Source organism: Rattus rattus, chromosome 1 (genome assembly GCF_011064425.1).
Source record: "Rattus rattus isolate New Zealand chromosome 1, Rrattus_CSIRO_v1, whole genome shotgun sequence".
NCBI lineage: Eukaryota > Metazoa > Chordata > Mammalia > Rodentia > Muridae > Rattus > Rattus rattus.
The window spans coordinates 208,181,765-208,253,455 of record NC_046154.1 but is presented as its reverse complement, the minus strand read 5'-3'; the positions used below and the strand labels follow the sequence as shown (position 1 = coordinate 208,253,455).

At 45.8% G+C, this 71,691-nt stretch overlaps 2 protein-coding genes and 1 non-coding gene across 4 annotated transcripts; 1 reads left to right on the top strand and 2 right to left on the bottom strand.

Annotated features, from left to right (window-relative positions):
* Nucleotides 1-27,900: 27,900 nt before the first annotated feature.
* Nucleotides 27,901-28,010, bottom strand: LOC116890409. Its single transcript, XR_004386611.1, has one exon. It is a non-coding gene; the product is annotated as a U6 spliceosomal RNA (small nuclear RNA).
* A 518-nt stretch (nt 28,011-28,528) lies between these two features.
* On the bottom strand, nt 28,529-55,801 carry Pop1 (POP1 homolog, ribonuclease P/MRP subunit). 2 transcript variants are annotated; one of them, XM_032914360.1, is made up of 17 exons: nt 55,686-55,801; nt 52,233-52,373; nt 49,631-49,798; nt 48,250-48,425; nt 46,776-47,024; nt 45,250-45,337; nt 44,640-44,827; nt 43,487-43,743; nt 43,073-43,166; nt 42,385-42,492; nt 41,508-41,619; nt 40,686-40,805; nt 36,896-37,011; nt 34,857-35,048; nt 33,114-33,268; nt 30,063-30,404; nt 28,541-29,423 (listed from the first exon to the last, which is right to left on the bottom strand). In XM_032914360.1, exons 2-17 carry the CDS (start codon nt 52,369-52,371, stop codon nt 28,781-28,783), a joined length of 3,147 nt encoding a protein of 1,048 aa, XP_032770251.1. In that variant the 5' UTR covers nt 52,372-52,373; nt 55,686-55,801; the 3' UTR covers nt 28,541-28,780. The 2 variants fall into 2 exon arrangements, with proteins under 2 accessions (XP_032770257.1, XP_032770251.1); XM_032914366.1 differs by lacking the exon at nt 42,385-42,492 and having other exon boundaries at nt 28,529-29,423.
* A 38-nt stretch (nt 55,802-55,839) lies between these two features.
* On the top strand, nt 55,840-69,517 carry Rida (reactive intermediate imine deaminase A homolog). Its single transcript, XM_032914379.1, has 6 exons — nt 55,840-56,043; nt 65,008-65,113; nt 65,896-65,950; nt 66,717-66,785; nt 67,891-67,946; nt 69,024-69,517. The coding sequence occupies exons 1-6, from the start codon at nt 55,979-55,981 to the stop codon at nt 69,084-69,086; spliced, it is 414 nt and encodes a 137-aa protein (XP_032770270.1). The 5' UTR covers nt 55,840-55,978; the 3' UTR covers nt 69,087-69,517.
* The last annotated feature ends 2,174 nt before the right edge of the window (nt 69,518-71,691 follow it).

Sequence of the window (71,691 nt, the reverse complement as noted above, 5' to 3'; positions counted from 1 at the left end):
CTTTAAAAATAGTGCTGTGGTAAGTAGAAGGAGGAGCCTTCCCACCCAGGAATCCTTGTGCCTGCCACCATTCCTACCAGCCTGAGGGTACCACACAACACATTGTCCTTCCTGCGCTAGGAAAACAGGAGCTATGGCCCAACTAGGAAAACTCTTTCAATTTGGGTCCTTATTGAGAGTTACTGAGTCCCAACCACAGCATAAAGGAGGAATATTAAAGCCATAGCAAATAAATGATTCTTCGAGATGCACCCAGCTGAGCAAGCCATTGCTAGAAAGTTCACAGAGTCACAGGCAAGAGGCAAGACAGTCTCCATGTTCTGGGAAAGAATCTCCTTCCAAGGGATCTGGCAAGTCCACAGCAGACACAGAGCTGGGCTGTTCCTGTAGGAGCAGTTATGTGGACCAAAGCCACTTTGCACATTTGAGCTGCTGTCATGCAGTCCTTCCAGCACACATGTATCCCACTTCCACAACCTTTCCTTTCATGGTTTTAATTTTAAAACGTCCTCTGACATTTTCTGCAGTTTGAGCTCTCCTCCCTCTATCCAGAGACCTCCTCACCTAAGCCTTCTGAACCTACAAGGCAATGAGTCAGCTTAAGAGTGCCTCGTCTAGAGACCCAAACCTTAGGGTAGTTGCCTAATTAGAGACTACTCACCCAAATACCACAAGACACAAATTGGCAGATATTCATGAGGTCACGAGGTCAAAATTGACTATTTTAGTATTTGGTTTAATGGGTTTTTTAGAGCAGTTTTTTTTTGTTTTGTTTTGTTTTGTTTTGTTTTGTTTTTTGCTTCTTGAACATTGAGAGGAGATACCGAGTTTTCTGACATATGCATGGGAAGACCCCATGCTTGGGAAGCCTCTCCTTTATCAATGAACCAATGCATCTCTATCTTGCTTTGTCCCGCCTCTCCACCAGAGTGCCTGTTCTGGTCTGGGAAGTTTTCGTTGGTGGTGGTGGTGTTGTTTGGGCAGTGGGGTGGGGGTGGGGGTCTGTTGTTGTTGTTGTTCTTTGGGTTGGGTTTGGGGGTTTTATTGTTTTGTTTTTTGTTTTTGTTTCTGTCAGCTTGCTACAAGTTAGAGCTATCTGTGAGGTAGGAATCACAGTTGAAAAATTCCTCCATAAGATTGGCCTGCAGATACGCCTGGGAGCATCTTTTTGACGAGTGATTAATGTAGAAGGGCCTCAACCATTGTGGGTGGTGCTACCCAGGCTGGTGGTCCTTGGTGCTGTAAGAGGCTGGGGCCCGGCATGGTGGCCCACACCTTTAATCCCAGGATCTTCAGGGGGGTTGTCTCTGTGAGTTTGAGGCCACCCTAGTCTACAAATCGAATTTCAAGACTTCCAGGGCTGAGAGAGAGAGACAGAGACAGACAGAGACAGAGAGACAGAGACAGAGACAGACAGAGACAGAGAGTCAGTGATGGACAGTAACGTGGAAGTAAAACAAAATAAACCCTCTCCCCCCCAAGTTGCTATAGTCATGGTATTTCACCATAGCAAGACGGTATTCTTGGAGGCATGTATTCTGTGATTTGATTAAAGGTCTAATGGCACTTATCCACCATTACAATATCAAAAACACTCTGAATTTTCTGTGCTCTTCCAACTCTCCCCTCCCGCTTAACCTCTGGTCTTTTTGCTGTTTCTGGAACTCATACAGTTTTTCTCATATAATATGCAAACCTGGGAACCTGGCTACCTTCATCTCTTAGAGTTCATCCTCCCTCCATGTCCTCTCTCAGCCTGCTATTTCTGCCTAGTACTGAGTAAGGCGCCACAATCTGGATGGACCACAATTTACCCACTCATCTACCAGAGGGCATCTTGCTTGCCTCCCAGTCTTGACTCCAGGTTATGGTATGTAAAATGAACGAGACATGAAAACCAGCATCTTGGTCCCAGAAATAGCATTGTTTTCTGAGCTCACAGCACGTACCTGGCGCTGTACTGCATCTTCTCTTTGAGTGACTCATTTTATCCTTACAAATGTATGCAGCAGGGACGTCTTCTCTACACGGTCCATGTTAGAAAACCAGATCAACCACAACACAGAGCGTAGTGTCAGGTAAGATGAGGGTGTCGTCTAGAGCAGAAGTTTAAGGAAGCCATAAAAATCTTCCTTCTAGGGTTGTGAGAAGGCCACTCCTGTACTTACAGAACAGCAAGAGTAACTTAGTCCTGAGGTCAAGTTTATACATGCCCTACGGTGTCCCAGCTCTGCCCTACGGTGTCCCAGCTCTGCACAGGGATTGGTTGACTTGATCAGTATTATTCAGCTGTCAAGTAGCACCACTTAGATCTGACCAAGACTATAACTCTTACCATATTTTTACCACTGCTGCCACAGTCACATGGCAGAAGTGTCTCAGGGGCATTTGAACAAATAACCATGGAGTAAAAGGTCATTGTAAATTAGGTGATGTTCAGAGAAATAGGGATGGTAGGTTAGTTGGACAAAATGGGCTCTCTGCAACCCTAAAACTCATACACGCAGCCCTTATTTAGGAAAAGGATCTTTGCAATAGATGTTATGATTCTCTCTCTCTCTCTCTCTCTCTCTCTCTCTCTCTCTCTCTGTGTGTGTGTGTGTGTGTGTGTGTGTGTGTGTGTGTGTGTGTGTGTTTTGAGTTCATATGTGTGTTCAGGTGCACACATGTATATGGAAGGCCCTGGTTGATGTCAGGAGTCCTTGATTGCCCTCTACCTTACTATTGAGACAGGGTCTCTCCCTTGAATCCAGGACTCGTCAGCAGGGCTAGTCTGGCTACGCTGTTTGCTGTGGAGATGCCTCCAGTTCTAAAATTACCAAAGTACAACCCAGGACTTACATGGAATCTGTGTTTCTGAACTCTTTCACATTTGTGCAGCAAGCGCTTTAGCCACTGAGCAATCTCCATGGTCCTAACAATTAAGGTTCTTAAGGGAAAATCAACCTGGTTTTCTTGGGTGGCCCCTAAAACTAGTAGGTATCCTTTAAAAAGATAGAAGGGAAAATCCAGACTCAGTCACTTGAAAATGGAGGCAGAAACGAGGGTCTTGAAATCACAGCAGAGAATGCCTAGAGGCACCAGAACCTGGAAGAGATCAAGAATGACTCTCCTTTTTAGGGACTTCACAGGGAGTCCTGACCTCTTAACCCTTGATTTGGATTTATATCTCAAGAAGGAAATATATTTATTTCTGTTGCTTCAAGCCACCAAGCATATGGCAATCTGTTGCAGTGACCTAGAACATGAATATATAGATCAACATGGTCATTGAAGCACCAGGACCTAGGAGAAAGTCTTAGCAAAGAAACATAGACTCTGCATGTGCCAGTAACATGGGGAGGGCCCCTCCATTGGCCTCCAGTGGCTGAATCTGGTGTACATTTAAGAGTTTAGACTCAAGAAGAAAATGGTGGCATTTGCTTCATGTCTAAAAAATGCAACATGGATATGAATATAGTATTAGGACTTTAGTGGCTGAGAAATGGCCCAGCCAATAAAAATGCTTGTCATATAAATATGAAGACCTGAGTTCAACCTACCAGTCAATGAGCTCCAGGATCTGTGTGGCATCCTGCCTCCTCAAAATTGAAAAGGACACCTAATGTTCACCTCTGGCCTCCGTAGCACAGCACTCACAGATATGAACATTCACATACACATTAGTCACCTTTCTGGTTGTGTCATCAAATCTATGGTAGAATCAACCTAAAAGGAAAGGTTGATTTGGTTCACAACTTCACAATTTCGAGTCGAGCACAGTGGAAGCCATGATGGTGGGGCAGGTCCCCCAGGGCCGTGGAAAGGTAACAGTACTGCTCACTTGACAGTAGGCAAGGAAGAAGAGGGTGGACCAGAACCAGGAGCAGGTAAATGTTTAGATACCCATCTCCAGTAACCTACTTCTTCCAGTCAAGCCAAGCTTCCTAAAGATCCTACAGCCTTCTAAATAGTGCCACAAGCTGGGAACTGGATATTCAAAATGCAGGCCTATCGGGGACATCTCAGAGTCAAACCATAAGAACATTATCAATATCTTCAGAAATTCCCTATCAAAATGGAGTGGGACTGCCCTGCGTCCATAGCTATTCCCTGTTTGGGTAAGATGGCAGGATGGGTGGTCAAGAAATGAGGATTTAACTAAAGTGTGCATTTGTGGCCCACCTTCTCTTACCAGAATGAGCAAGTGTGGCTGTGCTGCTGGCTAGACAGTGACTCCTGAGAGGCGCTCATGGCAAAACACCTGTGCCCTGGGAGGACATGCAGGGCCAACCAGAGCATGGGAGGCCTGGGGACAGTTGCACAATGAGGAATCCATGGTGACACATTGTGAAGGAGGGGACCATGACAAGAGTATCAAAAAACTAAAGTTAGAGGGGAGGGGATAATGAAACAGAAGAGCTCAGATCCAAGCTGTCAATCAAGGAGAAGGAATAAATACAACAGGAGAAGCAGACTGCAGGAATTTGGTAGAACAGAGGCCTATTTTAGGGAGCTCTTGGGGACTTAGCCTGCCTCTAGAGGCCACGGGTATGTGCAGTTAACCCCCTCACTTCAGGGGTGTACATACAACAACACCCACTCAGTCCCCAGCCAGCCAAGAGGGGACTACTGGACACCATAAACGCCCAATATTCACAGGCTCTCTGGACCTAGAAAACAACAGTTAAATGTGATTTCAGGCACCATAAATATAGGCATTGTCTCTGATTGCAGTTCAATCCCCAAGGATAGCGGGTCTCAACAAGCACAGGAAGCAGTATTCAGACAAGAAGAGAAAGGTGAGCCTCCGAAATTAACCAGAGAGCCCTGGAAGACTGCCTGGATCAATCTGAATGAACATTACCTTGTGAGTTTTCTGAGTCTCAGAGTCTTGAGTGTATTCATCTAACGATGGCTCAGGCATGGCTAAGCGAAAGAGGGGGTACAGAAAGAAATGGAGAGGACATGGGGCAGAAGGGGAACCCTCTTTAAAGTAAAAAGAGAAAAGATCAGTCTCCCAGTCACAAAAGCAGCTAGAATTCAGAGTGCAACAACAAAGGAGCCCTTCAGGGACCTCCAATTCTGTCTCCCAGAGAGGGTACAGCGCACAGGTGAATCAAGGCAAACCAGAGAAGTGAATTTATGAGCGTGAGAAGAGCCCCTCCTGACAGCATCACCACACTGCCACATCACCACTGGCAACAGCACCACCACCACCAGCACCACCACCAGCACCACCAACACCTCCATTACCACCAGCACCAGCACTAGCACCAGCAGCAGCACCAGTACCACCAGAACCACCAGAACCACCACCATCAGCACCAACACCACCAGAACTACCACCAGCAACACTACCACACTGCAAGCTTGGAATTCTAAAACTCGGCCTTCAAGACCAGATGGTGTGTATCAGCCTCCTGGGACCCTCCCTCCCAACCGCTCACTCCCCACTACCTCCAGGGATCTGGGCATTCTGCAGCCATCTTCCCTCCTGGGTATAGGGGTGTTGCGGTGGCAGTCTAGAAACTGCTGCTACCCAGGGCACGACAGCACACCTGTAAAGGACAGCAACCCGCCAAGCGCGAGCACAGTGGCCTGACCGAACAGTGTACAGCCTTACTAAAGAGAACCGCCTGTTTCTTGCTGGGCTCAGCCCCTGACCTTCCTGTAGGTTGGTGTCATTATGCAGGTGAAGGCAGACAAGATAAAACGAGGCCTGTCATTGGACGAGAAGGAAGGGAAGCAGGGACAGAGGCTTTAGAAGGGAGGGAGAAGTAGAGAGAAGGGGCAGAGTGAGGAAGGAGCTGGGAGAGCATGGCGGCAGATGTTAAGCTTCTCCTCTGGGCATAGATACAGGTTGTTATGACTATTTTTAAGGGATGTACAGGATTTTGTGCTGTCTAGATGGGCAAATTATATCTTATCAATTGGATCAGAGGATATTGTGTGGTATGGTCTTTTATGGGCGACTTAATTGAGTTCAAGAGAGTGTGTGGTGGCGGGACGCACCAAGCCCGCCACAGAATTGAGATGTGAATGCCTGGTGTGGTGGCAACCCACCAAGGGAGCTGTGAGTGTGGTCAGGGCGGGTGGCAGGGTGCTGGGCTGGGGCTGGCTGGAGCGGCTCTCAAACTGCCCAGGTCAGAGGGCGCCCGGGGGTGGGGTGGGGGTGGGGGGTGGGGAGCAGAGTCCGGGGGTGGGGGTGAGGGTGGGGATGGGGAGTAGAGTGGTACGCAAGGTTGCAACATGCGCTTTTTTTTTTTATTTATCACAATACCTTCCAAGGCCTCCACAGAGTAGACCTCATCCAAACCACCACTGAGGAGTGGCAGCCTGGGCCCTGCCTCTCACTGTTGTTCAGTAAGGAGGTTTGCGGAATCCACACTCATTTTCTACTGAGGAAAGTAAGGATGGCACCAAACAGAAATAGCTTCTGGCACTTCCTGTTTACTCTCCACATAGCCTCCTGTCCAGGGGCTAGAGAGCCTCTCTTGGAGAACACAGGAAGCCATGTTGTTTTTCTTCCATGTTTCTATCTCCCACCTTTTGTTTCATGCAAGTTTACTTGGGAGCTTGGTCTGACTCGGGTGTTTTCCTTTCTAGCACTGTTCAGAGATAGGCAGGCTGCTATAGGCCCCTGCTGACCTCCCACTGTCCCATCTCTACAGAATGGCTAATCAAGTCAGAGCTTCTGAGTAAGATGTAGGCTAGACATGCCACAAACGTGAAAGGACTGCGGGAATCTGGGACCTGTGCCTGGCACCAACACCCTCTTTCCCTTCACAACAGTGTAAGCCCATCACATCAGAGTTAACCCATGGCACACCCAGGCCAGGCAGGAAAAGCTGCTCAGACGGACCGAGCAGTGCCCCAGACATCGGATATCACACACACATGCATGACTGCAAGTCCCTCCTTATAACCATTGGGGAGCCAGACACATTTGGACGGAGTGAGGAACCAGCCATCTCCGTGTGGCCGAGGATGGCAGGTCTTTACTGCAGATTGGTGCTTGGCCCTTCCCGCAGCCCACACGCTACTCGTGTCGTCTCCATTCAAAAGCAGTGAGAACAACTTCACTTTCTGCAACTGGATTCTTCACACCACACAATGAAGTTAATAATGGAAAAAAAATTTACCTTGTGGCCAGGGACACTGGGAACACTTGAGCTGCAGCTTATCAACGGAAAACTGCTGAGAGCAAGCCCAAACCTGTTACCTTAATTTAAAAAAAAAAAAAAAAAAAAAAAAAAAAGAATGGTTGAAACAGCAAGGCAGACTTACTTAGCTTCCATAATTTAAAAATCGACAATTGCATCAGTGGGAAAGCCACCCTGTCCTTGTGAGGAAGAGAAATGAAGCAATGTCACAAGCCAACCAGCTTCACTGGGAGGGATTGCTGCCTTCCCCAGGAAGGACACATGGAAGCCCCCACCCCCATCCCACACTGACTTCTGAAGGTCTTTAAAGGGGTAACTCTGGCATAGGTAGAGCTTTACGGTGAGCCCTTACCAGCATGTTTGGTGCCCTTACTATTAGAAAGGAGAGGTTTCATATACAGATAAGATGGATGAAGCAAAGAAGTGCAGGCCGACAGGAGCCGGATGTAGATCGCTCCTGAGAGACACAGCCAGAATACAGCAAATACAGAGGCGAATGCCAGCAGCAAACCACTGAACTGAGAACGGGACCCCCGTTGAAGGAATCAGAGAAAGAACTGGAAGAGCTTGAAGGGGCTCGAGATCCCATATGAACAACAATGCCAATCAACCAGAGCTTCCAGGGACTAAGCCACTACCCAAAGACTATACATGGACTGACCCTGGGCTTCAACCTCATAGGTAGCAATGAACAGCCTAGTAAGAGCACCAGTGTAAGGGGAAGCCCTTGGTCCTGCCAAGACTGAACCCCCAGTGAACGTGATTGTTGGGGGGAGGGTGGTAATGGGGGGAGGATGGAGAGGGGAACACCCAAGTAGAAGGGGAGTGGGAGGGGCTAGGGAGATATTGGCCCAGAAACCAGGAAAGGGAATAACAATCGAAATGTAAATAAGAAATACCCAAGTTAATAAAGATGAAAAAAAATTATTTAAAGTGACAGAAAAAAAAAAAGAAAGGAGCGATTTGGACTAGACGTACAAACGCTGAAGGCCATGTGAAGACACAGAAAGGGCTATCAATCGACAGTGAAGTTGCAGAGAGGAGCCAAGGGGCAAGAAACAGTTAGGATACCCTAAGTCCTCAGCAGGGGAATTCCAAATTTCTACCCTGGTTTCAAGCTCCTACACTCCAAGCCATGAGATGATAAATGTTTGCTTTTTAGGGCCCTAATTTGTCACAGTAGGTGTAACAGACTCATCCAAGAGCTTTGGTCTGCTTGAGCACCTGGGTGTAGTGTTTGAGGTACACAATAGAAACTCCTGAGGGAGAGAGAAGGCCCTACTCCCTTCTAGTGCGCAGGCTGAAAACAACTTCCCATCTTCCCAACCCCAAGTAGTGGACACCGCATTCCAAAAACACTGACGTCAGAGTGTGGGCAGTTTCAAATGTGCCCATTAGCCACCAGTAGCAGTGACGTTCAACATGCAGTTACAGTCTACCTGTCCCATCACAGTGTAGCCAGAAGCCAGGCCTCAGGAGCCATTTGTCTTCACTTGGACTCACCCCCTTTCTACGTCTGATCCTACAGCCTTCCCACTGACTCTGTGAGCTCCCCACCGATCAACAGAGAGCCGTACTCATCCACAGTATCTCCGGCTTTGTAACTGTGCACTTGTTCTGCGTATTGTTCATCGTCTACTGTCCTATGCCTGCCTGCCATATGGCCAGCCTCCTAGATCTACAATCTTGACCATTACGGTCACTTGTGTGCCCTCGTGCCTGTTCAATACACGCCTCCTTCTGATACCTCGCAGGTTCTATTCCTGACTACGGCAGCAGTACAAATACCACAGGAAAGTAAGAGTTAAACAGTTTTTATTTCCCAATTCTTGTAGAGGTTGTATCTGCACTATCGTCTATTACATCTGGAATATAATACCTCTAAAAGGTAGTCTACTTTAAAAATACTGTGTTGCAGAACTAGAGAAAGGCCAACAAGTTAAGGGCATTTGCTGTTCTTCCAGAGGACCAGAGGTCAGTTCCCAACACCTATAACTGCTTGTAACTCCAGTTCCAAGGACTCTGACACCCTCCTCTGGTCTCCAGGGGTACACACACACACACACACACACACACACACACACACACACACACACGTGGAATGCACTCATACACATAATACATACACATACACACAAATGAAAAATAAAAATAAAAAATACTAATAATAGTTACTGAAAAATGCTAACAGCATCCCGAGAGTACACTGGCCTATAATCTTTTTGATGATGGACGGTCTCGCCTCCACGTGAGCAGTTTCTAGCTTCAGCCAGGATGATGGGTGCTGAGGACTGGGTAGCTGCAGAAAGGTACCCCAGTGGCCTACGCTGCATCCACACTCTTTGTTTCATGGGGGGGGTGCCTCTGCATCGTGAAATGCACTTGGTAGAAATTTGTGTACAACAGAGCTCCTTTCAAACTTGAAGCCAATCTCTCACCTCTTGAGGCTGCTTTGCCCCCTAAGACAGTGGTCCTAGTGTAAGGCCATTGCAATTTCAACAATAATCCCATCCGCTTTGCCAGGAGTAGAGTCGTCTCCAGGAGACACTTCCTTTGCTCGTCCGCATGAGTGACTCCTCCTTCGTCGGGTTTCATCAGGAGATGGCAGCAGCTCAGTCACAGCTTTATAGGCTCCATTTCTAAGCTCAGTAATTCCTATCTGTTGGCCCTTTTTTCCCAAGATGCTTTAAGGCGTTAACCCCAGGGTCTGTTCTGCTACTGAGCTCCCTCTCCATCTCTAATCCACCCTCTCTTGTTAGTCCCACTGCATGGACAGCTGACTCCTTTCTCTTCTGAACTTTTGGACCTCAAAGTCACCCCCAGGAGCTGCTGCCCACTGCCTCCAGACACCTGTCAATACTGAGACTTTGGCCTCTTTCCATGAGTCAAAAAGTGTTCTTTCTTTCTTGTTTTCTTGTATGTGTATGGCATGTACACGTGTGTGCATGCATGCTTGCCTGTTGCTGTGTGCACGGAAGCCATACGTGAATATCAGGTGTCTTTCGCTATTACTCTCCCTGTTACTGTTGGAGACAAAATCTCTCACTAGAGTTGGAGTTCATCGTCACATAGACTGTCAGGCCAGAGAGCCCCAGCATCCGCCTGTCTCCCCTACCTCCGTAGTGCTAGGGTTATGAATGTGTACCACTGTGCCCAGGTTACGTGGATACAAGGGTTCAAACCCAGGTCCTCATGGTTCCCAATGGCATCTAGAATGAAGAATCCTTTCTTGAACATTTTCTCTTTTTCTATCTCTAGCTCCAGACTCATGGAATGCATCTTTAAATAGTAAGACTTGAAAGTTCAAAACTACTCCTCAATCCGTAGACAGTGAAACGGAGGCTGTGTCAGAGGTGTGAAAGCAGTGCTCACCTGATAGAGGTGTGACTGGAGACTCTGCCAATGAGTGGTGACATTTTTTTTTAAGGAACCCATTTTTCTCTGAGCAGTAGTTTTCAACTGTGGCCTTAAAACTTTCAGAGAGCCATGTCGTACGCATGTGCGCCAGCATTCAAGCTTTGCTGAATGGCTTGTAGGGCACAGGCAGAGAAGCTGAAAGGGACTCTGTAGGCCTCAGCAGTTTCGGAATGGCAAGTGGGCTTTAGCGTCACATAAAGGCACTAGCAGCCCCGGCCCCACCAAGAGAGTCAGCCTCCTTCAAAGCTTTGAAACCAAGCATTGGCTCCTCTTCTCCAGCTCTGAGAGCCTCAGTGGCATCTTCTTCCAGACGATTGCTTTGCGTAGCTCTCTTCTGGACTTGGCTCCAGCTTCTTCATGGACCGAGCTCACTCTCCTTGCTTTCTGCTAGAGACAGGAGCTTTCCTTAGGTGTGACGAGCCAACTTCTGCTGGCCGCAGACTCCGCCTCAGCTGGACTTTCGTCAGCCTTCTCAGAACGACAAAACTAGGGCCTTGCTCTGGGCCGAAGGAAAAGTGTGCATTCGCTTTTAGTCTCCTCCAAGAACTCTTGCTTTTCTCTTAGTACCACAAAGTGTCTGGTTGGCTGTTGCAAAAGGCATTGCACCTGTCTCAACATTCCCCATGCTTCCCTCCCTCCTCACGTCTCCTGAAACTCTTCTAACCTGCAAGCTTACTTTAGGAGAGTTCATTGGCCTGGCTTCAATATTGTTGCATCTCAGAGTGTAAGGAGGTCCAGTAGAGGGAGAAAGATGGGGAATAGACAGTGTGTGGGGCAGACAGAACACCATAGCATGTACAGATTAAATTCAGCCAATATGGTGGCATTTGTGGCACCCGAAGCAGTCACAGTAGTAGTAATAAGGAGAACTGACCTTAGGTCGTCACATTCAATGCTGAGAACATTGCTAAAGTCTGTGCTCCTTAGGGGGGAATGGTCTTCATATGCATTTGACTTATGAAAGTGTAATATCTGTGAAGCACAAGGAAGCATGATATGCTTGCAAATATGTGTTGCATAAGCGTGTCTCTGGATGCTGTGTACACATAGCTACCAGTCACTAGGTTCCCTCGTCATCAAATCTTGCCTTGGGTTTTTTTTTCCCTTAAGCGTAATTCCTGGTTGCTTGGCTCCTTCCCTCTGCTGTCATGGAAACCAACAGCCCAGAGACAGGTAGCTTTTCACCAAGTCAGGCAACGTACATTGCGACCACCCAGAACCTAGCCAGAGTTCAGGAAACACCAGCCTGCGGTTGAGTATCCTGGATTCAAATGGCTGAAAGACTGGTCTTGCGATCCCAGAAGCCTCACACAGTGTGCTGAGGGGCTACCTGGAGACTGGCTGTGTCTGAGGATTCCCACAGAAACCACACAGTGCGTTCTCAGGAGACTCTCAAGCCATAATGCTCCCGATGCCTCCTACTCTCTTGTCTTCCTCTATTCCCAGCCATCGCTGACGTAGATGTAACTCCCACAGTGGACAAACCATGTGATGTACAGTCTTTCAAGTTCCACAGAACTGCAAAGTCACAGCTCCCCTTTACAGCCAAGGAAACCAAGGCCCAGTGAGGCTATTGCTCACCTTAGATCACAGAGCGAGAAGTGAGGTAGGTGGAGCAGAGCTTTGCAGTCCCTGTCATTCTGCTGCTGGTACACCCTTCTGCTGCTGTTGTCTCAGCTCTGTGCCTGAAAAGGTCACAGGGGACATGTTTGGACAGACAGAAGGTATCATGGAAACCCTAAAGTATGCACTTAATACACACACACACGCACGCACACACACACACACACACACCAGCATAGCCATGAAAACATTATAACCCTAGAGGTGATCTTTGAGGGAGGCTGAACTCTGAGCTCCAGCCCTCCGAAAGTCTCTAAAGAAATAACAAAAAATAATCCCATCTCTCTGGAATGACGTAGGCGTGGTCATGCCTAAAAGCAGAGATTAGCTGACCCTGATGATCCTGCTTAGCTTTATGACTATGATAAACCATTGCTGGCCAGGCAGGCTAACTGCTTAGAGCATTACTAAATCTGTTTTTAATAACACCACCATCCCAGGACCGATCCCTGACCGTCACTGCAATAAAGGCTGGAAAGGCGGTCCCGGAGGCGGAGGTGGGAAGTTAGGAAGGCCTGTGTGTTCTCCAGCGTGGGGCTTCTGAGTCACGGAGTGCCTGGGGAGAGGTGGGGTGCCTGAGGATTTATCTTTATTGAGTTCTGCGGGGTAAAGAAGAAAATAATGAATTCCATATCACGGCAGCAGGACGTTAGTCCACCCTGAAAACGACTTTTCAGTGCCACTAGAGACATCGACCTGCCATGTATGATCATAACGTAAAACGTAAAAATCACAAACACAGAGTCTCAGTGTGTCTAAGCGGTGGGGCACCTCAGGCTGCTTTCAGAAATGGCACCTATTTGTGACTTCCATGGTGATGTCGGATTGAAGATCCAACAGGGCAGGATCCTGCAGAGACTGAAGCAGCAGAAAGAGCCTAGGAGGAAAGTGGTACCTCAGACACTTGAGGAGTGGCAAACCAATGACAGGGTCAGGAAATGTGACCAGAGTCGATGAGAGGGGGTGGGACCTCAGAAGCAGCTATACCAGTATCCAAATGCGAATGTCCCGAAAATGCGGCCAGCTGCTTGGGGCCTTGGCTCCTGCTGGAGGTGACAGCACCTGCCTGAATCCAGGCCTTTCTGTATCTGATAAGGACGGAGCTCGCTCATGTTGAGCCAAAGGTTAGGGAGACTAAGCCTGGAGGTCCTGGCTTCTAGAGTGGGTTGACAGGAAGGAGTCACCTCTGAATGCTGCTTACTGGGGGAGATGGGGTGGCCTGGGTCCCATAGCAGTAAGTATGCTTGGGCACAGTTTCCAAAGGTTTCACAGAGTTCCGCATCAGTGCTCCTGCTAGGGGAGTCATCAGAGTCACAGTGGGTGGCTCCAAGTGGCCCTGCGGCCCTTAGCAGAATCACACCCAGATCCATGTTAACTGCAACCTTAGCCAGGACTAACGTCTAAGTATGGCTGCAGTCCCCTTAGGAAAGGAAGGCTGAGGGCCCCATGTGAGCAGATGTAGCTAGAACTTAGATTCCTGTCTGCGTGTGCCTGGGAGCTACAGGAGGAAGGACAGCAAGGCGGATTGTGCTTTGTAACAAAATCCTTTAAAACCTGTCATAGTGCCCCACTCCGTCTAGGTAAAGGTCAGAGGTCACCCCCCACCCCCATCACCCTGTGGCCATACTCTTTCGTGCTGCTCCTCCTGACCCAATAGCACAGTCTTCCTACTGTGCTCCATGCTTCCACACCCAGGCCTCTGCGCTGATGCCTAATTGGATGCAACCAGAGGACTCAGCCTTCGCCCATCCCACGTCAGCAAGTCTTTGACTCACGAAGGTGGAGACCGCCTCCACATGCTCACCCTTGTTCCTCAGAGTACTTCTGACTGACAAGTCAGTGTATTCTACTTCTTCTGTTCATTGTCTGTTTTCCCAACCAAAGTGACAGCTTCTAAAAGAGGGAAAGAGGGGTCATCACTGATGTGACCTCCTAGAACTTAGTACCATGCCTAGCATGTGGTGCTTATACATCACTGCTGAAGGAAGGAGGGGGGAGGGAGGAAGGGAGGGCCAGGGGAACAGATAAGTGAATGAATGAATTAACAAAGGAATGGTCAAGTAGACAGATAGATGGTTAATCAATTGAATTAATTAATGGAAACGGTACAGTCTCTGCCCTTGAGACCCTTCTATCTGGTAGTATAAGTCTCTTTGCATAGATTAGTGTAAGAACAATGTATTTCCCTTAAAGGATTTGCAGTCTGATGTGGGGGAAAGAGGTAGCTCAGCTGTTAGGAGCACTGTCTGCTCTTCCAGAGGACTTGGGCTCAATCCAGTCACCCACATGGCATCTCACAGATCATAGTCATCTGACTCCAGTCCCAGGGGATCCTATCCCCTCTTCTGGTCTCCGAAGACACCAAGAATGCATGTGGAGCACATAAACGCATGCAGGCAAAACATCTTGCACACATGCACAAAATAAAATAATTGGAAACAATAAAATAATTAAATAAAAATAAATGACGTTTTTCTTCAACACATTCAGTGCTCCCTTCCAGATCCCAACCAGAACCAGAAAAGCCTATCTCTCTCAGCCTCCCCTTCCCCCCAGATAATCTTAGTCAGGATGAGACTTCTGGGAGGACTCAGGAGAAAGTCATCTGTGACACGCGGTCCAGACCCAACCCAGCCGGGCCTGAGAACCAGGGAAGACGCTGAGAGGAGCAGAGCTGCTCTGCCACAGTGTCCAGGGCTGGGGCAGGTGCCAGCAAGTGGTGGGGACACCAGGCATGGGGAGTGGGGAGCCAGGGTCTATGCTGTCACAGGGGCAGGGCTGGAAGAAGCATGGAACACAGGAGGGTGGGCAGCTGTAATTCTACCGCCTAAGTCCCTGTCTGTACTGTCTCACTCAAGCTGTGTGACAAATCACCCCGAAATGTCAAAATTTGAACAACGACCGAATCAGCCTGTGTCATTTCTGTGGGTCAGAGGGCGAGGGTCAGTTTGGCTGGGCGGTTCTAGCACAGAGTGCCTGGGGAAGTTACAGGGATACACTCAGCAAAGGTTGCAGAATGGAGGCTGGAGGGCTGGGGAGACAGCCCACTCAGTAAACTGTCTGCATCCCAAGCATAAGGACCTGAATAGAATCCTCAGAAGCATTTGACACACCCTGCCTCGCCATTCCCTAAGATCACCTCAGTTACATAAGAGGTTACGTTGAACCTTATCATCAACAAAAAGGCTGGAAATGCTAGCTCCAAAGAAAACTCCACTCCCCCAAATTCTGGTGCCCCATTTCCCTCTACCAAAGGAGCCACTTCCTTATCTGACAGGACAAATGGCTATTTGTGGTGCCTATTAGCATACCAAAACTCATGCTGGCCTCTGGGCTCTCTCAGCATTGCAGACACCAGTTAGAGAGTCTGGGCCAGCATGCTGGCTGTTCTCCATCCCTACCCTAGACTCACAGGATTCCCTCCTGCATCTTCTCATTTTCATATAACCCTGTGCACTCTAAGGCCTCTCTCTTTTTCTCTCTTGGTCCTTCTCTCTCACCCCAAACCCTCCATGATCCAATCCAATCTGCTAGCCATATTTACTCTACAGCTTTCTCTCCCTGCTCTGGACTGTTCCAGATGCTTCTGCTGGAGTGTCCATTATAACTACAATAAAAACATTCCCCTCAACCATACCTTGGAGAACGGCCTGGGGGCTCCAGCATTCCTCAACTGCCTGCACTTCATCATCTCTTCTGTGTCGCACTCTCTTAGTTCACTGTCTCTTCCCTGTCACATGTCTTCTGTCACCCTAGTCTTTTTCCTTCCACAGTTCTCTTGAAACCTATTTTTACCCTTTTGTAGTCTAACTTCTAGTTGTACAACTCGTATCTGCCCTCTCTATCTATGTGCATATATAATATCCATATAGAGAGAGAAAGAGAGAGACCTTGTCTCGGAAAACAAGTCAGATAACACCTAACACTAACAGGGCATTCGAGGTCACACTGACTTTCATGCACACTCGCACACACTAAACCCAGGCTGAATGGGGGGGGAGGGGTTGCAGGATCCCCTGGCAAAGTGGCTCACTTGAATGAGAATGACTGGCAAATCAGTACTTTCCTTGTTGGAGAACTTTCTGGGCCAACGTAGCTAGTTTGGGTGATTTAACTGCAAACAAACCACCTTAGACCTGTGCAGTTTGATTAAAACTACTCCAGAGAAGTGGAAGTTGCTACTGACTACCTGGTTGTAAGCTTACACACACACACGCACACACACACACACACACACACACACACACACACACGCACTCATTGAAGCCGTGACAACCACCCTACGTGGTAGCATTGAGAAGTGAGGCCTTTGGGTAGCAACTAGGTTCAGGCGAGGTGAGGGTGGGACGTCTGTAAGGGAAGGAAGGAGAGAGCAGAATGTTCAAGCACAAACTGCAATGAACGTACTCTCCCTGTTTTCTTCAAAATAGGACATAATATCGCTTACAGTCGAGGGCATGAATGTTAGGAAGAGCGCACTCACAAGGAGCCAAGTCTGGCTCCTTGTCACAAAGAGCACCTTGATCTTCAACCACCCAGCCTCGAGAACAAAAAGAAATAAGTGTCTGTTGAGCCACTGACCAGCCTCTATAACTTTTTTCACAGCAGCCAGAGACAACCAGAGTGCAGCCTCAGAAAGGTGTATTCCAGGCGATGTAGTATCAAGATGGGAGACGGCTGTCCCAGTCCTTTGGGTATGGTAAGCCATTGAGACCTTCAGGTCTGTCTGTCATGGCGTCTGTGTCTCCATCATCCCTGCATCTATAAAGTAATTTCCATAATACCGAGGCACAGGGTTGCTGCTAGGCCTGAGGAGGTAGCAACTGCTAAAATCAACATGTGGCCTTCTCCCCTCCCGTAACTCAGTTAAAAGGAGCATGTGCCTGAGGGATGCCCTGCTTGATAGGCTGCAGCAAAGGGGTCCTGGGATTCTGCCCCCCGCTGCAGACATTTCAGTCAGTTCAGTGGGGCGCTTGTGTAAACTGGCACAGTCTGTAGGATTTGGTAAGTGTACACACAGGAGGTTATGGGCAGGAGGGAGAGGTGGGTGTGGACGTATGCAGCAGTGCTGGTAGAAAAAGCACAGGCCTGGGAGCGCTGTGAGGAGGAAAGATCCTTCCCAGGCTAGTCAAGTCTGGGTCGGGGCAGATGCGAGGGACTGGCTATGAATGACAGATATGCTTAACAGGGGGCGCCCTGGTCCTTGGAGGTTCCTAAAGGCTGAATTCCCTTAGTCTCCTTTGCTTTGGGGACAGGTAGCTTTGAGAGAGCAGCTCGGTGAGGGTGTGAGGATCTAGGAAAACACAAGAGTCTCCTTTGATCTTAGTATAGCAAATTCAATTGTCGATTTATTTTTAAAGGTTTAGCAGAATGTCCTACTTTCTTCCTCATCGTTTGGAAGGAGCCTCCCTATGTGGACAGTTCCTGGGGACAGCAACCAATCTTGCACCTCCTGGTTCCCTAGTCTGCAACTGGAGATCCACAAACACCAGTGGAATCTAAAGAGACATCTGCCCTTCCCATTTGCCAAAAGGTTCTAGTAACATCCCTCCAGGGCAAGTAGAGTCCCCTTCATTTCTAGGGCCTGAACCTCTGGAAGTGTCACTGTTGGTCCATACTGCCACCCTGCGGTTATACTTGGGAACTGCACCTTCTCAGTGGCCACCTCTAGACATTCTCATTGCCCTCATGCTAGGGAGAAGGGAGGGTCCCAAACAGCCATGTTCAACCCCACCTCTTTCGCCCATAACTCATCTCAGAATAACTATCTATTTTAGCCTTTGTGTGTTAAGTGTCCATTTGCCAATGGATTGCTAATGAGAGGTCGTATTTGAGAGAGATAAAGGGGAAATGACAGGCTGTGACAAGGCTTTACCAAAGAGCATGCTGGCCAGGATGGTAATCAATGCCACTCTCTCGCTGTGCTTCCCTGGACAGTTACTTTGTTTCAGTGGACTTTCTCAGTGAAACATCTTTTGCAGCCGTTCTGCAAAATAAGAGATTATGCAGCTTACAGAATTGCTATGGGGATTAAAATAAATAGTCCATATAAAATAAGCTGGAGCCCTCTGGCAGACACATGCAAGCACTTAGCAAGCATAAACACACGGCACTTAAGTTTCTGTTATTCCCCCTCAGCTCAGCGAGGGTGATGAAGGGAGCCTTAGTGCCATCCCCATTGTTGACAAGGACACTGAGGACCGGAGGGCTTAAGTGACTTCCCCCAAGGTCCTTCAGCCTGAAAAGGGCTGGACTTAAAGCCCATCTTTATGGATCTTGCCAACAGCCCAAGCAGGCCCTTGAAAGTCTGTCCCTTGAGTTGCAGATCCACTGGGAGAAAGATAACGGGATCCAAAGAGGAAGAAAGACAGGCACAGACCTAACCTAGCACAGCACACAGCTCACATCTACTTTGGGTAAGAAGTCCTGGGGTGCGGGGGGGAGGGGCTGTCCTGAGGAGTGCCCAGTATGTCAGGAGGTTCTGTCCTCAACTCATACATGGAAGCTGTGTTCTGTGTCTGAGTGACTTAGACACATGCTGTCCACTCTCCAGAACACAGCTTCTTCCACGAGGCGAGACGAGGGAGTCCAAATCACCTGCCCAGGCTGACAGCTCGTCATTCCATAATCTGTACCCATGGGGTGCTCCCTAGCTGTCATAGGTGCTCCACAGAGAGCCAGGACTCTGCCCTGGGGGAGGACGGGTGACCGATGGAAAGGGTGGCTGGGTTCTATCACATGAGCAGGAGATTACCCCTAATCCCCCGCTGGAACCGAGTAACAATGTCCACAAAGGCCTGGAAGCCAGGCCAGTGATTTATGGGTAAGATTAGGAGACTACAGTGATCATTGGCCTGGAAGACCCACACTGGGCAGGACGTGAGCGGAGACAACAGCTCAAGGGAGCACAGGGTTCAGAAAGAGCAGGCCATGCAGCTCCCTGCCTCTCCTCAGGGTAGGGGGTGGCTGTGTGTCATTGTCTTGCTTTGGCTGATGTTTTCAACATGAGTGGGCCAACTGGGAGATGTAATCATAGGCCTTTCACACACGCCTAACAAGGGCAAGATGAATGGTGTGGGTGGTGCTGGAGTCATAAATATCACCAGCATATCAGGGCAAAACGAAAGCAAAGAAAATAAATCTACCAGGACTCCACGGCCATCCAGAGAAACACCAGGACAAGCGAAACCAGATTTCCCTGACAGCCTGAGCTCCAAACTCCTGAACTGTCCTCGCTGGCCACCAGAGCTGCTTAGGTGCAAGACAGTGTGACTGCCATGTGCTTCTGAGCCCTGGGTACCCAACACAGAGCCACCAGCATGACTCTGATGTAGAAAGTCTGGTAAATGGGACAAGCTCACAATGTGTATGTGTGACTTAGGTCAGCCTAAAAGTTCTGTTTCCTACCTGCTGGCCTCTCTCCGTGTTGGCTTCCTCATCTAGAAAGGAAAATGGGAGTCTTCATCAGAGTGTGCTTGTACTAAATGGATCACAGCACGGAAGGCCCTGAGGGGAAATCACGTGCCCAGTGTCCCACTTTTGACAGAATAGTGCCTGAATGAGGTAGCTGGAATCCTACACATCTATTCCACACCACGCTGGCAGGACTGGTATTTTTGTTTCTCCACTGAAAACAAGAGAAGATGAGGAACCCTGGGCAGGGGTGGGGGTGGGGGTTACATAAAAATGGCCATGTGCAGGGCTGGGGACTCCTGCTCAAGGCCATGTTTGAGCTTGTTTCCATGGTCACTACAGTTTGGTGGCTACCTCCACCAGACTTACAAAATTGTGCCTAAATTCTACCTGGGAAGATAGAGGTGCCCCAGATCGCAACTACCTCCTCCCCAGCCTCTGGGGGTAGTGGGACAAAAAGAGCTAAAGAGCTGTCTGTGAACGGAGCTGGTGGTGGAAAAGTGAAACTCTCCAGCTGTAGCACAGCTCCCCATGTGGGACACAGGACAGGTAAATGGAGTGACTGGTCTTTGCCAGGGTAAGAATTAACTCCTACAGGGTTGGGGATTTAGCTCAGTGATAGAGCGCTTGCCTAGCAAGCGTAAGGCCCTGGGTTCGGTCCCCAGCTCCGAAAAAAAGAAAAAAAAAAAGAATTAACTCCTACCTTCCCTCCCCCTTTCAAAGACAGGGTCCACAGACAGACCTCAAGGAGAGGGCTCAAGAAAGCTTAGGAAATGAAGTCTGAGGTCACCCGTCCCTGGAGTGGCTTCTAAGGAAATCTTTGTTCTGGTTTGGAGCCCCCAACTACTTCCTGCAGGATGCCCTGGAAGTCTTCTGTCTTCCTCTCTCCCACCAAGTAATCTACACCTCTGGCCAGCTGCTGCCTCGCCTACTGGGCCTCCCCCAATCCCTGTTAAGACCTGTAACCCCGAGATATTCAACTGAGGGCCGAGGACTGCAGCTCCTTCTTAGCATCCACACGGGCTTCTGGGGACATGGTACAGATGACTAACATGACAGGAGCGTTTGGTAAGATCAGATACAGCAGACACTGACATTTTGCTCAATAGCAACACCAGAGAGTCAACATGCTGCAGTTCAGCCCTGAGTACCCTAACATCTGGTCACCCCCAGCCCACCAGAACTTACTCAGATGACTCCCCAGTGTGGGAGCAAGTAGAGCTACATGGCAGATACCCTCGAGATGCTGGGGAAAGACCAGACTCTTCAACAGCCAGCAGCTAGAAATCAAGGCCCACTGAGGGGTGTGGGGGAAAAGGCACACAGTAGTCCAGAACCCTTAACCTGTATATGTAAAACAAACAAACAAACAAACAAACTTCTTACCTTCATTTCTAACACCCCAAGAGTGACAATGGCAAAAATATCAGAATCCCAGAAGTAGAGAACACCCAGGCCTAGCCTGGTGATTCTGACGACACCCCACAAAATCACCCCCAGAGCTAATGAAACCACAAACTGCCGGCCACCCACAGGTCTGATGCAGCTGGGCTCTCTGGAGACTGAGGCTCAGAAATGTGTGCCTTTGGCAAGTGCCCAGCCGCTCTGATGAGAGCTGGGTGGTGTGGTAGCAATGTTTGGACACCTGGGACTCTGTGAACAGCCCCGGAACATTCCTGCCTGTGGGAATCACTCAAGGATTTTGTCCAGATGCTTGGTGTCCTCCAGGTCTGGGAGTGGAGATTCTAAGTCCCCGTTGCTGAGGCTGCTGACCCCAGGAACATGAGCCTATCAGATTCTGTCCTCTAATATCTTCCATCTTACTGAGAAACAGAAACAAGCCCACAGGGAAGCCACTGAGCCGAAAAAAAATGGGGTGGGTGGAAGCTGCAAGCAAGCTCGGCAAGAGAGCAACGCACACAGCTCACCCGAGGCCGGCAGGGTGACTCCAGTGACCGTTTTCTAACCAGGTGACAGGCTTGGGGCTTGCTTCCTAATGACTGCTGTGGGCACACAGTAGGCAGGAATCACAGATGGCACACGAGGTCCCTGCGTCTGGGAATTTGCTGGGCAACTGACAGCTACAGCTCTGCGTCTGGCAAAACTGACACTGGAATGCACGTGCCAGGTGCTGGGGCTTGTTCTAGAGTCCACCCCTGGAAGTCCCTGACACACCCACCACACACACACACACACACACACACACACCCCCCTACCACTCACACACACACACCACACACACACCACCACACACCACCACACACACACACCACACACCTCACACACACCACACACACCACACACCCACTCACACACCTCACACACACTCACATACACCCACACACACACACACACACACACACAAACACACCCCACACACACACCTCACACACCACACACACCACACACACCCCCACACCACCACACACACACCACACACACACACACACACACACCACACACACACACACCACACACCACCACACACACCCACCACACACACACCCACACACACACACACACACACACACACACACACACACACACACACACACACACACACACACACACACACACACACACACACACACACACACACACACACACACACACACACACTCACACACACACACACACTCACACACACACACACACACACACTCACACACACTCACACACACACACTCACACACACACTCACATACACACTCAGGCACGCACACACACACACTCACACACAGTCACACACACACATACACACTCACACTCAGGCACACTCACATAACTCTGCAAAAGATGCAACAGGACATAGTCATCCTGACCTGGAGAACTCTATCTCATATTTTCCTGGCCTGCTTTTGGGCATCTTTTCCTGTCTTGGAAACAGGTGAAACTTGCCCTTGGGGCTTCCTTCTGGCCTTCCATGGAAATTGGACACTAGGAGTCAGAAAATGAACAGTCCCTGGGGCAACCATAGGCTTATAAGGAAGGGAAACTGGTCGGTGAGATGTCTCTGCTGAAGGAAAACTAAAGACATAAGGGCTAGTTTACCCTAGAGCGAAGAAAGCGAAAGGTTAATAAGTGACTTCAATAAAGACAGGAGTAGAAAAGAAGGGAGGGCACTGTCACCTGAAGCCTTTCGCTCTGATGAACTGGCTGGATACGGTGAGCAGGTACACTTTACATAAGACAGTTCCCATTATTTCTATTCTAGACACACCTTCAAGATTCACAGAGCCCATGGGCTAGCAAGATGGCTCAGTAAAAGCATTTGTGGAGTGAGGCTGAGAGTCTGAGCTCAAACCAGCATCCCACAGAGAGAAATGACTCCCAAAAGTTGTCTTCTGACATCCACATGTGAGCCACACGAACACATACCCTAACACACACACAGACACACATACACACACAAACACACAGACACACATATACACAGTCACAAACACACATACACAAACGCACATAAAAACACACATACAGATACACACATACATAACACACACACAGATACACACATACATAACACACACATACAAACACATTTACAACACACACACACACACACAGACACACATATACACACTCACACACATATACACACACATACACACACAGAAACATACATACACAAACGCACATAAAAACACACATACAGATACATACATACATAACACACACATACAAACACATTCACAACACAGACACACACACACACACACAGACACACACACACACACACACACACTTCATAGAACTAGGCTAGGGAGATGGTTCAATTCATAAGAGCACTTGCTCTGAATCCAGGAAGACCTGGCTTTGAAGTTGTACAGACCTAGATATAACCTCAACATCTGAGAACAGAGATAGTTGGGTCCCGAGAGCTGACTGCTTGGCCAGGCTAACCCAAACAATGAACTTCTGGTTCAGTAAGAGCTTATCTCAGGGCGGTACAGTGGAGAGAGGTACAGGAAGACACATAACATCTTTCTCTGGACTCTACAGTCTGATGCACGGATGCACACCACACACACACACACACACACACACACACACACACACACACACACACACACACACACCAAACAAAAAACACTTGTCAACTAGAGTTCTGCTCAAATGGGTCTACCCTCTAAAAGGTGGAGTACTGATTAATCTAAGACCTCATAAATACCGTTAGTAATGAGGATATTACATAACAAAGCTGTATTTTAATTGGATTAAAACAAACAAACAAACAAAAAAAAACAAAAAAAAAACCCACAGCCTATGATACTCATGAGGTCTTGGCACCACCTAGTGGCTGATTTATTTATTACAACTTTTACCTGACCTCTGATCTCTTAAAGTTTCAATTCAACAAAAATTTATTGGAAGTGATGAGTTAAGAACCCGGAAGGACGCTGGGCTGAAACATTAGTCAAAGCTACAGTCTCACCTTCCAGAGGCTGATTGTGAGAGTTAGACAAGTACAAAAAGCAAACATGATTACACACTGCGACGTCACCAGGAAATAAAATTGTCTCTGGCTGGAGGATGATGTATCTTGTGTTTTGAAAACGTATCTCACTAAGTAGTTCAGACAAATCCTGACCTCTTTGTCCTCTAGCCTTGACCTCCCAATGGCTGGGATCATAGGCACGGTCTATAAAAGCAGCATATTTTAAGTGGAGTGGCATATATATATAAGGACACTAAAGCCAAGCACAAAAGGATGAGATGGAGTTTGGGTGTGGATATTCTGTGAAAACACAGTGGGTCTTTGCAAACGCAGAGGGGTCAAGGTCTCAAGAGGCTGTGGAAAGAACACAAAGTCCAAGCCTGTCTGGAACCCGGTGAGCAGGCCCAGGAAACCATAATGAGACTGGGTGAAGCTTTGAGCGTGTCCTTAAATGAATGAACACAGATGGGGAAATGGGGGAGGGGACATGGGCTTGTCCCCAAGGACAGAACATGGCCCCAGCTGGATCTCAGTCAGGGATTCTGCTGACAGGAATGTGTCTGTTTGTGGCTGGCTGCCTGCCCCTTCCTTCCCTTAACTACAGACACATCTCTAGGGGTTGCAGCAGAACCTCGTTTTAAAAGTCAGAATGTAGTTTTAAATCTGTGCCTCTTAGGTACCTCTAAGTTCAGTTCAATTGACATCCCAAGGAGTGGGTAGCATGCTTCCAAGGTTTGTTGGCAAAGCTGAGAACATCCAAGCTTGGGACATTCTTACTAAGAAAGGAAAATATCAAAGCAAAGCCCTTGGTACTCTGGGATACTAGAGTCACACAAGTTCCAGCCAAGCCAGTATTTGCTTTGGTAGGTCCATTGGTTTTGTCTTTTTAAAAAAGGATTTGTACCAGGTAGAAACCCCACTCTGGACCACATTGTCTCTCTCATTAAGTTTCTACCTAGATGTCAACAGCTCAGGAGAGCTGATGTCATAGAGGGGTAGAGTTTCTTAGGGTAGATGAAGCAGGCTAAGCCATCAGGAGTCACGAGACATATGAGGCTGCATTACTCATTCACAGGTCTCTGAAGTCAGAGGGTCCAAAGAGGCAAGCCTCTCAGGTCCCAGCTGGAGTCACATATCACTAGGACCCAGAGAGCATTTAACAAATGTTTGCACTTCAGCCCAGCAGGAGATGGATTTCTGAACTGAGGCTTGGGCTCTCGGGTGATTCTCGTGCAGCTGAGACAAGCCAGAGATGAGACAGCGCCCTGTATATTCTGGGGACCCCTGCCCAGAACTGTGTAACTGACACCTGCAACTAGGACTGCGTGTGTGTGTGTGTGTGTGTGCAAGTACGCACACGTGTGTGCAAGTGCATGAGTGTATATGTTTGTGTGTATGCAAATGTGTGAATATGCATGTGTGAGTGTGTGTGTGTGCAAGCATGTGTGTGGAAGTCAAAAGACATTTAGGAATTGACTCTCCCCTTCTACTGTGTGAGAATAGGTTTTCATCTAACCGGTTATAAACCCTACATTTCTTTTTCTTAAAAGACACCCATTCATGCATTTCTTAATGTCTAAATGGATAGCTCCAGAAAGCCAGTAGTAGTTCTCATCTGGATGGTGGACGTTGGGGTGGTTTAAATTATGTTGTCGTTAACCAGGTGCAGGAGTACAAGAAATCAAAATACTCTGAGGGCTGAGCCAGGAGTTTGAGGCCAGCCTGGGAAAAGAAAATTTCTGCTAGACACAGCAGTTCATGGCTGAGGTTAGAAAATGGCTGCAAAGATCCTGTCTCAAACCACCAACAAATACTTGCTTTGCTCTCTCATTCTCCTGATGAAAATGTTGACTGGCATTCATGGTCTGTTTCTCTTTCTGTGGCTACCGCCACCCTGACAAAGGCAACCCAAAGGAGAAGGGTCTATCCTGGCTCGCAGCTCAGGAAGACGCCTCATCACAGTGAGGAAGTCAGGCAGCTGGAGAAGCATCCAGTCACACCCCATTCACAAGCAGGAGAAAAAGAACGATGACCAAATGCTATAGCTCAGATCGCCTTCTCCTTCTCACGTAGTCAGGACCCCATCCTGGGGTGTGGTATGCTGCTCCGCAGCAGCTGGTCTCCCTGCCTCGGCTAACCCCACAGGCATACCTGGAGGCTTACCTTGACAATCTTTTGCAGGCTTGTCTCCAGCAGATCTGGACATTAACACTTCATATGTATTTTAAAGACTGTGACCCAGGAGCTGGGAAGGGTGATGTAGCCCTCTAATTCTGGCCCCAGCACTCAGGAGGCAGAGGCAGTTGGACCTCTAAATTCAAGGCCAGCATTGTTCTAGGATAGCCAGGACTACATAACAACATCCGCCCTCCTCCAAAAAAAGCAAAACAAAATCACCCAGACTTCTGTGTCTGACATGACTCTATGTAATTGATCTGAGTGTTCAACTTAACAATCTTTGGGACAGCATGTGACTTTGTGGACCTTGACATCCTTGTCCCTCAATAAAAGGACAGAAGCCATGTCACTCACTCCATGTCTCAATGCCATTGCTATAGAGAATGGGCACCCTGCCAGTCTTTTTCTTAAGGGATTTGAGTCTCTCTGACTGACATTTTCAAAAGATATTAAAAAAAAGAAGAAAGTATGTTTCCTGGACAATGGGAATGGAAGGCAGTGGGTATGCAAGATTCTGAAAGACAGAATTCTTCCCGCAGCCACCAGTATACAAACACACACCAGCAATCTGCAGTGGAATACATTACAGCTCTTCTCAGATTCACTTGGTCAGGAGAACTGTTCTGCAGGACCAGTGCTCAAGGAATAGATTTGGAAGTGCTGGCCAATCCTCTACCACATGGCTGTTTGGCCTATACGAACCGCAGAGCAGAGTGACTGCAGAAGTGCTGTCCCCAGAACGAGAGCAGCAGTCTGAACACTGCACAGAATGAGCTGGGAAGCCACACACATACTCAAAGGCTTACCATGGAAACATGGAACAAAATAGCATTCCACCTACGAAGCGAGTGTGTAGTGGTCCGATGGCTGCTACTGATCTCAGGTAGGATTTTTCTGTTTACAGACTCCACTTACCTATCTTTCTTCAGCTCATTTGAGTTGGACACTGAAGGAGGCTGGCGTGGCTCAAGCCTTAACCACAAGGCCTGTTGTCTTTTTTTCCAACCCACCATGTCAAAGATCTCCAAGGAGAAAAAGAGCCCTAGTGGCACTTACTGGACCACCCAAAGAGCTCTTTCCCACTCCCTTTCAGGACCTCGAGTGAACTGGTGTGGCCCACTGTTCCCATCACCCTGCTGAGGGTGCGGTCATGTGTCCCGGCCACACAAACCAGAGCCTGTCTTTACTAATTGGTCCTACAAAATGTTCATCCAAAAAGATCGAAGAGATAGAAGAATATTATGCGTTCTCATCTATTTCCTGGAGACTCCCAATGACCCCGGCCACACTGAAGTTTCCAGAAATCCTTTAATTACAAAAAAATTTTAAAGATTTACTTATTTATTATGCATACAGCATTCTGCCTGCATGTACGCCTGCAGGCCAGAGGAGGCCAGATCTCATTACAGATGGTTGTGAGCCACCATGTGGTTGCTGGGAATTGAACTCAGGACCTCTGGAAGAACATCTAGTGCTCTTAACTGCTGAGCCATCTCTCCAGCCCCAAAAGAAATGTTTTTGCTTAACCTAAATTATCTTAAATCAACCTGACCTTGGGTTTTGCTTTGTTATCATATTTAACAGAACATATTTTGAAAAATGAACCTTCATGGCCTCCGGAAATTATCTGTAAAAACAATGTTTTGTGGTTTTTCTTGTTCTCTTAACCAGACGGGTTTTTTATTGAAATATTTTCTCTTGTTGCTTTATGAACCTGAGTGTCACCTTCACGCAGAGTGCCATGCTAGTCTTCTCTGTATCTGTACCACTTTAGTACATGTGCAGCCGAAGCAGGCATTCTGGTGGCTTAACTCACTGGGCATTCCACCGTAGCACTCCTGATGTATTATGTGACGTCATATGTGATGTCACTCAGGTGGCAGCCATCCACATTGCAGCCCACAGGCTGCAGTACCCAGGATTTCCTTAATAGTTCCAGAAAGTTCTCTAGCTAAAGATCAGCCAATTTGACAATCCCATAAAAACTAGTATTTCCATGGCATTTTTGAAAGATTAAGAAACAAAGCAATACCAGGGAGTGCTGCCCACTGTCACATGCCCAGCCCACCTGACAACACACAGCAACTTGTGATTTCTTAATGGCACAAGATGTTTAGTTCAGCAGGACATAACTGAGTGCAGCCCACACGGCCTGGGCTCGGATGCAGGGGGCCAGGCATCTATGGCATCTGCCTGTTTCCTTAGCTCTCTGACGCTAGGCTCAAACCCAGGCCCTCCTACCTGAAAGAGCTTGACCAATGAGACACCCCAGGACCCCACAGTCTCTTCCTTAGCAAAAAATCGTTAACAATTATTGCACATCACGTGACTGTAAAATGTTTAATACAGAGTGTTCAGCTAGCATGTTAAACAATTCGGCATATCCCCACGACAGGAGAAGATTCAGACTATAAACAGATCGTTATCCACATAATTATATAATTTTAATTCTTGTTTTCCAAGCAGTTCCACATTGTATTTTAATTCAGGTGACCGAGACAGCCAAGACTCTCTTTGGAATTTGACAAAAATAGTTAGAATCTAAGTTAAGGGTGTAAACTCGAATTCACACCTCAATGGTAACTCTAGCAAACCTGTATTGCAGCGTGGTCGGAGGCCGCAGCAGGACCAGGCCCCTCATGGCTGCTGACTGGCTAGACAACATTTCCAGCAAGCCGGTCACACTAACAAACCCTAAGGCTTCTCCACAGCCAACAGCCATAGAGAAATCTCCATGTGTCACGAAGCCCAGGAGGGGCCTGGAGCAGTGTGAAGTCAGCCCCGGAAGGGGGCCTGACCACAGCCCCTGAATCCAAGCCTCCTGCCCAGCTGTAGGTGCCCCTGCTGCCCGGCCCTTGGAGGCCCCCTGCTCCCCATCTTGCCTCTTCTCCTTCTTTTTCTTTTCTTTCTCCTTCAGAATCAAGCTTTTAAATGGGTCGCTGTGTCTGGATTCGCAGGGTCCATGGTAACACTGATCCTGACTGAGCTGGATCAAGTCCTCCTCGGATGGGACACAGATCATGGTGTGTGGCTCTGGGCTGCCCTTCTTGAGCAGGGACAAGCTGACCCACACCAGCGCTCTGGGGAAATCAGCCAGAATGGACAAGCAGGCCTTTCTGGTCAGTTCTTGCTGGCCTCTGCAGGGAGCCCTCCTGACCTCAGAACTGGGCCCACACCAGGAAGAGAGTTGCTTCAGTAGTTTCCTACTCCTGCATAAAGGAAGAGACATAAAGATTAAAAACCATCAAAGCATAACATATATTTAGTTCTAATAATCTTCTTTTCATGTCTGTCGTCTCAAACTAAGAGTAAAGATTACAGAATTGGGGCAAAGAAAAAAATAAGGCATTTAGAAAAATAAGATAGACAGTAGGGCTATAATTACAGCAAGTAAAGCAAGAGGAGGAGGGCTTGGGAAGAGAGGGATATAGAAGACACAAAGGGAAGGGGAGAGCACTCAACAGGAGAGCGCTGAGTGGACAGAGCAGAGAGCAGAGCAGCAGAGGGTGGGGCTCACTGCCACTGCACATGGGAGCCACACCTCCACCATGCTATAAGGAGGCTACCGGCCCATCCCGCATCCACACAGTTCACAAGAGCCGGCTCAGAACAGAGGCTCATCACCAATCAGGGCCACATGGCTGAGGACAGCATTTTCAGCCATTTCATAGGTTAGTGTCATGTCTCAAGTATTAAACTGTTTCCCTAGGCCCTCTATGAAAGTCAAGGGGATGGCTCCCCTTTTCAGAAAGACACCAGTTAGCATACAGGAATGGTAATGCTCACACCCCAAGCATGTTCAATATGGAAAACTGTTCAAAATGTATCTGGCAGGTGCCGACACTTACCGAACAACACAGAGCTGGCTACCTGTGGCAGCCGCGTGGTCCTCACTGGCATTCTGTTCCAGGGCCGCCTCAGTCCCCGCCTGAGCTTGACAGCCTTCCGGCTTCCTAGGTTGGTTTTCAGCTACGCTTGCCTCATTCGATAGCTGGCAGGTCTCTTTGGGGACACGAGGCACTCCAAGCCTTCTTGGGCCAGTCTCTTGAGCACCAGGCACTGAATCTATGACAGCTGCTTCTCGGGTCTGAATCCTGGACTCCCAGTCCCGAGTGAGCTGTTCCCAGGGACAACAGAAAGGAGCCACTGTGCCAAGCTTGACATAGTTGGGCCTCTTAGCAGGGGGGCGTCTGGTGAAAAAAGAAAGAAATGTTAAACTAAACTACTGAAGAGTAGAGAATTAAAACGGCCATGATCATTATAACACGCACTCACACACACACACACGCGCACACACACACACACACACGCACACACGCACACACACGCATGCACGCATGCACACATACATCTGCCGCCCCAGTGCTGGGTTTAAAGGTGCATACCACCATCACCACATCTTTGTGGGGTACTTGTTTGTTTGTTTGATTGATGTATATGAGCATGCTATCCCTGACACACCAGGAGAGGGCATCAGATCCCATCACAGATGGTTGTGAGCCACCATGTGGTTGCTGGGAATTGAACTTAGGTCCTCTGGAAGAGCAGTCAGTGCTCTTAACCCCTGAGCCACCTCTCCAGCCCAGATCTCTGGGGTTTGGTTTTTTTTTTAAGAGATAACACATCTGCAAATGTGTGTAGCACTTGAGCACTGATCTGGAGAGCTCCGAGTCCATGGTCTCCTGGGGTTGGGCATGCTGTCCCTGTAGACTTCGAAGGCTCTAAGTCAAGGGTACTGTGAAGCTTCTCCCTCACTCCTGACCTGACAAGAAAACCAGCAAGAGTAAGAAGACCAAGTGTGTGTCTGCAAAATTAAGTGTGCCAACACTGTATGTGAAGGACCCTTAGGAAAGTGTCGCCACATCCAGCTCCTGGAGGGTGGCTTCACACTCCAGTCAGAAGTGAGGGAGAAGCTTCACTGCACCCACGGTCTCTTGGGAGGAATCACATGACTTATGTTCTGCTAAGTTCTGCAGTCAGTAGTTATGGTTTGCTCTCAGACTGCGGCTCCCAGCTATGATCGGAGAAGCCTCTTTTTGCAGCAGGTGACAATGTCTTATAACTTGCCAAAGTCCCAAGAATCAGTGACACTGGGTGCTTGGCCATAAACAAGTAAATTACTCCTTCCAAGATCTGAGGGACAGTGGGGCAGAAAGAACGGAGGCATAGAACGCAAAAGCATCTTCTGAACACAGGCAAGTCTCAGACACACGGCATCTACCTACAAAGATCAACCCAGTCAAACTCCAGGGGGTGGCAGTGGGGTGGGGGAGGGTATGATATGTGCTTTTAAACCAGGCAATGGTGGCACACACCTTTAACCCTAGCACTTGGGAGGTGGAGGCCAGCCTGGTCTACAGAGTGAGCTCCAGGACAGCCAGGACTACAGAGAAATCCAGTCTTGAAAAGCAAAGAGAACAAAAATTCCTGCATGGCTATGGGAGAGACTCCCCAGGCTCTGAGGAGCTATTGGTAGTTACTAGTTGCCCAAGGAGTCATTTTCTTCAAAGTATAGAAATTGTTAAGTTGCCTATGATCCAGTAAAAAGGCTATACCCACACCCACGCCCAGGCCCATACAAGCAACCCAAGTTAAATCAGTGAGTCAAAAATAAAGTCAGGAAAACGAGAGGAGGAGTTGGGAAAGGGAGGTCAGCAGGAATGGGCAGGGTGGTAAAAGAGGACTATGGGGCAGTAAATACAACCACAGTGCACTGTACAGATGCATGAATGATCAAAAAGTAAAGTAAAAAAGAATCTAATGCTGGGTTACTCTGTGCCAGCTGGAGCCACCGTGCCTGGGTGACTTGAAATAAGTATGTGCCGGGTGAATGAATGATCCGGACAGATAGAGATGGAGGTCCCCTAAAAGGCCGCTGATGAGACGCAGTGTACCTCCATGCTGCAGCCTTATAGAACTCCACCCTCCACCACAGCCGGCAGCTAGGCCACATTGCCAAAGCTGGCCTGTTATCTGCTTTTATATGACGCATGAGCTAAGAATGATTCTCATACTTCTCGTCATTGGAAAAGGAAAGTGATCCTATTTTGTGACTGAAAATTCTATGATTTCCATTAGCGAGTGACTGGGAAATAAGCCCGGGTTGGAACTCCAGCATACTCTGTTTATCTGTCACCTGCGGCTGCTTCCCTGTCCCTGTGACAAAGCTGAGACCTTGTCACAGAGACCAAAGGGTCTACAGGCAAAGGTTCACAACATTTGACCCTCTACAAAAGTCTGCCAACATTTGGTGTATGATTGTTATTTATTGATAGAGGGAAATCCACACATTGGTTAAATGAAAAGCTCAGGTTTCAAAGTAAGGATGACGCCATTCTTTTATTGGGGAGACTTTGCACTTATAGAGAATATCCGTAAAGACCCTAAACAGTGAAAATAAACATTCAGTTACAGGACATTCAGCCACACAGCACAGTTGGCACACAGACATAGAGCACAGACTTGCTGGGAAGCTAATCCAGGATCAGGTCACAACTTATCCACCAAGTCAATCATCTGTCTATCATTCAACAAATGGCCAGAAGGCCAGCCATCCCTATACCACACACACACACACACACACACACATGTTACAGAGGCCCAATTTCTGCAAGAGTGGGGACATGGGTAGGATAGTAATGAGACCCACAGCAAGTATCTGAGCTGCATGTCTGTAGTTCAGATGTCAATCACTGAAGTCAGACAACAGTTGAGAGAAGGGCTGTACCAGATGGGCCTCTACAGGGCAAAAAGGGATGTCCTGGCTCAAAGCACTTCCTGGTAACAGAGAGCGCAAGGAAAGGCTTTACTCTATCCACAGGTTAGGAAGCCATCCCTAAGCCATCAGGCAGGCACCCCCTGTCCCTGAGACCAGACTAGAAGAACAGTTCCTTCCTTACCTTTGGTACTTCTCTAGAAGGTCCTTAGCTTGGTCTTCAGCGAAGAGAACACCAGCACGACAGTCTGGGAAGTCGCCTGGGACATTAGGTGACCGTTTGTACTGAGAGTGCACTGCAGCCTCTTTTAATCCACCAACCCTTGCACCTCGGTAGATCTGAAAGACAAGAGGGCCTGTCAGCTTACCGACCTAAAGCGAAACTGTCTAAACGTGTATATAGGGGAATAAACAACCTTCAAGCCCATCATAAGGAAAACTGATCAATACATGTTAAGATAATCCTATAACCAAACAAATTCAGTAAAACTGAATGAATGAAACCTCAGTCAGCAGGGGAAAAACTCAGTATCCAGTAACAGACACATATAGACAACAGGCATATAGATTAAAAATGTGTACTCACAGAGATACAAGCATCTGACAAAGTATGAGAAGGTAACAGACACAATGGTGTTACTGTAGGGGGAGAGCTGTGAGGTGTGAGGGACATGGGACGTTGCCTGCGAAGCTGTAAGCTTCGTTTCCTAGTGAGATGAAGGCACGGGGTGCACAGCCCCTCAGTACCTGTGGACCTTACCCTTTCTGTGTGACTGAAATGTGCCCAACTGCCTGAGGATGCAGGTCAGTGACAGAGTGCTTTGTAGCCTGCCTACAACCCTCAGTTCAATACTCAGTACTGAAGAAAAGGCAAACAAAGATTTTCCTAGTAAAACAATTAAGGGGAACAATTAAAAAAGTCCCCTTCCTAAATGATTAACTGTTCCTTGCACCAGGCATAATTGCTAAAAATGCACTCATCTGCACAAACCCAGCAGTCCACACTGACACACCTCTTACCATCTCTAGCGGAGTAATGCTTAAACTAGCCAGAAGATGATCTCACACAGGTTTCAATAAAAATTTTGACAGTTAAAAAATAGGAACAGTATATGCTTATAGTTCGCACTTAAAATCACAACAATATGCCCAAACTGCTGTAAAGACTAAGTTAATAAACATATTCAGGTTTAAAATGTGACATTATTGTTACATATTAAAAAAAAACATTCCATTTCAAAATCTTCAAACATTGTTCCTTAGCAGGGTGTGGGAAGGAGATCACGGGACAAGGGAAGACAGATGGACGATCAACACATAAAGCAAGCATGTATGGAAATATCACAGCAGCTGTACAGTTAATATGTTAATCACTGTAAAAATAAATAAATAAATTGGGGGTGGATGGGATGCACAATATGAGCCGGGCACTGTGCTTGAACCTGTAATCCCTGCCTGGGAGCCTGAGAAGAAACAAACTCCAGGCCAGCATGAGCTCCATAGAAAGACTGTCTTTGGAGGAAGAGAGCTACACGACTGTCTCTTTTTTATTAATCAACTTCATTTACTCTGTGTATGTGTGCATGCACATGGGCACATGTGTGATAACACGCGTGTGGAGGTCAGAAGACAACTTGAGAGAACTGGTTCTTTCCCTCCACCATATGGTACTGAGAATCAAACTCGGGTTGTCAGACTTGGTGGCAAGCACCCTAACTTGCTGAGCCTTCCTGCTGGCCCACAGGTTATCCATGAGAACCTGGCTCCAGGAACCACGTGCTATAAAGTAGTCTATATTTTTACATCCACTATTTCACCTCTAAGGCAGAAATACACTGTTCAGTTCCTAAATTGTGCAGCATCTATGATCAATTAAGACCGTGTTTTAAATATTGCAATTATTAGTTGAAATCAAAAGGACACTTACAAATGGAATCCAAAAGGCCATGCCCCAGCCCTTGGGAAGGAGGATGTCCCAGCCACTGCCCCAGCCCAGTCGGTCTTCGCCAGTCACTTTTCCCGGCTGCTGAATCAGAAGTATAGGTATCTTGGATTCACGAGCCCCTAAAACAAGCTGCGATCCGGGCACCAGCAATTCGCTTCTCATGCGGTTTAAATCCTAGGGGAAGAGAACAAGTCAATACAAACAGCCAGTCTTCTAGATCTTAGTGGGCCTCCCCAGGAGCAAACTTAAAAGAGAAAGCTCTGGAATAGCAAGCGTAAGCCAGTGTAAGTATAAATATACTTCTTATAAAGATTTGCCTCTGTGCACAGGCTTTGGTAGGAATAGGCCAAACACCTGAAGGCTGCTGTCTGGGCTGGGGGATACAGAAGACTCGAGGTGAGCTGACGTATGCTCATCGTGCTAATCTCATCAAATCAGTCTATACTTGTACACTCCATCCCTTTTATTTCGATTATGCTATCATTAAGGCAGTACAAAAATTAACCACAACTTCTCAAAGATGGCTCTTGGGGAAAATGTTCTCTGCTCTTGAGGAAATGTCTTAGCAGATCCGGATGATTAAAATGGAAGGCGCTGTGAACAGTGTGAACCAACGCAAGGTTGGAGTGAATGGTGTCCTCCCAGAATTCCCCAGGTCTGCTCACAGAAGGAAAATCACCTCTACTGAGTTCAGAGAGCCCAGCTAGTGCCTCAGCTGACTGGTACAGAGCACTCCTCCGTGTTTTGGTATAACTATAACCTCTACTATGCTCCTCAAACACTGACCTTTTTACTTTTGCTAAGCTTCTAGGACTACCTGTGTATTTACTGCCCATTCTACAATATCTTCCCTGTAGCCCCAAGCTTCCCACCTGGAATTTAAGACCTGTCTCTTCAGACATCTGTCCTTGAGAAGCACACAGCCTCTCAAATGCCTCGCCCTTCCCATGGTCCTCTTCCAAACCCTCCCCTGACTGAATAACCCCACAAATCCCAGAGCTCACTCTTCATCCATCCACACACTTACTGAGCACCTCTAACCTGGGAACACAGCAGTGAACAAATCAACATGACTCTGGCTCCGTGAGCTGACGCCATCACCATCGTGTTAGGAGCTAATCCACAGATACCCTTTCTCATCTTCCAGCAACCAAGTCTCATCAGTGTTATCTCTGGACCCCAGCTCCTTTACTCCAGCTGCTGCACAATCCCGACCTCCACCATGTCCCTGTGGTGTATTTCTTTCTTTCTTTCAATCAGCTGTTTTATATGCATGTTTCTTTTAAGGCTATCTGACCCGTAGCCCTTTCTCCGGCTCTCTCCCAAGCAGAACCCCAGTCGAACTTCCCTCCACATACTGTTAGAGTGAAATCCAGTCATGCTATAACTAATCTCAAAACCGTCAGTGGACCACACAGCTAGTCCACACATTGATGCCCTGAGGTCCTCTACACTCTAGCCTGCATGTCCCTCCAGCACTCTCCCTTGTCCCACTACTAACGCACAGCTCTTGCTCCATCTGGCAACATGGGCCTGACATGTCAGGCCTAGGCCACTGTAAATGCTGCTTTTACTTCCTGACGCCTTTCTCCACTGCAGCCTTCACCTTGCCTCCAAGAAGTCTAGTTCCCATCTGAGAGTAAATTCAAACATCCGCTTCTCCACACAGAAAGCCAGCTTCAGTGTCCTTACGCATTCCTTAGGCTTCCTGACACCCCAGTCATCTATCGGTATCTGACACAATGCCTGACTCTGGTGGGGGCTCAATCATTCTGAATTTACAGACAGAAAATGTAAAAGGAATAAGATCAAAGAAAAACATATTTAAAGCACGAGATTTTACACTTTAGGAAAAGGTTTTTTACTAGAAATCATTCTTTAAAAAAAAAAAAAAAATCAATGCATCACAATAAAGAATAAGCTCATGGGACTCTGAAACATAAAATCACCACGCAGGGTCTCTCCTGCAGCAGCTCTCCCTGGCAGTCCTGAGCTTACCCGTAAGCTGACACATTAGTTACCTGGTCCACGATTTTGTTCTCTGTGACGCTCTGGCAGATATCCTGGTTCCAGATGAAGCTGTGTGCACACTCCACAGGCGCACCCTCCAGAAGCAGCTGCTTAACTTGCTCATTGTCTAAGAGGGAAAAGAAACGGCCTTCAACCCACACTCTAGCTCCATGGACCCCTACCTAACAGGGAAGACTGAAGACAGGAAAGGATTTCCCTCAGTAAATAAGGATTTACTGAACTAGAAGACTTTCCTTGGCAAAAACTTACATTATTATTAAAATAGGTGTCCTAGGCCATGAAATAACAAAGGCTAATAAAGACTTTTCTTTGATATTTACTTTTGTACAGACAACTACAATACTAATAAGCTGCCCCTCTCATTTAAGATAATCAAACTCGAGATGGCCGCTTCTATTACCCTTTATCTCGGGTTTCTTAGAGCTAACATTTACTAAGCTCTTCACTCCTGTCTGTGAAACGCATTTCTCCATTCCTTTAAGGTGAGCAATGTTTGTGAACTACATTGTTTCTTAAAGCAGTCTTCATGACAAAAAAAAAGGTCTTTCAAATCTTAATTGTTAGAATGAAGAATTAAAAACAAAAAAAAAAAAAAAAAGAGGAGGGGGGGGGCTATTATCCCAAAATACCAACACAGAAACTCACTTGAAAGCACACAGCTATGTGTCTGTGGGTCTGTTGGCCCCAGGGAAATAACCAGGGTGGAGTGTGACAGATCTCAGAGGAGAACAAAGCCAGAGAAAACTTAACTGATGGGCAGACCTGAAAAGAGAGCTGCAGAGAAGCAGCACTGGTTTCTGTAAACTGTCCGACCTCATGGAAGAGGTCTAACCTCGTGGAAGAGGTCTAACCTGTGGAAGAGGTCTAACCTAACCTTGTGGAAACTAACCACAAGATCATAGGTGTAGTGCTGAGTGCCAGTGAGGGTCACACTGCCCTTGAAGGGCCAGCCCCATCCACAACAGCCCTGACTGACCCAGAATGCTGCCCTGCGGAGCTCACACAAATCTGAGAGGCAGAACTGAGGTATTATTCCAACTGAGTTACAAACAAGAGAGAATTCTCAAAACAAAGGCACAGGAAAGCACCAGTTCATCTTCCAATATTCTAGATGATGGACTAAAAGGAATGTGCTACAAATTCAGAAGAAGGAGACTCGGAGGCACGCTTCACTGAGGGAAAGAGCCAGTCTGAACAGACTACCCACAGAATGATCAACCATGTGACCTACAAGGCGGAAACTCCAGGCACAATGACAACACAGGGGTGAGCAGGAAGAAAGATGCAGCCTTCACCTCAAGTACGGACAGGCAGCTCCTAGCTTGAGTAGCTTTTTCTTCCCAGGAGAATCAGTTGTAGAAAAGGACCCAGAACTAAGGTCCTGGAAGTCACAGCTGCCTGCCCCCTGCTGCAGGAGTGCCCACGAGCTCCGGAAGTCCTCTACTGCCCTGCGCTCTAAGAGTGCTCACAAGCACTGGAAAAAGACTGTTCGCCTGCCATTTTGAAGCAAGCAGACAGTACTTCATGGCTCTGGTGGTTTGGTGAGGACATACAGCCAGACTACCTCAAGAGAAAATTTTAAAATGAGCCCACATGTACAATGTGGCTCCGTGTTTCCTTTCTTTCCTTTTGTTTTGGTTGGTTTGCCGCTAGGGAGTGAGCGTAAGGAAGCTGAGTGCAGGCTTAGATGCACACTGAGCGTATCCCTGCCTCCGAGCCTCTCCCTGCTCCCACAGCCAAGGCTAAGCACAGCTCTTGTCCGGCGGCCAGGACAGGTTCAGATCATCTCTGAAAGTGCAGCCGCAGCTGCTACGACAGCAGATAAAGCAGACACACAGCACAAATGCGGTGTGAGGTTTCCTTTCCACTTCCCCAGGGTTGAGACTTGAACTTGGGCCATGTGGTGCTGGGTAAGGGCGTTATCACTGAGCTACACCTCCGGCCTTGGATCTTATTTTGAAATCCCACCTCAAAGCTATTTACACAGTAAGCTGTTCTGTTAATGAGAGTGAAAAGTGTTTCTAAAAACATGTTAATAATTAACTCTTTCTTAAGAGGTAAACGGTTCGAAGCGTGAGAACACCGCAGTCCCGTTCCTAGGAACCTTTTCCTTTCAAAGCTGCCTGAAATCCAGTTTATACAAGAAAATAAGGCGCTTGATACCCAAAGCAGGCAAACCCTTCTTTAAGGATGAGTACATTTGAATGGATGTTACCATCACTGTTTGAGACTTTTCTAAGGACTGACTTCTTAGATGACCCAGTCCACCCAAGTATATTTTTATCCTTCATTTTGATTTACCTTCCTAGGTGAGATATTAAAAGTACTGATATGATACTAACTCAACTAATTCATGTGAAGTGTGTCCTCCTTGCCAGGCATACTGACTCTTGCCTGCAATCACGTACTCAGGATGGTGACACAGGAACACTGAGGAGGCTCAAGACCAGCCTTCTTCAAGCTCCAGGCCAGTTATAGGTACACAAGTCCTTCTCTCAAAACAATTGCGGATTAAACTCAGGGCCTCTCACATACTAGGCAAGCACTCTACCACTGAGCTACATCCCCAGCCAAAAAGTATACTTCTTTGTATAGCTCAAATAACAAATAAAACATATAATAAATTACGGTACTTAAAACAGGTTTTAATTATCTCAGCACTCAGGAGGCAGAGACAGGCAGAGCCCCAGGAGAGTTCAAGGCCAACCTGTTCTACATGGAGTTCCAGGCCAGCCAGAGATACTTAGTAAAACCCTGTCTCAAAAGATAAAACAGTAACAATAAAAACAGGCTATAACAAATATAGCAACATCTATCACAATGGTGAATTTTGCAGCGGAAACGGAATCATATTTTTCACAACAGACTTTCATCATCTTTGAACTGATTCATATTAAACTTGTTAAAAAGGATGTGATAGAACTGCCCATCCAAAACCCTGTATGAGGGAGCCAGAGAGCCGGCTCGTGGCTTTAAGGTTTTCAGGAGACACTCCGATTTCCGGTCACGCTAGACCATATGCACTGTAGGAAAAGGCAACGACAAGGACTTGGGCTCCACAACAACTAACTTACCTATGTGTCTTCAAATCCTCTCAGCCACCCTTTATATGGCGATCTCACGGGGTTGTTTTATTGGTCCCTAATAAGCTAGCTAACTACATGTAGAGAGGTCAAAAACAAAATTGTGAAGTTGTTATGACACATACTTAAATGCTCTTCTCCCAAAGTTCACAAGCTAGTTTAAACTAGTCTCCTAATTAATGGTGTTTAAATGACAGTAAATCCAATGCACCATCATCACGACTGCGGCAAACCCCTGAGAGTCTCAGGCAGCCCAAACCCACCTTCCCACGCTCCCAGCCAAACAGCTCTCAGGTACCACTACTCTGTCAGAACCGTGTGGTCTGATACTTCAGCACCTGGGATGGCCTTGCCAGGATTCGAACCTGGATCATCTGTATGGTCAGACAGAGGCTTCCAATGAGCACAAGACCAGCTGCTGGTGCACATCCCTTCCTCACAGATAAATTCTGAAACTCCAGTCATTTGAGACAATAAAGAAAGACACACTTTGTTAGGTACTAAAAACAGAGAACTCGGGGGAAAAAAAATAAAGAACAAACGTAAGCAGCTGGCTCTGTGGTTTACATCTCCCCTGTAAACCATGGTGCCAGCGCCATGTCCTCTGGCACCGCCCCAGATACAGCTACTACACAAGTGACATCCTGAAGACCCTGTACGTCTTGGCCGCTAACAAGGGGCCATGGCAAGCACTCACCGTGGTATCGTTCTGGATCAGGCAAAGCTCTGCACCGCTGTGGAGGCAAATTTACTCTCGGGTCCCTGACTGTCAATCCCAGAATAGTACCTGCTGGAATTTCTGCCGGTGACGATATCCCTTCAACAAAACAGAGATACAATGAACGCATAAAAGCGAGTTTGCAGAAAGGCACTCCCAGGACCTGCCAGGTGGCTCAGTGAGCAAAGGCACTTGCTGACGACCTGAGTTCAATCCCTGCGAGTAAAGGAGAGACCTGACTTCCAGAAGTACACACATGTACATGTACATATACATAATTAATAAAGGTAATAAAAATGTTTTATTGACACAATCTTGTTTGTATTTTGAAATCTTTCAGAGTTTTCCAATGAAATGTTTTCCCTTGGGATACCTGTTTTAAAATACGTATCACCCTTTGCCCACTAATACTTCAGAAAATAAATTAACACTTTAAAAATAAAGTTTCTTGGAAAATAAACTTTAAAGACCATAAAGACCATTCCTTACAACTGAGTACACACTAGAGTAAGAGCACGTGCATCGGGGCAGTAAGTACAGACTTAGGTCAACACCTGCTGCTCACTGCTGCACTGCAGAAAGCTGTCACTTAGAATGTGAACAAGCTCGCCACTTCATTGACGACCCTGGACCCAACGCTTTCTTCTTTAACTCTGGGTCAACCCGATTCTCCTGTAATCGGGTAAAGGAGTGATCACCCGAGTGACAGCAGGATAAAAAGCAAGGCTACTCCTAGGAGCCCACCTGCAAACCACTCTCCTGACCATTTCCCGCTCCTCCCCAGCACCCAGCTCCTTGTACCTCCCAACAACTGAAACACTGCTTCTTGTCTCTGGTGAAGAGAAAGGCCATCAGGGCTCCTGCACGTGTCAGTCCACCAGCCATGCGGTGTCTCCTCTGCATCCTCCTCACCCTGGAAAACAAGGACACCTCCTCAGCAGAAAGACGACGAGCCGGGCTCAGTGCCTGCTGCAGATGGAGCACGCTGCAACAAGGCTCTGCCCGACTGGTTTCTGTGTGAGAACAACCAGTTCACTGGAGCGGCAGTGAAGGTGCCAGCCTAACTAGGACAGCAAGTGCTACCAGTGAAACACTCTAATTAGCAATTCACATTCACAGGAGGGAGTACAGCTGTGCTTTTCAAAGACACAGCTTAAGTGAGCACTGTCCCTCCCTTCCCCTAAGAGACCCTCTCCCATCTTGCCACCTTCATCCTCTCTAATTTAAGCAATAGTGTCCCTTTCTCACCAAACCAATGAAAACTTTAAGTAAACCACTGCACTCATTGTTCTCAGCAACGCTGGAGGAGACGCATAAACACTTCACTTCCGTCTTTCTTGGCAAGGCTGGGATTTAGCAAGGTTGCCAAAGCATTTCAAGTATAGAAGAGTGACAAATACAACAGCCGAGAGTCACTATTCATGCTGAAAGCCTCCTCCAGACCCTAAAGTGGTAACTTGTCTGCCACTCCCCTAACAGAGCTAAGTGGTTTGAAGTCCAGGCCCTAGAATCAAGCCTTCTGAATTCAAATCTTCACTCCATCCTTTGTGAGCAGATACAAGACCTCTGTTTGCCAGGCACTGTGCTAAGCACTGGGGACAAGGTAGAGGGCAGGGCCAGCACTGCCTGCCACCGGAACCACAGATGTCAAGAGATGTTAATGCAGAGCAGAATGTACCTGTAAACGGAGGAATGTGCAGATGCAACAGAAACAAGAGGCAAGCAAGATAACCAGAGCAGGGGAAGGTTCCAGATGGAGTGCAGAGTGCAGGAGACAGGCTAAAACCTGAAGAACGGGGGACATTTAGCCCAACCGAGAGTAGCACACAGGGTGCTCAACAGGCAGAAGGAAAACAGGTGTGAGTCGTGACAGGATTGGGAAGCAGCACATTCTAGAGCCTGAAGGCCAACATGGCCAAAGACCAAAGGTGAGGGGAGAACTGCAGGTGTGAGAGGACACAGGTCACGAGCCTCAGTTAAAATTAAATAAAGGTACAAATCACATAAGTGGTCAACACTGTCACATGAGACATGTTGCTCAAAACTTTCCAGAAATCAGTAAGCCAAACTAAAAGAAAACAAAAACTGAAGGACAGGGCGGAAAACGGACATAAAAAAGCAGAGATTTTAGAGATATCCCATTGCCCATCTAGGGAGCAGGGATTACCGTCTACAGACTCAAGAACGCAAGCAGAGGATGGCACTTAAATACCCAATTGACTGCCACGCCCACTGAGATTCCATCTTCTAGAAGTCAAGGATTAAAACAAAAATTAGCAAAAACAAGCTGGGAAATACTCACTATGAAGCAACCCACTGGGATAGGAGATCGTATGTGAGGCCTCACAAATCTGCCGTTTACTCACTCTGTGTACAGGAGCAGCCCTCAGTGCTGAAGTCAGGATACAGTGCGAAAGAGGGCCGACCAGCCGGAACCTGTTCATCTCCATGGTCAAGTCACTGAGAGAAGACCAGAAAACAGAAACGTCCATCACACATGGTGTCTCTACCACTGGCGAAAACGGGACAAGTCATAGCAGACACGGTGGCACACAGCACAAGGAAGCCGGGCAGGGTGGCACACACCGTGAATTCCGGCACTCGGGAGGCAGAGGCAGGCAGTCTGAGTTTGAGGCCAGCCTGGTGTATGCAGTGAGTGCTAAAGGCAGGCAGGGAAACCCTCTATTGAAAAAACAAAACAAAAAACAAGGGGGGAGGGGGGAGGGGGGAATGGCGTTCGAGTGTTGTCACAGGACAGTCTCACTCTGAACCCCTCCTACCTGACTACGATCCCTGTAGTGGGAGAGAGCCACGACCGTGGCTGGCAGGGATCTCCTGTCCCGTCACCAATGGTCTTCTTCGCTCGTCTAGCATTTTCCCCATCATCTCTCCTTTTTCTTTTCTTGCCGATTTTGTCATCAGCTACTCCTGCCTGAATGCCTTCCTGGGCTGGTGTCAGGAGTGGGTCAGGCACACAGATACTTGGCTTGACGGGTTCTGAACACTGGCACGTCGTTTTTATTTCCTCTAGGACAGCCTAAGGAAGTACGTAAACATTTAATCTAATCTTCAAAATTTAAACACAGAGGGCTCAAGAGATATATGTCTTAATGGTTAAACCACCTCTTCTGGCCCCCATGGGTACTGGGCATACACATAAAATAGAAAATAAGTAAATCCTTAGATTTTTTTAAGTTAGATGCAGTGTTCTAAGTTATATTGACAGAGATGGTATGCTCACTATGCTAAACATTACCGAATGCACACATATTTATCAAATCATTATAGTCAAGCTAAGGATATCCATTCTTTGCTCAATAGTTTTAGATAAAAAAAAAATAAATAAAAAAAAAAATCAGGGACTGGAGAGATGGCTCAGCGGTTAAGAGCACTGACTGCTCTTCCAGAGGTCCTGAGTTCAATTCCCACCAACCACATGGTGGCTCACAACCATCTGTAATGAGACCTGATGCCCTCTTCTGGTGTGTCTGAAGACAGCTACAGTGTCCTTATATATAATAAATAAACATATCTCTAAAAAAATAGACAATCAGTCAGGCATGACGACACATGGGTTTTTGGGAGACAGAAACAGGCAGATCATTTTGAGTTTGAGGCCAGTTTGGTCTACACAGCAAATACAGGAAAGCCAGGCACTCAGAAACAAAGGAAGGAATGAAGGGAGGAGGGGAGGGAGGGAGGAATGGATGGAAACTAACATTTTAATTGATTCATTAAAAAAAAGTATCACATCAAACTGTCAGCCAAACTTTTATACCCTGAAATGTCTAAAATACTGTCTCCCAGTGGTAATTATGAATGTAAGAGTCCACCTGGTCCACGTGGTGGAAGGGAAGAGCAGACTCCCCCATGTGTATGGTTAAAGCCCTCCACACGCTGTGTAATTAGATGGAATGCAACAGAAAGACATACCAGCTTAAGAGTTGGGTGAAGCCAGATCCACAGCTGCCTTTCCTCAGAGGCGTCCCCTGGGGTCTCCCTAGACTTCCAGATGAAGGTAACGGGCCCAAGCATGTCTCTGGGATACTTATTCGCCCGGTAAAGCATGAGGCTCCCTTGCCGCTTCCCAGACAAGCAGTGAACTGCAGCAAAAGTCAGTCCTGGCACACACAAATGAAACAGTGTAACTGCAGGGGCTGTGCTCACACACGGCGTTATTTATTCCCGAGAGAATACTATTAGCAATTGTCAGTCTCCGAGGGAAGCTTTAGTTCTGGCCACAGCTTAAAAGAAAACTGGGCACAGAGTAAGGTCTCAAGAAATATTTGTTAAATCAATGATTTAGTGAGTTTCAGGTTGTTTCTGCCTCAGTTTATTCCACAGAATAATGGCTCACTTTACACCTGAGAATGTTAGTAAAGATTTAAATATCAACTCAACCTTTCTTAAATTAACATACTCACTGGGAATATCTCACATTTCCATATTAAAACTGTGAAGTGCTTAGTAGTGTTTATAATGGACATTCATTTACAAATGAACAGATACAAAAGTTAAAGCAGCACACGGCTTTAGAATTTACCTGTGTCTATGCTGCACATTTGAGAAAGTGCCTTCAGTATTTCTTCCTCTTTGCCCTTCAACTCCAAACAACAGTAATATGATAAATCCTGAACAAAGGAGAAACATAATTAAATATTCTATGCTCTGTTATGGGGTAAAAATACTAAGAAGCCAGTAACCCCATTGAGGAACACAGGAGAGACGGCTCAGATGTTAAGAGCACAAACTATTCTTGCACAGGACCTAAGTTCAATTCCCAGCACCCACTTTGGGTGGTTCACAACTGCCTGTAACTCCAGGTCCAGAGGGGATCTGATCTAACATCTCAGGCAACCAGAAAACCTATTCTAAAAACACAATCAATTCCCTGAAACCAGCTTTTCAATAACTCAAAACCTAAACCCTGCCCACTGCTATTAGCAGGTATTCTTAAGCCATCCGAGTCAAAAGCCAAATATGTCTTCATTTAGTTCACCATACAGTGTCCTACATTTTAGCAAGCATGTTGTACTTTACTCTCACAAGCAAGTTCAAAACTGGCTATAAAAACTGCTGCTTCTAAATAAAGAACTACTCGTTTCCCAGATCTACATAAGGTGAGAAGCCACAGTGAAGGAGTAAGACAAGAATTCCACGAAATTCTGCCAAAGCTGTTCACGTGGCAGCCAGGGCAGCACCTGGGCGTGCAGTGCTGAGCTGGAGCATGAAGAATTAATCTGTCCATCTCCCTCCCATGCAAGTCTGAGTAAGCAATGCCCGGAGAAACTGAGGGGAAGTTGAGGAGAGACTAGACTGAGTATGAAGAATCCTCCAGAACTGTGGTGTGGTGACAGCTACAGTCACTGAAGTTAACACTCAGTCCTACTATTCTTCATCTCCCAGGAGAGGGCATCGAGGCACCGAGACAGTGACCAGTTCCCAAAGCAACCCTCTCCACAGCACCTTGAAGTAAGTCCGGTCTGCTAAGCGGTCAGAACTGAAAATTACAGTGGTGTTTGAACAAGTCCCTATCAACCACTGCCATCATTGACACAGAAACCTTTCTGCCAACAGTGGCTCCCTCTGAGTTACCAGTGACCAGATGGAGCTCACCCAAATTTATACAACTGGGTCACAACAAAGAAAAATGGTCTAAAGTCAGATGGCCTGAGTCCCAAGCTCAGTGGCTGTATGGTCGGGGGTAACTCAGTCTCCACAGATATAAAACAGGAACTTACGTCCTCGAGCTGTTGTTGTAAGGACTACTGACGAACAAACACATGTGAGGCACTAAAGACAAGTGTTCTACTCTAGTCCAGCACCGCCTAGTGTGAGGCCCTGTCTCAGAAAGAAAAAAAAAAGAAAAGAAAGGCTCCTGTCCCTCCTGCCCATCTGTTTGACTAGTAACCTGACAGATGTGTATCTCTCACTAAGCCTCTTCATCTCCGCACCCGGTGGGGTCCTAGTCTGCGCCGGTAAGGTGTGTACCGTCACAGAAAGGGCTTCATCACATCACGCAAGTCTAAGAGTCTGCACAGTGAAGGCTCTACGTCCAGCATGGCTCACCTGTAGGAGGCAGAGGTCTGTCATAGCTCGATAGCAGGCTCGGTGGCTCTTGGCCGTGGGCCTCTCCCCGAGACAGTAACCCCACCTCTTCACCATATGAAACCGTTTGGCGTGCCAGATATGAGTCTCTAACCATATATTCTTCTGTTGTCTGCGGTTAAACTCCAGGGTCCGGTTTATGTGACATCTTCGGGCTTTGTGGCATTTATTTTTCGAATGTTCTTTTTTCTGATGAGCGGCTTTCTCAGCCTACAGTTTAAACAAGAAAGGCTGAACCTACTTTGTAAGCGTCCCAGAGCACAGCTGAGCATTAGGATTCAAACGACTAAGTATGAACAGATGGGACGGAGACCTGACAGGCCACTCTGCTTAGTTGGTTAGTCTGCAGTTTCTTCAGTTGACTGAGAGGGAGGCAATGGAAAGGGTTTCAGAGGCAGGTGAGCCTGGAAAGGAGACAAAGCCCCAACACTTGCTAACAGGACAAGCAGGCCTTATCCCTTATGGAGATACAACACACAGGCTGGAGTGATGGCTCGGGGGTTTACAGCACCATGCTCTCCAATACCCAGGTGCAATTCCCAGCAACCATGTGGTGGCTTAAAACCATCCTGGTGCCCTTTTCTGACTGTGGGCACCAGGCATAAACACAGTGCACATACATGCATGCAGGCAAAGCACACACATACTACCAAGATACATAACACTAATTTCTTATCTTAAACTTAAGATTGAAAATACAGAAATAGAAACACCAATTCATTCATTTCATTAGACTACAGACAGATAACTGCTAAATTTTGCTAGGAAACAGACCTCACATTCAATCTAGAAAGTAAACAATTCCTGGGGGGAGAGGGGTTGAGGGGGGGCAGGTGCAGCTGCAGCGCACACCTTTTGACCCCAGTACTCAGGAGGCAGAGGCCAGACTGGTCTATAGAGTAAGTTCCAGTACAGCCAAGGCTAAACAGAAAAACCCTGTCTCAAAAAAACCAAACCAAAACCCAAACAAAGAAAGAGGAGGTTTTGCTTAGGAAGGCGGAGGCCCATGCCTGTAATCCAAGGCAGAAGGTCAGTTCAAGGTCACCCTTAGGTTCAAGTCAAACAAAAAAGAAAGGGGGGGAGGGGGAAACGACAAACAGAGGGGTCCCAAATACTGTATCTTAAATTCCTGCTTTGGCGTGAGATAGGGTCTCACCATGTTGTCCTGGTTGCCTGGAAAATCACTCTAGACCAGACTGGTTTCAAATTCAGAGATCCTCCTGCCTCTGCCTCCTGAGCACCGGGATTAAAGGTTACTAAAAGCAGCTATAAAATCTAACTGCCTGCTAAAGCAGCTAGAGAAGTGGATAGGGCTACATAATGGTCAAACTACAGATATTCAAGAAAACGAGAATGCCTTAGGACGTATGCTGACGTCCCTAAAACTCTTCTAGGACTGACAAACGTAAACATTTACACTAAGGGAAGTGCCTACCTCCTTTTTGGCCATCTCCTGCAACCGTCTAGGAAGGCGTTTGACGTTGTGGCTCATGGCTCTTCGCCGCATGTGCCGTGGAAGAGTCTGGAAAACCAGGGAGTTAGAGGACTTCTGGGTCACAGCTTTTAACATGGCACTGATCTCGGCAGCTCGTGCTTGAGCAAAGGTAGAAGCTGTTGAAGGGAATGGCAAAGGTAAGGTCACTCCTAACAAGTCTCTCCGCTAGGTTTTAGTGGGAGCCCAGTTGAACAAGAGCTTACAGCCAGGCAATATGATCCTATGAGGGAAGCACCAACACTGGTCACTTCTGTGCTCTGTTCCCTCGGGAAGACTCTTCAATGTTAATATTTTTCCAAGTTTTCTAAAAGAATCCCATTTTCTAATTAGAAAAAAAAAATTGAACTTCCTAAATAATCCGGTCAGTAAAAAGGATTAGCCAACTTTAGGAGTTTTGTGTAACATGATCACAACTGCTGTTTCCTATTCTTATTAGTTGTTCATGTGTGCTGTGTGCTTACATGTGAGTGTGTGGCCACTTGTGCCCAGAGGCACATGTAGAGGCCAGAGGAAGATGTCTTCCTCCATCATTCTCTGCTTTGTTCCTCTGACATGGGTTTCTTAACTGAACCAGGAGCTTACTGGTTTGGGGGCACTGGCTGGACAGAAAGCTCCCAGGGCCAACCTGTCTCTGCCCCACGGCCCTGGGGTTATTAGCATGTACTGCCCACCTTCGTGTGGACGTGAAAGACACAACTCTCATGCTTGCACAGCAAATGCTGTGACCACCTCTCTACCTCGCCAGTCCCTAATCATCACAGTTCTTAAGTACGACATTCACAAATGAAAAAACAGAGTTTACTATTTTGTTTTTTTCAAAACTTGTAATTATTGATTTTCTTCATTATAAAACAGAATCAGTCTCAAGCAAAAGCAGGGTACTAGGGAAACAACCAAATTCATCTGAGAAGGAACAGAGGTATCAGAAAGACATCTAAGCTTTGTTCAAGGGACACAGAATTTAGCTTACAGTAGGGGTGGAGGTCATGCAGCAATGAAATTGAGGCTGGCAAGAGCCCAGAGCCAAGCTTTAAATCCTGGTGTCTACAAGATTTGCTCTGCATACACAGAACCATGCTAAAGAGTGTGTGAGGTCCTTTCAAAGGGGCAGAGAGATGCAGGAGAGGGGAACAGCCCACCCATAGACTCAGGAGATGAGTCAGAGAGAGTCTAAAGAAGGGAGAGCTGCAGGCTTAAGGATGCACTGGTCAAAGCCCAGGAGAGAGGTGAGCAGGTGGTCAGGACAGAGAGGGTGGGCAGCGAGGCAGGACAGCGAAGGAGTGTGGATAAAGAGCTCGCACACCTCCCAACAAACACCTACCGGTTATATATTTGGGGATCTCCTGAGAAGTGCCCTCAGGACCTGCTTTCCAGCCTCCCTTTTTCCTAAACATGGTTTTGGAGGAAGACTGCTCATTCGCATCAGACTCGGGAAGTAAGTGGGGGCTCATCTTGATCTGCCACTGCCGTGAGGTTCCAGAATGAAGCTCTAGTACATTTTCAAAAGCAAAACAAAAAGAAATACATCACCCACACAAGAGATAGGACTACAGCACAGAATTAACTGGTTAACCCTAGAGACAACCTGTAACTTATTACACACGCACACACGAGCACAGGTTCTGAGTATTAAACTCAGGTCTCCAGGCTCATCCAGCAAGGGCTTTCACACACCCTGGGCCATCTCACAGGCCCTACCACCTTTTTTAAAAGGGGAATCTTATGTAGAATAAAGACTTTCCCAAGGAAAAGCCCAAGGTCACAAAGTGAGTAAGCAGTAGAACAGGTAATCATATCAGTGTGACATATTAACACATACAACAGCAATCACATTAGTGTGACATATTAACACACACAACAGCAATCACATCAGTGTGACATATTAATACATACAATAGCAATCACATCAGTGTGACATATTAATACATACAACAGCAATCACATCAGTGTGACATATTAACACACACAACAGCAATCACATCAGTGTGACATATTAATACATACAACAGCAATCACATCAGTGTGACATATTAATACATACAACAGCAATCACATCAGTGTGACATATTAACACACACAACAGCAATCACATCAGTGTGACATATTAACACACACAACAGCAATCACATTAGTGTGACATATTAACACACACAACAGCAATCACATTAGTGTGACATATTAACACACACAACAGCAATCACATCAGTGTGACATATTAACACACACAACAGCAATTACATCAGTGTGACATATTAATACATACAACAGCAATCACATCAGTGTGACATATTAACACACACAACAGCAATCACATCAGTGTGACATATTAACACACACAACAGCAACCACATTAGTGTGACATATTAACACACACAACAGCAATCACATCAGTGTGACATATTAACACACACAACAGCAATCACATCAGTGTGACATATTAACACACACAACAGCAATCACATCAGTGTGACATATTAACACACACAACAGCAATCACATCAGTGTGACATATTAACACACACAACAGCAATCACATCAGTGTGACATATTAATACATACAATAGCAATCACATCAGTGTGACATAGTAATACATACAACAGCAATCACATCAGTAAGATATTAACAGGTATAGAGACATGTTTTCCTTTGAGATTCCCAGTGCAACATGAATTGTTAATGTAAGCCCCTTGCTATAGCCTGAACGGTTATGGACATAGGTCAGTGGAGAATTTTACAGGGTTCCTCTTTATTTCATTAGGATGTGAATTATTAAGCTACTATAAACTTAAAACATGTTAAAAGGTTTGTCATTGTGAGGTTTAAATGAGATACTTTTTGGGAAAGGTGTACCACATGTCAAACCATAGTCCTCTACCTCTAGATCTATATCTAGAGCTTAAGAGTTTATATCTAACATTTATTTAAACAGGGCTAAAGCAGGCTGCTTTAAACCAGCTTTCCTAACTGGCATTCTCCACTGTTGTCCCAGAGGACATGTGCACCCTATCACTTCACAAGGATGTGAAATTACCACACTAGTTAGTGATATACTGACTATATTTCTCTCAGGGGACGGAAGTATACCTTAGGTTGAACTATGAGCTCTAAGTGTGCATAATCATCCTATAATAGCATGCCTGTCTCACAAAGTCAAGTGAACACTTAAGGAATAGCAAACCTCTATTTTTCCTCCCCACTTTCTCTTCTCTTCCTTTTGTACCCCCCTCCCTTCCTCCCTCCCTGCCCCATCCTCCCCCACACACACACACAATGAATATCTCACACAGACTGTAACTTTATGTATCAATAGCATACTAACTTACAGAGGACAACTTTCAAAGTCAGTTCTCTCCTTTCACAGTGGGTTTAGGGAATGGAACTCAGGTGGTCAGGCATGGGTGGGCACTTTACCCACTGAGCACCTAATTTTAAAGTCTAGAAACAACTCATTAAGTGGGTTCTACTTCCTTCACTTTTCAAATGAGAGAATGAAATTCCAAAGTGTTCCATGACCACAGTGGGTGAGCCCACAGCTGAGATTCCAACCCCAGGCAGAGCTGGTGCTCCACGCACCCTGTTCTTCCACAGTCTCCGTCCTCTGGCAAAGGCTGAGGAAGGAGGTACACTGAAGATTCTCCCTGCCCTCCAGGGACATAGGCTGGTGCAGGTTTGTGAGTACTAATGTGAGCTTATAACTGAACTTTAACAAGGAGCAGGTTTCCAAGCACAAACTTTGATGAGGGTTTTCTGTATCTTTCCTTAAATGAACTCCTTTATGTCCAAGACGATGGTGAGCAAACAAAACTGGCCAAAGCAATTACTCAAAATGAAGTGACAAGACCAGTGTGTGACCAGACCGGTGTGTGACAAGGACAGTGTGTGACAAGGACAGTGTGTGACAAGGACAGTGTGTGCGGCTTACCTTGTTTCTGAGATTGGGAAGGTTTCCCCCCAAAATGGCGCTTTCCATCTCTCTCAGTCACAAAGCCGGAGGACAGAGTCACATTACTGGGCTGGCTTCTCATTTTCTTAGCATGTTTTCTCTCCTTTGCGTTAGACATTTCTGTAAAGAGAGCAATACACTTAATAGAGGGAGAGAAAGCTCACCAAATGAACTGCCAGGTGTGGTTGCTCACATCAGCATCTGGAAAGCAGAGGCAGGAGTTCAAGGTCAGCTTTTAGCTGCACAGCACGAGGTCAGCAGAACTACCTGAGACCCAATTTCAAAACATAACAAAGAATACAATTCTAAACCAAGCCAGTAATATGGCTCGGCAGGTAAGGGCAATTGCCACTAAACCTGCTGGTCTGAAGTCAATCCTGAGACCTACACAATGCAGGGAGAGAGCCTACTCCCAACCGTCTTCCGACAACTACATGCCCACCAAGGTATGCTCCTCACCCCCAACACAAATAAATAAGGAAGGTAAAAAAATAATAATAATAACTTTAATAAATATTTATATAACTCAAAGTTTGATGATACCAAAATGTTACTATCTCAATCTGTAGCAGAGATTCCAAAAAAGAGAGATTTCAATAAAGTCATGAAAGGTACCCAGACCCAAAACTCATCACATACATACAATAGCAATCACATCAGTGTGACATATTAATACATACAACAGCAATCACATCAGTAAGATATTAACAGGTACAGAGACATGTTTTCCTGTAGGGGGGCGGGGAGCCTCTTCGAGATTGAAGGCAACCGGGACTACACAGCAAGCCACCCTGAGCTTCGCAGTTTTTGTCTCAAAAAACAAAGGAACAGAGTTTCTTCACAGAACTGTCCCAACTGGCATATTTTGCACGCCCAAATAACTAAGCTACATACAAACGCTAATGATGCATAAAGTGAGCTGAGGCAGGGGCACTAAAATTAAATTACTTATAACACTTTATCTTGGCCCTTAGCTGAAACAAGAAGACTGGGATAAATTATAACTAAAATATTTGAGTCCACACTGAAGATAAGTTACTGGTGTTGAATTCACTCAGACCTCAGGGGAAACACATAAAGGCTGACTGCAGAGAAAACCTGATGGGTTAATTAGGAGTTCACTCCCACACCTGGACCAACACCCGCCTTTATTCACTGAGTCAACTTGAAACACTTCTTTCCTTTTTCAAAATAAAATTCATAACATGGCTGACCAGAGACGTAACTTTTAATACCCCACACCAGGTAACATAAAGAACCAGAGATGTTGTTTTAATAAAACAATATGCATTTCTGTATTTTTCCACAACTACACTAGATAACAGTCTGAAATGGAGATTTTAAACCTAGTGGATATTCACGTAAACAAAGGGACCAACATTGGCACTTGGCATAATTCATAAAGCCTTCGCCCCATAGAACAGCCATTGATTCTTTTGCTGATGGAGGGAAGGCTAAACTGTGCACCGTGGAGACGCTGAAATATAGGAAAACTCAGAGCAGCAGTTACCAAGCCTGCACTTCGACTCCTTAATATTAGGATTTACTTCTACCAACACATAAACTTCCATGTAGACAACAGCAAAGACAAGTGTGTTATCCTTGTGCCTCAAAGAAAAGGTAACCGAGCCACTAGTGATGTAATTTTCCAAGCTGGTGAACATTCTGAGACCCATCCAGGCCTGCTAGCCCCATTCCTTATTCCTAAAACTCAAAACAACTGGAGACTGAGAGCACATATGAAATATTCTATACGGGGATAACTGCGCAACCTGTGGTAGAGCCAGTAAGAAAATGTCAGCTGTAATTTTTGTTTAGGAATCTATCATGTAAACACAGGAATCAGAACCCAGGAGGACATGGGTAGAAGACGACAGAGCCAAACAGACTGTGGAGTCCAAGCAGGAAGCTCTTTTATTCCAGATGAAGCCCTAAACCCAAGCACAGGGATTTCGTCATTCTTGACTAATGAGCAGGGGAGCAGCCCTTCAGCATTACGTGAGACAAGATGGGGACAGGATGACAAGGAATAAAGAGGACTTTCTTACAGTACATACTGACCTTCCTCACCGTCACACTGCACTCAGAAGACAACCACAGACCAAGTCCGGGATCAAGACAACACAAGTATTGCAGATTCACGTGCACATACAAACGAAGCGTCACTAGAAAGCTATGTTAGCAAGGTAAGAAACATGTAGCCCACTACTACATTCCCTCTGACACAGCATGGAAACTCCATGTAGCCTCAGAGCTTCTTCGAGTGTGGGTCAAAACCCCACACGGGGTCATGTAGCTGGATGAGGGGTGATGAAAAGTCTAGCAAGAGCAATTCAAAAGTCAAACGGGTAGTGAATCTGGCAGTGTCCGGCTGTGCTGTACCTTGACTTCACTCCAGCCTCAGTTCAGCAGTGATGGCCCATGCTTACCCCCCATACAACACCAACGAATACTGCCTGAAACATAGCAGCCAAGATTCAAGGCAAGTTATGAACCTGGTGTTTATACTGTACATCCAGGTTTACGCTCTTAAGAAACGATATTATAAAAACAAGCCTAAATTTCTCTTAAAATTGTTTTCATCATATGCCAAGTTAGCAAGTCTTCGGATTGTGCTGGGTTGCACTGTTGGATTTCAAAAACTGCTTGAGTTGCTAACTTAAGCTTTATTTTTTAAATAATTAATTTTGGTTTGGGATTGGGATAGACTTTTCCAACATCTCACCCTAATCGTAGTTCCAACTGTACTACATATTTAGGCAAAATATCATCTCAGCACTGACTATTATAAAATCAAACATCAGCTCTGAAAAAACACTTTAGATGCTTTATGTCCTGCAGTATCAAATACTCAGCCAAAACTCGTCTTTATGAAAAAAAAAAAAAAAACACACAAACACACATCTATCTTAGAGGCTGCAAAAATTAGTTTTTATTTTTCTCAAACAGCAAAATTACATCAAATACACTAAAGAACTGCTTTAAAATACACTTTTTTATGAATATTATCAATTACTGATTAGTATATCTTAATATACCCAAGGTCCTGGGTGGGAAAGCTAAAGTCGTGAGCTAGAGGATCAGTCACTAGGGCTCTGCTCAAATCTTGAGATCGTGCATAGAAAGGAAGCAGGGGATGGCGAAAAGCAGGCAACGCCACACCTCTGTTTGGTTCCCCCCCCCCCCGCAATGACCTATCCGGGTCCTTTACTGTACCCGGAAAGGGATACAAGCACATTCCCAGAGGGGATTCCGCCTGGCAGGGCAACGACAAACTTAAAACGAGCGCAGGAGCGAGAGGCTCTGGACTGCAAGAGGGCCCGCCCAGGCAGCATGGACCTCCGCAAGTGAAAGATGCCGCAACCCGACACCGCCACTGTGGGTAAGCCCACACACGCGGCCCCCGCTAGGCACTAGCGCCTCACTACCAACCTGCCAAATGCTCCGAGGGCTTCGCCGGTCAGTGACAAGGTTCTGAAACCCCTGGAAGATCCCACCACGGCGGGCGTGCAAGTGAACAGAACGCGCATGAGCAGCACGGCTTCTTCCTCCACGTGTCGCGGAGTCGCATATGAACTACAATTCCCATCGGACCCTGCGAATTCACCGGAGGCGGTCCCTGAACCAAAACTCTTTACCTAGGGCTATTGGGTCAGTGACAAAAAGAGTGGTTGTAGTTACTGCCGTTTCTTCTTCTGGAGGATCTTCAAGAGGGAAGGATTAGTATGTCGTCAATAATCAGAAAAGTGATCAGCACTTCAAAAGCCCCGGCGGCCATTGGTGCCTACAGGTAATGTTTCTTACGGTAGCACTGATGGGCCAGGTGGATGCAGGGTTGGGAGTTTGGAGCTCCGGCTTCTAAGGGTCCGAGCAGAAGAGAGTGTCAGAACCACCCCCTTGGAATGCGTGAAGAAACTGAGTTCACAAAGAGGACAGTGCGTCCAAATTCCTTAGGGAATGGGTGAGCCCTGGTGTGACCAGAAGCTTGCTCTCCTGGATCTGCCCCCATCTGGAACTACCCAGCCCCGAAGGCGAGCTTGCCACACGCTCTTTCTCTCGTTAGAAGTGGTTAGCCTTTCGTCTTGGTGGCTTCTGGTGTTGGTTTTCGTAACAACTTTATTAAGACAGAATAAACAGCCCATAGAATTCTCATTCCCTTAGTGTGTTCAATCCGGTAGCGTTTACTGTGTCCAAAAGTTGGGCAGCCATCACCACTTTCTACTCTGAAAACATTTACACCCACCCTGAAATAAGGTTTATGCCATTAGCTTTTATTCCACATGACCTCTTCTCCCAAGCTCCTTACAACCAACCATTTATTTACTCACCATCACTATAGGGTTTATCTGTTAAAGACGTTTGCTATGAAAAAGTATAATACACTGTTTGGTCCTCTGTGACAGCATGAAATTCGATCCAACCTTTTCTTAATTTACAAGATATGCTTGTCTCATTTGGACAACAATACTCAGCAAATACCTGTATGTCTATGCAAGTCGCTGGTTTCTACAACATGTAGGAATGCTATAACGCGTATGAATGGTTTATCCATGCTTATTTACCACTAATACCAGAGGCAGGTAAAACCAAAGGTGATCTTCTGAGACTACCCTATATACTAGAGCTAACCATATATGTACTGGAAAAAAAAAAAAAACTATCCTTTGGCATTTCTCTCCACTTACCAGAAGTGCTTTTAAAAAGACATGATACTTTCTTTTCACTTCCTTCTGTTGGAGCTATGAAGGATTGGGGTCTCCATTTGTAGCTCAGACTAACCTAGAACTTGCCATTCTCCTGTTTGAGCATTCTTAGTGCTGACATGAGGACCAGCGCACCTAGCTTAAAACCTTATTCCTCAAAATGCCTCAGCTTTAAAAATCACTGGATCATATCTTATGCAACTCTCTCCTCTCTAATTTCTAAGTCTTCACTAAAATGTATCTAGAGCTACTTGAAAAAGTCGTCTCTGACATAGTGTCTCTCTGCTGTCAATCAAAACAGAAAATTTTCTACAGCTGCAACATTAGTACTGTGGAAGATGTGTAGTGCATGCCAAGTATTTAACTGACACAACAATGTGTAAGAAGGATCTGGCATGGTTATATATAGGCCTCCACCTATGTAAGAAAAAGAAAAGGAAGTATTAGTTTAGCAAATGTTACATGACAGGCACTAGGACAGCCAAACTCTAAGTTCTCTCTCCATTTTTCAAAAGGGCAAGCTCAAGGTCAACCTTTTCAAGGAAATACAGTCAGCCAGTGACATCTTGACTTGAATTCAAACCCTAGTACCCTTAATATCAAGAGAAATAACAGTCCGATGTGGCAACGCAGTAATTATGATATAGGATCGGAAATGGAACTTAATGGAATGAGAGACCAAGTGAAAGGGAGAAAATCTGATTCTGATTTGTAGAAGAGAAATTTAAAAAGGTTTGGAGAAGCGCCCTGTGAAAGATAGTCGGGTTAAACTCTTCAAAGTTAATTAGTTACAGACTGACATTCCTACCAGAGGAAATTGCTCAAGTGAGGGCACAGAGGTAAAAGGATGCAGGAATGTAGAGATGTGGGGAAGATAGTTTTTCAGTTGAACTATTTTCTCCCAAACTGGTGTACCTAATGTTTTATAACATTTTCTTTGAAAATGAAAATGACTTGCTTTCACTTAAATTAATTTTAAAAGAAAACTTTGTCAAAATACTCTAAATACAAAACGATATAATAGAAAAAAATTTTTTTAAAAACTCAAATAATAAGTATTAGTAAGTTCCAAAATTCCATGGACCTATTGCAGTTGGCTCAGAACCTTGGGCCTGCTCTCTTTGTTAAAGTGTCGGGCAGAGACTGGAGAGATGGCTCAGCAGTTAAGAGCACCTTCTGCTCTTCCAGGGAACCAAGTTTGGTGTAAGTCCAGCTCCAGAGGACCCAGAGGACCTTCTGGCCTCCATGGGTGCGTACACAGGTGGTGTACATGTACACGTGCACATAAGTAGTCATAATAATCTCAATGTCTTTGTGGCCGGCGATGGATATAGCTCAGTGAAAGGCCATGCTGAGCAGTGTGAGGGTCTGGGTGTTCACTACCACCGCCCAGCTACAACTCCATTTTTCAGATGTGAGAGCTGACATATACTAAGGTGAATAATTTGCCAAGATCATCCCACTAAGAAGTGTAATACGGTTTGAAAGTGTAATGGACTCCAGGGCTCAATCTGAATAATTTCATTTGTTGTTCCCAGCTTAGAAGAATTGAAAGAAAACTAAAAAGTGACAATATGATTCCCTGTCTGTGGCCGACTTTCTGGAAAAAAACATTCAAAAGCTGGCATTAACGTTGGACTTTGTCTGGACAGGAGAGTCGGACTTTGGGTCTAAATTCTTAGTTGACTTCTGTTTAATGGTGTGACCTTACACAGAGACTTTGTCTCCTAGTTTGCTTCTTTATCTTCTAAATGATAAACAGTAACACTAGTTCTTAACCTTAAATAAGGAAGAGATCAGTCCAACAAATCCCTTGTAAGAAAAGAATTCTGATAGAAATTTGGAGCAGAGTGAAAGCAGGAGATATTATATAATTAAAAATTAATGCAAGGCAACAGTGGTGCACAGCACTCAGGAAGCAGGGGTAGGTGGATATCTGTGAGTTGAGGGTGAAAGACCCTCAGACAGAGGAGACTCTCGCTCCAGTCCTGAGGACACCCACCACCCCATGAACACACAGGACTCAGTCTTGATGTAAAAACAAGAGGTTTACTTGGGATACCAGTGCACTGGGGCTCCACACGGTCCTCACGCAGGAGGGATGTGAAGAGCTCAGAACAACGGAAATGTACAGCTTAAATGGTCATTTAAGGTTACACGGTTTCGGGGTTGGGGATTTAGCTCAGTGGTAGAGCGTTTGCCTAGCAAGCGCAAGGCCCTGGGTTAGGTCCCCAGCTCCGAAAAAAAGAAAAAAAAAAAAAAAAAGATTACACAGTTTCATTAGCTCAGCTATTTCAGTGCCAAGGATAACTAGGCAGATGTTTCTCGTCGTGGAGTTCCTGGGACAAGGCTGTAACCATATCAACGCAGCCATTTCAGTACCAAGGACATCTGACTTGATATATGTTTTCCCATCCTGGGTTTCCCAGGACAAGGACCAAGGATATCTGACTTGGCAGATGTTTCTCTCCTGGAGTTCCCAGGACCAGGCTATAGCTATGTCAGTACCAAGGACATCTAACTTGATATAGGTTTTCTCATCCTGGGGCACAATCTATAGTGGTCAGTCAGCTTCCCAGAGATGTTTTCTGCCTTGTAATTGCCCTGCAGTAAATATGATCTATACCATCTGTTCTTATGGTCGGGCAGCTTCCTAGAGAGTGGGTGCTTTCTGTACTCTCTGGTCTATTGTCTAACTGTCTAGGGGCTAAGCAAGGGCCAGCTTAAAAGATTCTCATTCTTAAGAAATGGCTGCACTAATATCGAACGGGGATCTTTCAAGGGCAGTCTGGTCTTCAGAGTGAGTTCTAGGACAGTGAGGACTGTTACACAGAAAAGCTGTGTCTTGAAAAACAAAAAACAAAACAAAACAAAAAAGTAGTAATTGTTTTGGTTCCTTGGCCCTAATCCTGCTCTTTAAATTATTAGTGATAGCTGCACCAGAATAACTTCTTTACTTCAGAACAAAAGACATCTGTAGCAAAAGAGATACTGTCCAGAAGCCTGGTAACCAAAGTGTGTGTTCAAAGAGGTATCTCTTGAGCTTGTTAAAAAGTGAGCTCCTCTCCCGTGAAAGCGAGGCATTGGTTAACTGTTAACAGCTCTTCGTAGAATTAGTCCCTCATCCTGTTTAGAACTGTCCTGCATGGAGACCAGAGTCTGATCCCTACCAAGCACCTACATAAACAGTATGTGGCAGCCCTCCTGTGATAACAGTATATGAGAGGCAGAGACGGAAACTCCCCAGAGCAAGCTGTCTAGATAGACGAGTCAAACAAGTTCTGGGTTCAGGTGAGAGACCCTGCCTCAATATAATGTATGAGGTAGAGAGGGATTGAAGAAGGCACCTGATGTCCACTTCTGGCCTCCGTATGCACAGATGCTTTGGGAACCATTAAGAAATAAAGTCTTTAGTGTAGGAAGTTTGTGATGAATACAGTTTTTGAAATTCTAGCTTCTTGAGAGAGAATTCTAATGTGCTGGGCATTTTAGTCCTTGGCATTGGGATGAATGGGGTGTTGTTACTGATTAGCCAAGCACAGCTCAGCACATTTTAGGATACTGCGGACAGCCCTGGAGGGATTGCAACACCAGTTCTACTGAAGGACTTTCTGTTTTATTAGCACTGCCATAATGTGGCACAGATCATGACTTGAAACTTAATTGGAATGTTTCTGAAAGTTTTACCTCCTCTGAGTTTTGGGCATGGTTTGCTTTCACTTAGGTGTTTTTTCTGTGCAGATTTTTTTTCCCCTCCAGACAATCTCACTGTTGTCCTAGACAGCCCAGAATTCACTCCACATCCCAGGTTGGCACCACACTCAAGAGCCTCCTGAGTACTTTTGCGTATGGATACCCAGAGGTCAGAAGAAGGGTGCCTCAGGAAGCCTCCTGAGGTTTATAGGTTTGCACCATTATGCCCAGTGTATTTCTGGACAGGAAGTAGAATAAAAGGCTTTTTTTTTTTGGTTCTTTTTTTCCGGAGCTGGGGACCGCACCCAGGGCCTTGCGCTTCCTAGGAATAAAAGGCTTTTAAAGTTCCTGGAGCCTGCATGGGTAAAACGGTTCTGCAGGTAAAAGCATCAGTGTCTCAAAACCCTATGTCCTGAGTTTGGTACCTACATGGTAGAAAGAGAGAGACTCGACTCCCACAATTTGTCCTCTGACCTCCATGTGTCCACCACAGTGAACAAGAGCACACACTCACGTACACACACACACACACACACACACACACACACACACACACAAAAAATACAATGCTGAAGAGATGACTCAGCAGTTCAGAATACTTCCTCTCTTGCACAGAACCCAAGTCTGGTTCCCTGTACGAACATCAGGTGGTTCACAACCATCTGTAATTCCAGTATAGGGCACCCTTCTTCTGACCTCTGGGTACCCACACACAAAATGTGTCATACACTCAAGAAAACATAAATACATAAATAAAAATAAATACATAAATAAAAATAAAGTCTATATGTAAGATTTATTCGTTTTATTAATTTATGCATAAGAAGGTTTTGCTTGCATATATATGTGTGTGTGTGTGTGTGTGTGTGTGTGTGTGTGTGTGTGTGTGTATGTATGTATATACACACACTATATACCAGAGGAGGTGAGAAGGGAGTGCCATCCCCTAGGCCTGAAGCTACGCACAGTTGTGAACCACCATGTTGATGCCTGGGATTGAGTCTGGGTCCTCTGCAGGAGCAGTAAGTGCTCTTAACAACTGAACCAACTCCCCAGCCCCAAAATAATTTTAAAAAAAATTATGAAACAATTTCTTGAACCTACAACTGAAGCAGTAGGATTCTTAGGCCAGGAAGTATCAAGTAGTCAATTGGTTTTTTTGTAACTAAACCTCTTTAAATCCTTGCAAATTTAATTTTTAAACGCAGATAGTCTCGGCTTCAATAAGTACTGCTGAAAATCAATGGATCTTTTTACTATCATAAAGGTTTGGATTATTGATAATGTATTTGAACATCTTTCAGATGTTGTAAGAATTGAAGGTATTTTGTAATGGGCCTAGTGCAGTTGGCCTAATTCTACAAGGAGGAGTTAATAGTGTTAAGCAATAGTTCTGTTCAACCTGAGGAAAGCTCACACCGTAACAAGCTCAGTAGTTATCTGTTTAAAGATAAGGGTAAAAGAAAGCCAGAGGAGAGCCCTGTGCATTCTGAGTTGTCAGAGTCAACCTCTAGCACTTGCTGTGTAAGGGTTGGGTGGGCACCAGGATAAGGTGATAAGGGGACAGGAAGGTGTTTTCCTCTGAACCTGAAAGACCAGCATGGTGGGAGGTAAGAAAGGTTTCGACCAAGGGGGAGGGCTCTCTACCAGATGCTGCCAGGATTGGTGGTGCTGAGCGCTTAGAAAGCAGATGATCAGCAGCAGACACAGCATGCCTACTGTGTGCAGAGAATCACCTAAGCCCTACACAGCTACAAAAATGTGGTAGCCCTACCCTCAAAAGTTTACAGTCTACTCCGGATCAGAATAGGACTCGCCACAACATTCCTTAAACCAATCATACTGGCATACACCTTTCATCCCAGCACACGGGAGACAGAGGCAGAAGGTCTCTGCAAGTTCAAGGGCAGGCTTGTCTACTTTCCAGAACTGCCAGAGCTACATAGTGAGACCCTGTCTCAAGAAAACAAACAAACAGAAAGTTCCTTAAACCCCCAGGTGGTAGCGTATGATTATATTGTCAACACTTGGGAGGTGGAGGTAAGAGGATCCAAAGTTCAAATCCAGCTGTGGCTACATGGTAAGGCCTGACTACGGGAGATACCATCTTTTTTAAATAAAAATAAGGAAAAAAAATAGAAACCTTTTTTTAAATGTATGTGTATACACTGTCACTGTCTTCAGACACACCAGAAGAGGGCATCGGATCCCATTACAGATGGTTGGGAGCCACCATGTGGGTGCTGAGAATTGAACTCAGGACCTCAGGAAGAACAGCCGGTGCTCTTAACCTCCGAGCCATCTCTCCAGCCCAGAAACTTAAAAGTCTTATTTTCTAAGTGTTGTGGAGGCACATAACTGTATATCCAGCACTTAGGAGGCAGAGGCAAGAGGTTCACCATAAATTTAAGCTAACCTAGACTACACACAAGTTTCAAGCCAGCCAGGGCTACATGATAAAAAGCCTTGTCTCAAAAGCAAAGGCAAACTCCACTCCCCAAAAGGTACTGTTTTGAGCCAGCACTGGGGAGGCAGAGGCAGGAGGATATCTTGTGAATTCCAGGACAGCCAGGGCTACACAGAGAAACCCTGTCTCGAAAAAGAAAAAGAAAAGAAAAAGTGCCGTTTTAAGGAGAGAGGCAGACAGAGAGGCAGAGAGGGTTGGGTTCAGTGGTGACTGAAGTGTACCTGTATAATTCAGTATGCTGTCTCTGTTAAAAGAAGTAGTAAGAAATGAAAGTTCAGTTAGCACCGTGAAGAGTGACACGCTCTCAGAAATGAGTCTACAGGTGTGCCACAAGCAGCGACCAACTTACTCTTCCACTGGGCAACCTTGTTAAGGGTTCTATCGGTTTTTTGTTTCATTGTTTTATTGAAATATAAGCGACAATAAAATCACTCATTTCAAGAGTAAAGTTCTGTGAGTTTTCCACCAGTCTACAGAGTCATGTTTATACAAACACAATTTTTTGTTGTTTTTGTTTGTTTTGTTTGTTTTCAAAACAGGGTTTCTTTCTATGCAGCTCTGGCTGTCCTGGAACTTACTCTGTAGACCTGGCTAGCCTTGAACTCATTGAAATCCGCCTGCCTCTGTCTCCTAAGAGCTGGGATTAAAGGTTTTCACCTTCATCTCCCAGCTTCAAATTCTTTACCATTTTCGTGGTACTCAGTCCCCAGTTTTATTGGCGTTCAGTCCCCACCCCTGGCCCCAAGCAACTCTCTCACTGCTCTTACTTTGTCTTTGCTGGAATTGTCAGCCAAGGTGTAGTCATCTGTTGGACCTAGCAGAGGTATATTGTATTGTATATTGGAATATTGTTTTGTATATTGGAATATTGTCTCCAAGCATTCATGTAAAGCTTTGGGATGTTTTAATTCTCATTTACATATTTGCCTAAGGGATGGAATAATACTGGATCTTAGTATTGCTAAATATTGGTATTTATTGCTGTGAAGAGACCATGTGAAGAGTTGCCATGACCAAGGCAACTCTTATAAGGACAACATTCAATTGGGGCTGGCTTACAGGTTCAGAGTTCTGTCCGGTATCATCAAGGCGGGAGAGCATGGCAGCATCCAGGCAGGCATGGCGCAGGAAGAGCTGAGAGTTCTACAACTTCATCTGAATGCTGGATAGAAGCATTCTATCTGGATAGAAGACTTCATTTCCAGGAAGCTAGGAAGAGGGTCTCAAAGCCCAAACCCACAGTAGCACACCTATTGCAGCAAGGCCACACCTCCTAATAACAGTGCCACTCCTAATATTAGTGCTAAACACACACAAACCATCACACTGGGTAATGTGTTGAGTGTGTGTTGAAATGTTAAGAAATGGCCCTACTGTTTCCTAGAGTGTGTCCTATGAACCACAGAGCGCAATCACTCTGTATCTCTGACTGTGCCTTTTGCTCACTGATGTGATGTGTTACTTGCAATGCAATGCTGTGACGCCAGTGGCATCTTACCGTTTTGATTTGCCTAACTCTAATGACTAATAAGGTATAGCACCTTTCCTGTGCTCCTTATTTGTTTGTATGTAGCTAACAAAATCAACTGCCTGTATTTTATTAGGTTGTGTGTCTTAATATATTTAGTTACTAGTTCTTCACGGATTCTGGGTGCAAGTCCTTTGTTAGATGTATGTTGTAAATATTCTCTCCCAACCTGTGACTGTTTCACATTCTTAAAGATGTCTTATCAATAAACAGAATTTTAATTTATTAAAGGTCAGATTTATTAGTTTTTATTTTACAATTTATACTTTTTGTACCTTATTAAATTACTATTTTAGCATTGGCTTTTAATATATATATATATATATATGTATATATATATATATTGGCTTTTGTTTATTTCAGCCAAGCTGTGCTAGTGGACAGGACCATTTACGTTTCTGGACAGATAGGCATGGATCCTTCCAGTGGACAGCTTGTGCCAGGAGGGGTAGCAGAAGAAGCTAAACAAGTAAGTCATCCTCCACATGAGAGGTTCCAGTTCCCACGCCTTCGTAATACTGAGCGGTGCAGACAGTCTATGACCCTGAGTAGCGATCAACGGATAAATGTGTTTTCAGCTACTCACTACTAGATTAAAGACTTTTAAAAAAGCTTCTTTTAGATGTACTTATTTTATGTGTATAAATATTTTACCTGCATGCATGCATGTTTAGCATATGTATGCCTTTTTGGATTCCCTGGAAGGGGGGTTACACATGGGTGCTGGGAATCCAACTGCGTCTTCTGCAAGAGCAACAAGTGCTCTTAACCAGGGGCCATCATTGCAGCCCTTTTAAGATGGCTTAACAACAGAGAAAACCACCTTATCACCTGGTTAGCAAAATCAAATGCTGATGTGTCCTGATGAATTGTTTTCAGGGCCATTGACCTCCCTCCTCTCCCCAGAGTATGCATATATGTAACTCATTACTGGTGATTTGAGTATTTGAGGTTTTATTTTGGATCGGGGCTAGGGGTTTTAATTTCTGAAACAGGGTCTCATGTAGCCTAGGCGACTTTGAACTCACTACGCAGTTATAGGTGATCTTGGGCCCCCATCCTCTTGCCTTAACCTCCCGAGTCTAGCACCATATCCATCCCAGTAGTCCTACGAAATAAGAAGGCCTTCCACTACAGTTCAGAGAGATGCAGTCCACTAACAAAAAGCCAGTACATAGTTGGCTTGTGTGGAAACATCAGTTAAAGTAATTACACAGCATCATCCTTGACCTTTCGTGACTTGATCCACAGGCTCTTAAAAACCTGGGTGAGATTCTGAAGGCTGCAGGCTGTGACTTCACTAATGGTGAGCAACTGGGCCTTTCTTCCCCGTTCATTGGTGGGGTTTGCTGTCTGTTTGTGTTGTTTGCAGCACTCAGGATCCAGCTCGAGGCCTCATGCATGCCAGGCAAGCATTCCACTGTTGAGCCCACCCCCAACACTATTAATGTGTGTTTGGTATGGCCTGGGTCTTTGTGGAAGACATATACTATCCAATAATCTGGGTATCCATGTCTTTGTTGCTAAAGGTTATGGGGTGGTGTGTTTTGATTATGTATACAGTATTCTGCCTGCACGTATTCCTGCACACCAGAAGAGGGCACCAAATCTCGTTATAGGTGGTTGTGAGCCACCATGTGGTTGCTGGGAATTGAATTCAGAACCTTGAGAAGAGGAGCCAGTGCTCTTTACCTAAGCCATCTCCAGCCCTAAGGATTGTGTTTTTAATGGTCTAAAACACAATACCATTTCATTTCTTTAGTCTTGTTTTCATCGAGATACTCATAAAAAAATTATACACTGAAATTTTGTTTTTTTTGTTTGTTTGTTTTGGGGGGTTATTGCTTTGTTTTATTTTGGGGTTTTTTTGTTTTTTTTTTGTTTTTGTTTTTTGTTTTTCAGAGTAGCTTTGGCTGTCCTGGAACTCACTCTAAAGGCCAGGCTGGCCTGTAACTCATACAGATCTACCTGCCTCTGCCTCCTGAGTGCTGAAATTAAAGGCATGTTTTGAGTCTGGTGAAATGGCTAACACTAATGAAGAAAAAAATTATACATATGTAACTGTCTTCTAGTGGTGAAGACAACTGTTTTACTGGCTGACATAAATGACTTTGGCACTGTCAATGAGATCTACAAAACATGTAAGTGATTTGACTTTATTCCCACTTTTTTTTTTAAGATTTTATTTATTTTATGTATGTGAGTACACTGTGGCTGTCTTCAGACACACCAGAAGAGGGCATTGGATCCCATTACAGATGGCTGTGAGCCACCATGTGGCTGAACTCAGGATCTCTGGAAAAGCAGTCGGTGCTCTTAACTGTTGAGCCATCTCTCCAGCCCCCGCCCCAGTCTACCCCCACTTACTTTTAAAGGGGAATAAATCTGCTGATATAAATGTATCATTGTCAAGTAAAAGTAATAGAGATGTATGTTAAAATGATATTTTTTCCTGACACAATCCATCATCTGGTTGGAAAGATACAGTAGTATAGTAATATGCCCTCATAAAAAAGATCTATATTTCTATCTCAGTTCTTAAAAATATAATATATATTCGTTTTCCTAAAACTTAACTTTATTATTTGCTTCTTTGGCTTTTTAAGCCTCCCCTAAATCTTTTTAGACATACAGACTTACTGCCATTGCTGTGATGTGGTCTAGCTACCATCTTGTGGCTCTCCCAGAATCACTGGGAACTTACTTCACGTTTGCATTCTAGTTTTTAGTATGTAAAGCGAGGACAGGATTCTGCCACCACAAGGGGTTGTTGGAATGATTACATTAAGTATCCTGTACACCACTTAGAACAGATGCTGGCAGGGTATAAGCTCGGAGCAAATGCTGTCATTGCTGTGGCAGAGAACCCCTGGTGGGTTGAAACGAAGGTGTGGTATGGGGAAAACTTCATCGTTATTCTCTGCAGAAGAAAAGACTAGAGAAGGTTAAAGTTCACAGGAATGTCCTCGCTGAAGATAAGGAGCCATTCCCTGTTCATAGAAATCACTTTAAAGACCAAACCCATGCTCATCATTATAAGACAAAGATGAGTTTCATTGTTTTAGAAAAATACTAAAGGTCATAAAGTCATGTGGCAGAATATCTTGTCAGACAATCTAAATGTAAGTTTTTCTGTCATTTGTGTGTGGGAATGGGCCAGGCCATGAGGCAGTTCCCAGATTCTTGCTTCTCCTCCTGAGTAAGGGACCATGTCTGGAGATTAACCTGACACTGTTCCACATTCAGATTTCCAGGGTAACCTTCCTGCCAGGGCTGCTTACCAAGTCGCCGCTTTACCCAAAGTAAGTACAATGCCAGTGCATACAGGGTATGTGTCCTGTCTCTTTGAAGGGAAACTTAAAATTAGTACAGTTCCTATTCCTCAGAAATACAGTCTAAAAGTCAATACCCTGATCACCGTTGTGATCTGGAGAAAGCTAAGAAATCGTACAAAGCAGCGCATGGGTATGACCTGATTTGTTGGACACAATCCGACAACTTAAGTTATAAGAAACACCTTAAGAGCAGTTGTGTTGTGATGTTACTTAGGGGAGGAAATTTGTGATGGGGCTTTAGTTCCTTGGAGGAGTGTGGATTTCTGGGCCCCACTGTGCAACTCCCTGCAGTGTGACTTCTTCCCCAGTGTCTGCCTTTCAGTAAGGACTTCTAAAAATGGAGCACAATGTAGAACTACATGGAGATTTCTGGAGAGCCTCTGTCCTCACTGACGGAAGCTCTACATTACCAGCAAGGTGTGAAACTAACACTCTGGCCAGCTCTACTGTATTTTAGAGTATTGGCCAGAGAATTTGGATAGTGTTGCCATTTATCTTAATAAAAACAAATTCACCTGGCTCTCACATAATGAAGAATCTAGACCATTCACTAGAATGATGCTCTCCATCCTGGTTCCGGGGTTCCCTCACTGGGGTCTCTTTTCCTATGCCTCCTGCCCACACTACACCTGCAGGATATAACTGTGCCCCCGAGGAGCGTCATACGTTCTCGCTTTAGCTTGTTGTTCTCGGGAAGGGTCATTGTCAAACTGAAGGTATTAGGTGTATTAGAAAGAGCTTTAAACTTGGAACCAGAAGACATAGGTTTGATTACCCACTGCTAGTCTTTGTGACGTAGGACGACTTTTTCAGCCTTTCTGAGGTCAGTGCCTTGTTTTATAACCAGGGCTGCTGTGGGAATCAAGGGAACTAATATATGAATGTGCCTAGCATGATAGCCTGACCTATTATAGGGCCTTAGTGAATTCTCTCCCATCCTTACTTTCTGTGAAGAGATTAATGGTAAAAATACATGTTGCCATACATTATTGAACCTTGATCTGCATTAAAGGATTGAGACCGGGGCTTTTGTTCTCCTTCCAGGGAAGTCGAATTGAAATCGAAGCCATCGCTGTCCAGGGGCCTTTCACCACAGCAGGACTGTGAGGAGCCATGCTGATGCTGACTCTGGAGTCTTTACGATGTCTCTCACACTTTAAATTTTACAAATGATTCTGGGAAGTGCGCACATGACCAGAGTGTGAAGTGATCGTGGAAATGATCATACATGTGGAGATGTGACATTAATTGGGGATTATTCAGGACAGTGGCTAGTGCTGTAATTTCACTTATGTGGCTGGGTGTGAGAGAAAGGCACGTAGCTGCTGACATGGAGAGCAGAATCAAAGACGAAACAGTAAAGAGCACACCTAATTAAACCATATCAATTTGCTCGTGTGGAATACTTAGTTCTCATGTTAGATATCAGAAACTAAATTAAAATATTCAAACTTTAATAGTACCAGGAGAAAAAAGTGGACCAAAATCTTATAAGACAATACTGCCTTAATGGAATAAAAAACAGATGTGTAACTTTCCCTCTGTTTGTACTTTTGTTCTTTTATTCATTTAAACAGTTTAATTATATATTAAAACTACTACCTAGTAATGGGTGAGTAGAAATTATGAAATTAGGGGCTGGAGAGATGGCTCAGAGGTTAAGAGCACTGACTGCTCTTCCAGAGGTCCTGAGTTCAAAACCACATAGTGGCTGACAACCACCTGTAATAGGATCTTATGCCCTCTTCTGGCATGGAGGTGTACACAAAGATAGAACACTTATACGTAAAATAAATAAAATCTTAAAAAGAAAAATCTCCAGCTATTTCATTGCTTAAAGTTTATTTCTGGCTTTCCAGCTTTTTTGGTTGTAATCAGATTGCATGTTTATTCTTGAAAGCCTTATGTTTTGTATATGAGTACTTTTCCTACATGTCTGTTTTGTACACATATGTGCAATGCCTGCTGAGGCCATAAGAGGGCATCAGATCCTTGACTGGAGATAGAGGACTGAGCCCCTATGTAAGTGCTGGGAATTGAACCCGAGTCCTCTGGAAAACCCATCAGCATTTTTATCTGCTCCGTCTCCACTTTAAGGTCTTTGTTTGGTTGGATTTTGAGATATGGATGCTATGGTGGTTTGAATATTCTTGGCCCAAGGAGTGGCACTATTAGGTGGTATGGCCTTGTTGGAGGAAATGTGTCGCTGTGGGCATGGGTTTTAAGACCCTCCTAACTGCCTGGAAGGCAGTTTTCTCCCAGCTGCCTTCAGAACAAAATGTAGACCTTTCAGCTCCTCCAGCACCATGCCCTGCCGGGACACTGCCATGCTCCTGCCTTGATGGTAATGGACTGAACCTCCGAACCTGTAAGCCAGCCCCACTGAGAAAAGTTGTCCTCATTGGAGTTGCCTCAGTCATGGTGTCTGTCACAGCAGTGAAACCCTGACTGATACCCCTGCTGTGTTATCTAGCCTGGGCTTCCTCCCAGGCTCAAACAGTCCTCTTGCCTCAGCCACTGAGATAGCCAAATGATAGCTGTGCGGAGCCCTAAAGCTCGTCAACATTTTCCAACTGCATTAATAATTTCTCATGGTAGAGTAAATCCTAGCACAGAATAACATAAATTAGAAAGGAACTTGGTGGGTCCCATTCCTTCCCACTTACCTCCCCCAAGAGTGAGCACTGCCAGGTGCTTTCTGTGAGACTCCAGATGGCCTTTTACACACTGGATTATCTACCTTTATTTTGTCAATTTATATAACTGAACAGTCACCATATACATTATACTACAACTTACTTCCATATACAGGTATAGATTTTAAAACTATAGTCAATTTTTAAAACTACATTTTAAAAACTTTTTGTTTATAAATTTCTTTTATTGGATATTTTTTATTTACATTTTAAATGTTATCCCCTTTTCCGGTCCTCTCCAGAAACCTGCTATCCCATCCCCCCTCCCCCTGCTTCTATGAGGGTGCTCCCTCACCCACATACCCACTCCCTCCCACCTTCCCTCCCTGACATTCCCCTACACTGGGGCATGTAGCCTTAAGAGGACCAAGGGCCTCTCCTCCCATTGATGCCCAACAAGGCCATCCTCTGCTCCAGATGTGGATGGAGCCATAGGTCCATTCCTGTGTTCTCTTGGGATGGTGGTTTCCTCCCTGGGAGCTCTGGGGGACGGGGGTGGGGGGTGGGGGGTGGGAGGGCTGTCTGGTTGGTTGGTATTGTTATTCTTATGGGGATGCAAACCCCTTCAGCTACTTCAGTCCTTTCTCTAACTCCTCCAATGGGGACCCTGTTCTCAGTTCAGTGGTTGGCTGAGAGTGTCAACGTCTAGTGCATTGGGGCCCCTGGGTACAGTCACACACCACCAGGACACAGGGGATGCAGAGCAAAGGCAGAAGCAACTGCACGCAGTTGCAAGCTTTATTAGTCCTTATATAGATATGAATATGCATTACTACGATTTCCATTTTGGCAAGATCCATAAGATCGTTATCCCACAATACCAGGAACAACTGAGGCAAGACTAAACAAATATGACTAAACAAAGGTTTCTTCTCAAAATATTCACATAACAAATCACTCCTCTTCTTATTATCAAAATATACTCGTCATTACCAAGAGAGCATGAGAACTGCTTCCACAGAAACAGGACACAGCAGAAAATAGTTTAAGGCCAAGTGAGAAAATCATTTTCTTCT

What these genes read in the sequence shown, in the direction of transcription:
- Pop1 (XM_032914360.1), bottom strand. Translation starts at nt 52,371, where the DNA reads ATGTCTAACGCAAAGGAGAGAAAACATGCTAAGAAAATGAGAAGCCAG. An exon ending in AATGTGCAGCATAGACACAG is followed by an intron (nt 44,828 to 45,249) that starts GTAAATTCTAAA and finishes TGTGTGTGCCAG; the next exon opens with GACTGACTTTTGCTGCAGTT. An exon ending in TGATCCAGAACGATACCACG is followed by an intron (nt 37,012 to 40,685) that starts GTGAGTGCTTGC and finishes TTTCCCTCTTAG; the next exon opens with ACAATGAGCAAGTTAAGCAG.
- Rida (XM_032914379.1), top strand. Translation starts at nt 55,979, where the DNA reads ATGTCGTCAATAATCAGAAAAGTGATCAGCACTTCAAAAGCCCCGGCG. An exon ending in TAGCAGAAGAAGCTAAACAA is followed by an intron (nt 65,114 to 65,895) that starts GTAAGTCATCCT and finishes CTTGATCCACAG; the next exon opens with GCTCTTAAAAACCTGGGTGA. An exon ending in AGGCTGTGACTTCACTAATG is followed by an intron (nt 65,951 to 66,716) that starts GTGAGCAACTGG and finishes ACTGTCTTCTAG; the next exon opens with TGGTGAAGACAACTGTTTTA.